The following is a 72,089-nucleotide window of genomic DNA, read 5'->3' as shown; positions in this document are numbered from 1 at the left end:
TTGGCTCAGAGGTTAGCACTGCTGCCTCACAGCGTCAGGGACCCAGGTTCAATCCCAGTGTTCAGTGACTGTCTAAATAGAATTTGGACATACTCCCCATGTCTGCATGGGTTTCGTCTGGGTGCTCCGGTTCCTCCCACAGTCCAAAGATGTGCAGGTTAGGTGGATTGGCCATGGTAATTTGCCCATAATGTCCAGGGATATTCAGGTTATGTGGATTGACCATTGGGAGATACAGGGATATGGTAGGGGTGGCTGGATCTGGGAGGGATGCTCTTTGGAGGGTCAATGTAAATTTGATAGATGGAATGGCCATTGTGGGGATTCTATGAATTGGTTCAAGAGTCAATTCACCTTCACTCCAGCGAGGTGCAATGATATTGGGAAGAATGAGGACTGGAGGGCAAGTGAAGAATTGATTGAGCAAGACAAGATTGGCCCACACACATCGAAAACTCCATAACAGGGTCTGACTTCAGTGCATCAAAAGGGACCATCACTTTCTCAGAGACAACTCAGGATGGGCAATAAATGCTGACCCAGCAAGCTAAAACAATGTTTCATCAATGAATAAAACAAAATTGCTTTGTAGGTCCAAACTGAGACAGGGAACCCAAAAAGACACACACAGCTCAGTGTGATAACAGGCTATTTGGTTTAACCTGCCAGTGTCATTATGCTACACAAACTGACTCCCAACTTCCTTCATTAATGTTTCTTTCTAACCTTTCCCACCCCACACATCTAAATACTCAGCTTTCTTAGGAGCACCACCACAAATCTCCACATTCTCTCCAGTCTCTTAGAATTGCTGTTTTTGACCAGCACGTACCAAATGGGCCAAAGGGCTTTTCCCTGTGCTGTAGACCTCTACAGCTCAATGACTCTTCATCAAGACGCTCCTCCTGAACTCTGTATTAAAGTCATCAGTTGAAAGGCCCCTATCTCTCTATTAAATCCATTTTGAATTTAATATCAAGTCACCTCATTGCCCAATGAAAGAAAAAGATTTGCATGCTTTTAAGTGGCCTTTCAGTTCTATGATCGTCTCTAAAAATCTCTCCTTGCACTGCATCCTCCTTTCTGCTTAGAGTGCAGGACTGTGCTTGTGATCCCAGCGGTCTCGTTCTCAGTATGTTTGGAAGGCCTGACTGAAACAGGAGGATACCCCGCTGATCTCGACACCTCAGGAACATTTAGATCCACGTTTTTGAACCGCCAAGAAAAAATTGAAATCATCTCAAATTAGCTAAAACCTTCAGTTTCCTCCATCCCTGTCTGGAACAGTTATCACTATCACTCCTGCTTTGGGCAGTAATATCTTGATATGATCCAACAATGTCCAAATTGTATCATTAATGTCTTATTATAGAGTCATAGGGCTGTACAGCATGGAAACAGACCCCTATTCATCAGACTGTCACCTGCCCTGCTCAAATTCTATCTTCTTAAAGCATCCATAAATCACAATTGATTAGCAATGAAAAGTAACAAGAATTTGTACAAGAGGAACTGGGGCCGCACTAAATCATCTTGCAGAAACCGTTTTGTCGTACTTTCATTTTAACCCACAAATGCTGGGCGTTGAGAAATGAGCGCTTGTGTTCAAAATGAAAAGTGAAGACTTGCAAACAGCAATAAGTTGGGAGGTTGAAATGGAAGAATGTGTTATTGGGAGAAAGTAAGAGAGTGACACTCAGGGAATTGCTTATCTGGAGAGCCGCTGCAGGCATGATGGACTGAGTGGTCACCTTTGGGCTGCCATATTTCTGTGATTCTGTGAAATATCAAATGCATTGAAAATGGTAGATTGTTGATCTTCCGGACTTTTAAGCTGGCTGGCCCAGACAGATAACTTCGGGACATTTTAAAAGAATTTAAGGTAAGGACTTTAGGCAACAGTAGAACATTGAACATAGAATATAAAACAGTACAGCACAATACAGGCCCTTCGGCCCATGATGTTGTGCTGAACTGTTACCCTAATCCTAAAGTCTATCTAACCTCCACCCCTACATTATACTATCATCCATATGCCTATCCAATAGCTGCTTAAATGCCCCTAATGAGGCCAACTCCACTACCCTCTCCGGCAATGCATTCCATGCCCTGATCACTCTCGGAGTAAAGAACCTACCTCTGACGTCTCCCCTATATCTACCTCCACTCACTTTAAAACTATGTCTCCTCGCAAAAGCCTCCTCCACCCTAGGAAAAAGTCCCTGGCTGTCTACTCTACCTATACCTCTGATCATTTTGTACACCTCTATCAAGTCACCACTCATCCTTCATTCTAAAGAGAAAAGCCCTAGCTCTCTCAACCTTTCCTCGTAAGACATTCCCTCCATTCAGGGCAACATCCTGATAAATCTCCTCTGCACCTTTTCCACACTTCCACATCTTTCTTTGAATGAAAAGTAAGGGAACAAGAAGCAGAATAATCAGCGGGCCACTATAAGACACGAAGCAGAGTGTGAGAATAAAGGAGAGTTATTCAGTGGTGCAGCTTGGGAAACAATATCCCACAGGGATCAAAGCTGAGTCCACTGCAACCCACCGCTTACATTAATGCCATGGAATCGAAACAGAATTCCCACATTTACTGGAATTAAATGGAGGGTTGGGGGAGGAAAGTTAGCCCATAGGGAGACTGTGTGAAATTACAAAATGAACAGATTAGCAGCTACAATCTGAATTAGACAAATGGGTTTCACCATCGAAAGATGTGAAGTATTGATTTCAGCTGCTGAAACACATCAATGTGTTTGGCAGTGGTGCCAATAGGTGGCACAGTGGCTCAGTGGTTAGCACTGCAGTCTCACAGTACCAGGGACCTGGTTTCGATTCCACCCTCGGGTGACTGTCTGTGTGGAGTTTGCACGTTCTCCCTGTGTCTGCGTGGGTTTCCTCCGGGTGCTCCGGTTTCCTCCCACAGTCCAAAGCTGTGCATGTTAGGTGGATTAGACATGCTAAATTGCCTGTAGTGTCTAGGGATGTGATGGCTAGATGGCTCCGCCATGGGAAAGGCAGGGATAAGGTTGCGGGTGGATGCTCTTTGTAGGGGTTGATGTGGATTCAGTGGGCTGAATGGCCTGCCCCCACACTGTAGGGATTCTATGATTCATGCCTGCAGTGCTCTGATAAAGAATTTGTGGGTCACTTTTATGTTTGAAGGCTCTCTCTTTTCAATTAAATTATACAGAAAAAAAATTGATTCATGACCAACAAAGCCTCAAAGGTTAAAATCTTTGGTTAGTGCTTTTGGGCCATCCTACTTCAGTTGGGCTAAAGAATGGATCACAGATGCCTGTAAACCCAGTAGGAACCAATTAGCACATAATAAATCAGCAATTCATTGGTTGCAAGCTCAGAAAATGTTGACTGCAGCTCTCTGTTTGGTCAGTCAGGTCCCCTGGATTAGATGTGTCAATCAAAGACCCTCAAAGAGCAAAAGTGACCCTCACTCTGGATGTCACAGACCCATCTGACATCACTTTTAAAAAAACATAAAGAACTGCAGATGCTGTAAATCAGGGACAAAAACAGAAGTTACTGGAAAAGCTCAGCTGGTCTGGCAGCATCTGTGAAGGCATAAAACAGAGTTAACGTTTCGGGTCGGGTGGCCCTTCCTCAGAAGTGATCAGATGTCACTTGCTATTCAATCAAATGGCCACATGGAATATCAGCAGTTGATCCAATTTTGGGTCAATTTTTCCTCAAATTCCATAATCTGTATGATGTCCAGATAGTCGAGGGTGATAGGCTCTCTGTCGGTTAGTTTGATTTAAAGCAATGTTACATTATTATTTCAGTGATTTTTGCTGTAAATAAAATCTAACAATAATGCTTCAGGCCTAGACCTTTCTTCAGAATTTTTTTTTTCTGAAGAAGGGTCTCGACCCGAAACGTCAGCTTTCCTGATCCTCTGATGCTGCTTGGCCTGCTGTGTTCATCCAGTTTCACACCGTGTTGTCTCAGACTCTCCAGCAGTTCTTACTATCTCTCTAACAGAGGTGTATTGCATTTCTATGACGGAGTGTGTGTTTTCACATTGATTGTGTGGACCTCTTAATCAACCAGAACATTTGGTAACCCATACACACCTGGTCACATAGGTGCTGGTTAATACAAGCTTTATTGCATTAGGAATTATAGAATTAGATTATGAAAGATTACAAACCTAAATAACAAATAATTTAACAGGCACATCTATGGAAGAAGAAAAGTTGGAGTGGAATTGGGCTATTTAATGTCACAGAAGTTTATAATTATCAAGTCACCATACTCTTACTGGGCCATGAGGCCTCCCTCTCATTACAGAGACAACTGATAGTCATTTAACATGAGGGTCACCACGCCTCAGGTAAGGGGAAAATGTTGACAAGGAGAATCTTCCCTGGTAACCACAGCTGGTGTGAGAAGCCAAACCTATACTGTCAGCATCATATTGCTTTGCAAGCAAGTGAGCCAGCCAATTGAGCTAAATCGCCCACCTTCGACAAAGGAACCCCACCAACTTTGGAGTTTCGTGGGAGGATTCTAAATAAATGGAATAGCATATGATAGTTTTGGGAACATGATGGCCTCAAGGCATAATAACAACTATTAATCTAGGGACTCACATAATGTTTCAAGAAACACAGGTTGAAATCTCATCGTTCAATTTAAAAGAAATAAAAAGCTGGAGTTTAAAGTGTAGTGGTTGCCATAAAACTGTAGTCAATTATCAGGAACTACTCATCTGGTCCCTTTAGGGCAGGGAAGCTCCTGTCCTCACCTGGTCTGGTCTACATGTGACTCCAGACCCTCAGTGACAGGGTTGCCCCTTAACTAGGCTGGGTTGGACCTAGCTGGTAATACCCACAACCCGTCAACAAATTTTAAAAAGGTGACAACCTGCACCAACCCCAGCGCCCATTTGTGATGGGGTTGAGAATTCCAATTGCGATTTGGAGGGATGATTGAAAGTTCCTGCTGGGGATGGCATTTGGGATCCAAATCTTTGGGCCAGGGCAACTGAAAATGCAGCCACCAATAGTGAAAAGTTTAAAATGGGAGATGTGGTCAAGTCTGGAACCGGAGGAGCAAAGATATGTCAGAGGATCGCAAGTTATACAGGACACTGGCAAGGCCATTTTTGGAGTTCTGCGTAGAGTTCTGCTTACCAGCATGTCGCTGAGACCGAAGAGTTTGATATACAAGGATAGGCTGGAACTTTTTTCACTGGAGCACAGGAGGCTGAGGGGGTGACTTTATAGAAGTTTATAAAATAATGAGGGATACAGCTAAAATAAATAACAAAGGTCTTTTCCCTAGGGTGGGGGGATTCAGAACTTGAGGGAACAGGTTGAAGGTGAGAGGGGAAAGATTTAAAAGGGATCTGAGGGGCAACTTTTCCACACAGAGGGTGGTTCGGATGTGGAATGAGCGGCCAGCGGAAGCTATAGGTTCAGGTAGAAATACAACATTTAAAAAACATTTGGACAGGCACATGAAGAGAAAAGGTTTAGGGGCAAGTGGGACTAGTTTAGTTTGGATAACCTAGGCGGTATGGGCTAGTTGGGCCGAAGGGTCTGTTTCCATGCTGTATGATTCTATGACACTATGACTTGAGGAGATTAGAGTTGATAGATTAAACCATTCAATAAGTTGGCAGACAGAGGTTAATCTGTGAAGTATGGAGATTACATTGGGTTTAAAAATATAACTGTGGAAGTATTAACACCTAAATGCTCACACAACATGTCTTTGTTCATTTTATTTTTGAAGGTCCACTTAAAATAATGTTATTTCATACCATGCCAACATTGTGTAACAGTCAAACACAGAGATTGTTCCTGTAAGTAAATGACCATCCTTTATAAGGAGGAACATGACATTTTGACAAGGCAGATGTTTTAGGAATATTAATGAGTATTTTCTGGATTATTTAGTGAGATAACAGAGGAATTCACGTGGTCCAAAATGATGAATTGGCTCCTGTGAGTCTTTACCTCACAGTAAAGTTATGAGAAAGCCTGTAATAAATCAGTAACAGATATCCTGTGTATTTGCATCTGTAGTGATTGTAACAAGGTCAGCCAAGTGGACCTCATAGAATATGAGTCCCCTGATAGGAATTGTTACTCTGTTCTCATGAGGGAGCTCTGGTTGACAGGTAAGAACAGAAATGTCAGAGGTTCTGTTCACTGCATCTCCATCAGGTTCCTCACAATTCTACAGATGCACCATCAAAAGTATACCGTCCAGGTGCATAACGGCCTGGTACAGAAACCGCTCTGCCCAGGACCGTAAGAAACTACAGAAGGGGGTGTGCACAGCCGAGACCATCACAGAACCCAACCTTCCACCCACGGACTCTATTTACACGGCTCGCTGATGTGGAAAGGCGGCCAACATTATCAAAGACCCATCACACCCCGGTAATGACCTCCTACAGCCTCTTCCATCGGGCAGCAGGTACAGGAGCCTGAGCACATGCACCAGCAGGTTCAGGATAAGCTTATTTCCAGTCAATACCAGACTGTTGAGTAGACTGTCGCCTCAAATAAAGTAACTTGCTGTACAATTTGGGCAAAGATATTTCTCATAAATTGAGCTTTTCTCATCTCTCAGAATGACCAGAAGTGAAGCTATAGCCTCCAAATAAATGTTCCCCTCCTAGTCCCCATTGTACCTGTCAGTCTCTGCAAGTGTCTCATCAAATTGTTCATTAAGAACTCGATAGACTCCATTTAATACTGTACCTTTATGTCTACCCTGGAAACACCTTTCATGGACAGCATAGAAAATAGGACCAGGAGTTGGCCATTCAGCCCTTCGAGTTATTGAGGACCGTAAGACATTTGCCCTGTAGTGACAGCTGACTGCTCCAATGTGTCACCCACAAGGTCTATTCTGCCCCGCTGATGGCATCGCATTCTGGGCATAGGGATATTAACACCCACGGTACACCTCTCACCCACCGAGATTGCTCACTGGCCCAGTGAGAGAGGGAGGCTTGGGAGGAGGTGGTGGGGTGTGTGGGGGTGTTGGCGGGAGACAGAGGCTAAGACTGAGCGTTACGGCTAGGTCTCCCAAGGGTGTCAGCAGAGTCGATCTGCTCCCTTCGTGATCCTCACCAATCCCTGTGCTGCCCAGGGGAAGGGGCACTTAGTGAAGCTGGGAGGCATTGTCCTCAGGTCGGGATGGGATGGGCGGTCGAAGGGGGTGCAGGGTGGTAGCTGCTCTGTGCCTGGATCCAGTGGTTGGGGGAGTGATGGCAGGTAGCAGGTAGTAGAGCAAATAGACATTCACCAAAGCTGTCTGAGGAAGAAGGTGATGAGACTCATCACATATATATTTCCCAGCATCTCAAAGTGGGTAGTACAGTAGCTCAGTGGTTAGCACTGCTTCCTCATGTCACCAGGGACCCGGGTTCAATTCTAGACCCAGCCTCACCCTCAGGTGACTGTCTGTGAGGAGTTTGCATGTTGTCCCCGTATCTCTGTGGGTTTCCTCCAGATGCTCCAGCTTCCTCCCACAGTCCAAAGATGGGCAGGCTAGGGTGGATTGGCCAGGCTAAATCACCAGTGTGCAGGCTAGGTGGGCGAGCTATGGGAAATTCAGACATGGAGTTTGACCTGGGTGGGATGCTCTTCATTGAGGTGGTGTGGACTTGATGGGCTGAATGGCCTGCTTCTATGTTGTAAGGATATTATGATTAAAGGGCCTTAGTGAACCGGACAGGCTTTTTATAGAGATAACAAGGTATAGAGCTGGATGAACACAGCAGGCCAAGCAGCATCACAGGAGCAGGAAAGCTGATGGTTTGGGCCTAGACCCTTCTTCAGAAAACGTCAGCTTTCCTGCTCCTCTGATGCTGCTTGGCCTGCTGTGTTCATCCAGCTCTGCGCTTTGTTATCTCAGATTCTCCAGCGTCTGCAGTTCCTTCTATCTCTGAAACAAAGGTTTTTTATAGGTTAGGTTTAATTCTCACCGTCACTGAGACCAGTTTACCAGCTGCCATCAGAGCATCAGAATTTAGGCCATTCAACCCTTCGATCCTGCTCCACCATTCAATAGGATCGTGGGTGATCCATTCCACCTGTCTGCCTTCCTGTCCTTCCCTTAATTCCCTGACTGATCAAGTATCTCTCTCTCTCTCTCTTAAATATACATAAGGACTGTGTCCCTACAGTTTTCTGTGGCTATGAGTTCCAGAGACTCACCATTGTCTGACAGAAGAAACTTCTCCTCATCTCAGTCTGAAATTGGTGCCTCTTTATTCTGAGACTGTGCCGTCTGGTCCTAGCCTCTCCCATGAGGGGGGCACCCTCTCAGCATCTACCCTGTCAAACCCCGTAAAAATCCTATAAGTCTCAATGAGATCACCTCTCATTCTTGTCAACTCCAGAGAGTTACAGCTCAGCCTGTTTAGCCTTTGTTCACACAACAATCCCTCCATGCTAGGGAGCATTCTAGTGAACCTTCTCCAATCTGCCTCTAAAGAAATGATATTTTTCCTTAAATGAGGGGACTAAAACTGCTCACAGTACTCTAAGTGAGGTCTCACCAGCACTTTATACGGTAGCAATAATCCTTAGACCCCAAACTGTTTGAAATAAGGGGCCACATTCCATTTGCCTTCCTGGCTACCTGCATGTTAGCTTTCTGTGCTTCATGTACAGGGCTCCACCACTCCCCCATCCATCCCACCACACCAAGTCCCTTTGTTCAGCAGCTTTCTGCAGTTTTTCTCCATTTAAATAATACACTGCTCTATTGTTCTCCCTTCCAAAATGAACAACTTTGCATTTTTTCACTCTCTACTCCATGTGCCAACATTTTGCCTATATGCTTCCTATCGATATCTCTCTGTAAACTGTATCCCTCTCACAATTTGCTTTTACATCTACTTTTGTATCATCTGCAAATTTGGCTACTGTACATTCACTTCCTTCTGCCAAGACAGTAATATATATTACATTACATTATATATATTATGCTGGTGGAACTCCATTAGTGACAGGACACCAAACTGGGGGAGAAAGCCCTTCACCCTACTCGCTGTTTCCTGCCCCTCAGCCACTTCTCTGTCTGAGCCTGTATACCACCTGGGCTCTTATCTCATGACAATGTTTTGTGAGTTACCTTGTCAAACACCTTTCGGAAGTCCAAATGCAGCACATCTACTAGTTCTCCTATATCCACTCTGGCTCAGACTTCATTGAAAAATGCTAATAAATTAGTCAGACATGATTTCCCTTTCATGGAGCCATGCTGAGCATTATTTGTTTAAATTATGATTTTCCAAACATTTAGTTAATACTTCCTTAATAACTGATTCTGATAATTTACAACAAGAGACGTTAAGCTAATCAAACTAGAGCTTCCTCTGCTGTTTCTCGTAAACATCTCCCCAGATTTATTTTCTGAGGATTTCTGTTCACTCGGGCCTTTGTCTTCCTGGATGGAGATTGAGCCCATGTGCCCACAGCACCAGTCTGAGCTTCTTTGTGCTAATTCAGGAATTTGAGCATTGCTGGCCAGTGCAGTGTTTATTACCCATCCCTAATTGCCCAGAGCGCAGTAATGAGTCAATGAAACAGTCTGGAGTCACGTGGAGGCCAGACCAGGTAGGGACAGCAGTTTCCTTCCCTGAAGAACATGAGCAAATCAGATGGGTTTTCCCGGCAATCGACAATGGATTCATGATCATCACTAGGTCAGCTTTTAATTCCAGGTTTTTATTGAATTCACATTTTAACCATCTGTACGGCAGGATTGGAACCCATATGCCCGGAATATTGATCTAGGTTTGCCAGCCCGTGATACCAGCATCATTTCAATATCGTCCCCTAAAAGCTTACTGCGAAAGCTTGGCAAGTTGTCGAATGTAACAAAGAGGCTGAGAGACGGCTGTTGTTTGTGAAACGAGGGGCAGAATGGTATAAATAGCAGTTTTTAGGGTGATGGCATCTCACCATCCACCTGCTGTCTGATATTTACATGAATAATCGTGTGCATTTTGAAATAATCTCAAGTTCTCAGCAAGAGTTTACCTACTATCACAAAGATCTGTTTGTCGCCTTTTCCCATCAGTACACTTTTTACATTCCAGCCGTTTTCTCTCCTCATCTGAAGATCTTGACATCTCAGCTCAGTCGGAATCCATGTGGGTGTTTGCCTCTGCTATATTTGGCACAAGTGTTTGTAATCCCTGACAATGAGTGCTGTCAAATTATTCAATCAGGGAATCTATTATTTGATTTTCCTTTCGCCTGTGCACTTGGGCTGCCGGAGAGTTAACACCAAATAAGTAAAATCCCTGACAGATCCTTCCCTTCCTTGACATGAAGGCCAATTATAGGCAGAGGATAGAAAGCTCACCTCTCGCTGACAAACAGATGTGAGCTCTTTCTCCCCCATCTGGACCTACCGTTTACAGGATCAGCATTAATGAGTCATCAAGAGATCAACTTTTTTTTGTTTTAATCAGTGCTCTGTTTCATTGTTGTTATGGAAACACCTGAGGTCTATATTCACTAGAGTTTAGAAGAGTGAGAGGGGCATCTGAATGAAGCGTATACAACTCTAATAGGGCTGCACTGATTGAATGAAGAGATGATACTTCCTCTGTTTGGGGAGCCTAGAACCAGTCTCAGGAGATGGCGTAACCATTTAAGGCTGACAGGAGGAAACATTCCTTCACTCAGAGGGAAGTGAACGTGTGGAATTCTCTATCACAGGAGTCTGGGGAGGACGAGTCATTGAATATACTCAAAAAAGAGAGTTATTATTTTTCAATTTTAAAAGCATCAAGTGCTGTACAAATAAAGCCTTGAGTTTGATGATCAGCCATGATCATATTGAATGATAGAGCGGGCTCAAAGGGCCGAATGGCCTACTCCTGTTAGCGAGTTTTGAGAAGACTTGTAGCTCAGGTTGAGGTTCTGGATGTGAGTTTGCTCGCTGAGCTGGAAGGTTCGTTTTCAGACGTTTCGTCACCATTCTAGGCAACATCATCAGTGAGCCTCCAGTGAAGTGCTGGTGTTATGTCCTGCTTTCTATTTATCTGTTTATGGTTCCTTGGGTTGGTGATGTCATTTCCTGCGTTGGTGAAATGACCAACAACAAGCAAAATGAAAGTCATCTACAAAATACCTTGCAAGAACTGTGACAAACACTACATTGGACAAACAGGCAGAAAGCTAGCCACCAGGATACATGAACATCAACTAGCCACAAAACGACATGACCCACTATCACTCGTATCCTTACATACAGATGAGGAAGGACACCACTTTGATTGGGACAACACATCCATCCTAGGACAAGTCAAACAGAGACACGCACGAGAATTTCTAGAAGCATGGCATTCCAACCGGAACTCCATCAACAAACACATTGATTTGGAGCCAATCTACCATCCTCTGAGAAGAAGAACAGGAAATGACATCACCAATGCAGGAAATGACATCACCAACCCAAGGAAACCTAAACAGATAAATAGAAAGCGGGACATAACACCAGCACTTCACTGGAGGCTCACTGATGATGTTACCTAGAATGGTGACGAAACGTCTGAAAACAAACCTTCTAGCTCAGTGAGCAAGCTCACATCCAGGCCTACTCCTGTTTCTATTTTCTACATTAGGTTGTTCTCAGCTGACACAGTTCAGTCACCCTTTGTCAGAACATGGGACTCAAAACATTAGAGATAGTAGGAACTGCAGATGCTGGAGAATCTGAGATAACAAGATGTAGAGCTGGATGGACACAGCAGGTCAAGCAGCATCAGAGGAGCAGGAAGGCTGGCGTTTCTGGCCTAGACCGTTCTTCAGATCCTTCTTCACTCAAAACATTAGCACTGTTTTTTTCTCTCCACAGATTCTGCCAAACCTGCTGAGTTTCTCCATCCCTTGAGATTGTCAGCATCCACAGAACTCTATTTTACTTTGCTATTTCAAATTTAATTCTGACCAAGTTTTTCGCTATCTGATCCAATACTGCCTTATCAGTCTCAGTGCCATATACTTTTCTTTACGATTCATTCACAGGATGTGGCCATCAATGGTAGTTATTGCCCCAGAGGGCTATTAAGAGTTAGCCACATTGCTGTGTGGCTGGAGTCACATGTAGGCCAGACCAGGTAAGGATGGCAGATTTCCCCTCCCTAAAGGACATTAGTGAACCAAATGGAATTGACAGAATGACCATTCAGTGAGCTTTTTTTATTTCAGATGTTATTGAATTTAAATTTCACCATTGGTTATGACAGGATTCTAACCCTTGTCACTGGAACATGAACTTGATGTTCTTGAAGACTAGACTAATGACATTATCATGACCACCCATCTGATTGATGTAATGCATCCTGTACATGCTTTATTGAGAAACTAGGTAGGGTGCAACAATGAAACCCCAGTAAGAGAAGGATGTTCCTGATGGTGGAGGACAGCCCAGGAGTCATATCTTAAAGATAAAAGATAAACCTTTTAGGGAGATGAGATGGAATGATTTCACACAGAGAGGGGTGAGCCTATGGAATTCACTACCACAGAAAGAGGTTGAGATCAAGAAGGAGGTAGATATAGCTCTTGTGGCTAAAGGGATCAAGGAAATCATTGAATTGAATCTCTACAATATGGAAGCAGGCCATTTGGCCCATCAAGTCCACACTGGTCATCCAAAGAGTATCCTACCCGGACCCATACCTATAACCCTGTATTTTCCACAGCCAACCCACCTAGCCTGCACAACGCAATTTAGCCTGGCCAATCCACCCTGACCTCAACATCTTTGGACCATGGGAGGTAACCAGAGCACCCAGGGGAAACCCACACAGATGCGGGGAGAACGTCCAAACTCCCCACAGACAGTTGCCCAAGGGTGGAATTTAACCCGGGTGCCTGACGCTGCGAGGCAGCAGAGTTAGCCACTGAGCCGCCATGCTGCCCTTAGGCAGGGAGGGTGGGATTATGGTATGGAGGCTGATGATCAGCCACCATCATACTGAACCGTGGCACAGGCCAGTGTCAAAGGGCTGAAGGGCCTACTCCAGCTCCTCTTTTTCATGTTTCCATGATTGTGGTTTCTAAGTTCAATTTGTAACATTCCCATGCCCTTACCCCTTTTGGAACACATCAACACATTAAAGGCGCTGTATAAATATATGTTTTTACTTCAGGCAAAATAATTTTCAATCCATTGCTAAAGATCACTGGAACACATTTCATTCTTATCTTCAGAGAAAGTAAGAACTATTCTTATCTTCTTTTGCTTGTGAGCTTGAGTGCCTGTAGCACTGCTTCTGTCCAGTTCTGCCACTTTAAGGTACAAAGGTGAACTTTGGTCTATTATAGGGTTATGAGTGTGAAGCAGAGATTAGCACCAGGTAATAATGCTCATTTGAAGGGCTGCTAGTGCAGGCACGATGGGCTGAATGGCCTCCATTGGCACTGAGAATTCTGCGAGTTGGTAATACTCTACGACAATGGCATGTTAAGGCTATAAAGGTGCCAGTGAATTGGAGGCATGTTTCATTTTTGTCTAATTAAGACTCTATAACTTGTGTCAAGAAATGTTTCCAAGGATCAGTGAGCCTACCCTTCTGTTGCTCTCAGCTAAAAAAATTAACAGCATCTTTGAACAAAAAAATCTGCTCCCTCATTAACTAGGAATCATATTCATGTAAGCACCTTTTGTATGGCCTCAGGACATGGCAACCAATTTGTGCACAGCAAGATCCTGCAATTACTCATCACCACTGGATAACTTTTTTGTAACATTGCTCGAAGGATGTAGATTGGCTGTGCAAGCTCTGTCATGGAATTCTTGGAGTTCATTTCTTTAATCCTTAATGGAATGTAAGCATCACTAGGCCAGGGCATTTGTTGCCCATCCCTAATTGCCCCTTGAACTGATTGTCATGCCAGGCCGATTTTAGAGTGGAGTGAAGAGTCAACCACATTGCTGAGGGTCTGCAGTAACATGTAGGCCAGACCAGGTAAGGACAGCAGTTTTCCTTCCCTGAAGGGCACTGGTGAACCGGATAGGTTTTTAACAACAACAAGAAGAAAACATGGGGAACATCACTGAAGTGATAATGGGAACTGCAGATGCTGTAGAATCCAAGATAACAAAGTGTGGAGCTGGATGAACACAGCAGGCCAAGCAGCATCTCAGGAGCACAAAAGCTGACGTTTCGGGCGAGATCTCTGATGAAGGGTCTAGGCCCGAAACGCCAGCTTTTGTGCTCCTGAGATGCTGCTTGGCCTGCTGTGTTCATCCAGCTCCACACTTTGTTATCTTGGAACATCACTGAAGCTTTGTTAAACAAATCGAGACACCGCCAAATGCCATCATGGGGACTGGAACCAATAATCCGAATGTATCAACTGAGCTCGCAGGCAATGGCACTTCCTCATGAGAAGGGCAGGCCCTTGGTTTAACATTAAACGGGAAAAGTGAAGCAGCGAGTACAAAAGTGAAAAGATAAAGTTGCCGTAATTCTAGCAGACTGTAGGGCTGCTCGCTCATTACAAAGAGACATCTGATGGTGGTTTCACATGAGAGTCGCCATACCTCAGGCAATGGGAGAGACTGTTAAAGACAGTCCTTTATGGTAAACGCAGGAACTGAACACATACAGTTGGCATGGCTATGCATCACAAAGCAACCTCCCACAGATGTGAAGACATCTTGTTGAAGTCATATAGAACCTTGGCGAGGCCACTCCTGGAGGGCCGTGTACACTTTTCATCTCCTTTGCTGAAGAAGGATAGCCTTGTCAATTATTGAGTGGATTCAAGACAGAAATTGAGGGGTTTCTGGAGACAAATGGAAATTAAAGAATATTGAGATAGTGTGAGAAAGAGGCACTGAGTTAGAAGATTAACCATGATCGAGATAGCTAGTGCAATCTCGATGGGCTGAATGACCTTCTTCACTGTGCCTGTGCTCCCCAGCATAGCATTCTCTCCATCTTGTCACTATCATTGGAAACCTGGGCCCCTTTAAAATGCTGCTTGGCCTGCTGTGTTCATCCAGCCTCACATTTTATTATCTTGGAATCTCCAGCATCTGCAGTTCCCATTATCTCTCTCCCCTTTAAAATGGAATGTTTCCATTATTTCTGGTGTAGCACGAGGTCTTGTAGAGCGTTGTTCTTGCAGTTCCTTGCTCCAACCAAACAGAACCAAACCTCAATAAATAAGCCAAACGGAAGGGGTCAGTTAAGAGCACTGAGGGCGTATATCCCACACACTAACATTAAAGAACAAGGTGACATCATGTGTGTCTTTGTATCGATGTGGGATACCCCTGCCCCAAAGCTTTGGTTCCATTCCTCTGCTTTACTAAACCCAAGCACTGGCCTGCAGCAGTTGAGGCAACCTTGTTGAATATTTTTAAGTCAAAGGTCAATAAATCTTTGAACAGTAAAGGAATGAAGGGTTATGGTGAGTGGGTGGGTAAATGGAGCTGAGCCCACAAAAAGATCAGCCATGATCATGTTGACTGGAAGAGCAGGCTCGATGGGCCAGATGGCCTACTCCTGCTCCTGATTCTTATGTCCTTTCTTCTGATCGGCCCAAGAATGGAATGGGATTGAGGGTGACGGAGGATTGTACTGGGGGCTGCTGCAAGACCAAGTGGATCTACCTCCTCATTAGGCCGGCACGGTGGCTCAATGTTTAGCACTGCTGCCTCACAGCGCCAGGGACCAATTAAAGGCCAACTGAGTGCCTGAAAGGGTGGGTGGGGGTAGGCAAGCATCTGACGGCGGTGGGGCAGGAGCGCAGGGGATTTCTCATCGATCCTCCAACACGATGTACAAGTAAGTGAGGAGGGGAGTTGTCCTTTCTCCTGAACTGAGCGTCAATAGCCCGTGTCAGCCAGGGATCCCAAAATGTGCCAGCTTTTCCTTTCACCCGAACAGGGACACACTGTCCCTGGATGCTTGATATCACACTTTTAAAAGACTCCCATTTGTCCATCGTTCCTTTTCCTTGAAACAGACTCACCCAATCGACCTCTGCTAGATCCTGCCTAATGGCCCCAAAATTGGCCCAGCTCCAGTTTAGCACCTTAACCTGTGGACCTGTCCTCTGTTTTTCCATCAGTATGTTAAAGCTAAGAGAGTTATGGTCACTGGGCCCAAAGTGCTCTCTGACTGACACTTAGCCACGTGCCTGGCCTTGTTTCCCAAGACAAGGTCCAGTGTTGCACCCTCCTGAGTAGGGCTGTCCACACAGTGATTTAGGAAATTTTCTTAGACACAGTTGACCAAATTCCATCCCGTCTGGGCCTTTTATACCCTGGATGGCCCAGTGAATACAGGGGAAATTAAACTCTCCAGCCAATACCACTCTGTTATTCCTACAGGCATCTGCAATCTATCTACACATCTGCCCCTCTAGTACCCATTGGCTGTTGGGGGTCTATAATACAGTCCCAACAGAGGGACCATTCCCTTCTTGTTTCTAAGTTCTAACCATATAGCCTCATTTAATGACCCCTTAAGAATAACCTCTCTCAGCACTGTTGTTATGTGCTCCCTTATCAAGAGAGCAACTCCCCCTCCTCACTTACTTATATATCGTGTTGGAGGATCGGCGAGGAATCCCCATTAGTTACTTGCCCAACCCCACCTCACCGTCCCTTTCCAATACTTAATTGGCCAGCTTCAAAGCCTCACCCACTGTGATTTCCCCTCCACATAAGTGATTTGGAGAAAAACATGGCTGGCCTAATTAGCAAGTTTGAGGAGGATACAAAGATTGGTGGAGTTGCTGACAGTAGGGAGCATTGTCAGAGGATACAGCAGGATATAGATCAGTTGGAGGCCTGGGCAGAAAAATGGCAGATGGAGTTTCATCAGGACAAATGTGAGGTGATGGATTTTGGAAAGTCAAGTCCAGGTGGAAATTATACATGGCAGAACATTTAGGAGTATTAATACGCAGAGGGATCTGGGTGTGCATGTCCACAGACCAATGAAGGTGGCAGAGCAGGCAGATAAGGTAGTAAAAAAAGCCTATGGCATGTTTGCCTTCATTGGAAGGGGCATTAAGTGTAAGGATAGACAAGTTTTGCTGCAGCTTTACAGGACTTTAGTTGGGCCACACTTGGAATATTATGTACAGTTCTGGCCACCACATTACCAGAAGGATGTGGATGTTTTGGAGAGGGTACAGAAAAGGTTTACCAGGATGTTGCCTGGTATGGGAGCTTTTCTTTATGAAGAAAGGTTGGATAGACTGGGTTTGTTTTCACTGGAACGCAGGAGGTTGAGGAGCAACATGATAGAAGTTTATAAGATTGTGAATGGCATGGATAGAGTGGAAAGTGTGAGGCTTTATCCCAGGGTAGAGGGGCCAATTACTAAGGGACACTGGTTCAAGGTGGGGAGGGATGTTTAAAAGAGATGTGCGAGGCATGTTTTTCACACAAAGGGTGATGAGTGCCTGGAACACGCTGCCAGAGGGGATGGTGGACGCAGACACAATAGCAGCGTTCGAGAAGCACCTGGATAAATACATGAATAGGATGGGAATAGAGGGATATAGATCCTGTAAGTGAGACAGTTTTAGCATGGAAGGGCACAATATAGGCTGTGCTGTATTGATCCTTGTTCTTTGTTCCACTCCCTAAAAATGATTGGCTGGCATTCACCATGGTAACATTGCCCCCTGCCTGTTAGCCAAGGTTTTGTGGGACCTCAGGCCCCAGATCAGTGAGGGCAGGATGGTGGAAATAGGAGAGGGGTAAGAGGCACGAATAACAGTCTGACTATCAACAACCACACCTCTATCACCTTCACCCTTGATCTTTGGTCCTCCAATTGAACACAGACTCTCTGCTCAATGTTGCCTTTATCTTTTAGACATTAACAGACCAATCTCACACACACGAGGTCCGGTTAAACAATGCCACACACTCTTTATTTTAGATAAAGTTGTCATAGTTTCAGCGGGCTGCTCTTTTGTCAGAGAGAAAGAGGACTGATGATGGCTTAACCAGAGGGTCACCTCAGGTGAGGGTCACGGTTAACAAAGAGGGGATCTCAGATGGTGCAGGTATTGAACCCAGGCTGTTAATGTTGCAAATCAGTCATTCAGCCAAATGAGCGAACTGACCACTTTCATTGGCCTGGGCCTACACACACACAGATAATGCTCACTGGCAGATAAGCAGCATCTACCTAATCACTTCCCAATAGATGGTGGAACATTTTTCAATTCATTCATGGCCAAGGCAGAATTTATTTCCTATCCCTAATTGCTCAGAGGGTAGTTAAGAATCAATCCCATTGCAGTGGGCCTCGTATCACTTGTCAGACAGACTGGGTAAGGATGGCAGAGTTCCTTCTCTAAAGGAAATTAGTGACCCAGGAGGATTTTTAAACAACAATCAACATGATTGGTCAGGCAGGCTCAAAGGGTCAAATGGCCTTCTCCTGCTCCTATCTTCTGTGTTTGAATAACTGAGAGCAAGGGCATTTTAAGACTAGATCTTACATCATAGATGAACTGGGCAGTGGGACCGGGTCTGCTGTGGGCAACCTACAATTTGCAGCTTGAAGCACTGGGAAAGTAGCCCCTGAGGCCCCTTTTGTAAGATCTTCCTAGCCTGAGGGGTGCCAAGCCAAAATGCCCCAGCATTGAGGTACCAATCTCTCAGAACCGAACCCCCAGGTGGGGCAAGTCACTCGTGTGCCTGGCTCGGAATTCCTGGAACAACTGCTTGACACCAATCCCAACTGGAGCAGGCAACCAGAGGACAGCAGGAAGGCTGTGGAGATGGAGTTGGGGGCGGAGAGGAGATTCACCCGGATGCTGCCTGGGGCAGAGCATGCCAATGTTGAAGAGAGGTTGGATAAGCTCGGGCTGTTTTCCTTTGAGCAGGAAGGGTTGAGGGGAGACCCATAGAGGGGTGCAACATTTTAAGGGACACGGCTGGGGGTGATAGCAAACAACTGTTCCCTATTGTTAAAGGGTCAATAATATGGGACATTATTATAGCATGAAAAACAAGAGGTTTACATGGATTTGAGGGGAAAAAAGTTCAGGCAGAAGGTGGTGGGTGTTTGGAATGTGCTGCCTGGGCAGGTAGTTTGGTGGCATGTGGCTCAGTGGTTAGCACTGTAGCCTCACAGTGCCAGGGACCTGGGTTCAATTCCAGCCTCGGGCGACTGTCTGTGTGGAGTTTGCACGTCCTCCCCATGTCTGCGTGGGTTTCCTCCCACAGTCCAAAGATGTGCAGGCTAGGTGGATTGGCCGTGCTAAATTGTCGATAGTGTTCAGGGGTGTGTGGGTTATAGGGGGGTGGGTCTGGGTGGGATGCTTCAAGGGGCATTGTGGACTTGTTGGGCCGTAGGGCCTGTTTCCACACTGTAGGGAATCTAGCTGAAGTAGGAAACATCACACACTTTTAAAAAAAATGCACTTGGATGAGCACTTAGTGTTATAACACTCAAGGCTGTGCACCCAGTGCAGGATAGTAGGACTGGCGTAGATTTTTGGATCTTTGGCAGTACAGGCTCAATGGGCCAAAAAGCCTCTTCTTTACCATTTACTATGTCCTTGAAACATTTCTCCAGAGGTCAAACTGCACCAGTGACTCATGGGAGTTCCCGGCCTTGCAGCTGAGCATCTAAGAAGGCATCAAAGACATGGGGAATGTGCCAAGGTGAAGCTGGGGTAATGGAGGGAGCTCGCTAGCTTGCCAGACCATCTGGCTCCTGGATCACTTGTCCTACATGCCTGGTGATCTGCTGATCATGGCTTGGATTCATCAGAACCCATCGAACAGTGGGAATGTGGGAGGGAATCATCCTCGATCCTGAGGGATCATCTTCAAAGAAGGAGTTTTCTGTGGGAGCTGACAATGCCTTTCTGCTTTTCCTACAGTATACAAGTGACTGCACTTCAATAGGAACTAGCTGATTATTTAAAACCTGAGGCTGTGCAAGGCGTTATCGAAATGCAGATCTTTTGACTTGCAGCACTGGGTATATCGGTAATGCATATTGCAAACTGATCCTCTACAGTCTTCAATTTGTATTCACCTCAGACTCGCTGCTTTTAGTGATCTGTATATGTTTGTTTGCAGTGTGATATATCTAAATAAGACAACCCCCTATATTCCTGCCAAAACAACTGAGAATGATGAATGGCATTTTAGAAATTACTGACTGGCTATGTTTTCACACCATTCCCTTTTTGCTGGCAATTGATATTGATTACTGTTTTATATGAAAGAGATTTTCAATCCAAGAATAAACGTTCACTCGCCCCACTCTAGGGCAGACTACAACCCTGCTATCATGCTTTCTTCACCAGAACACATGCAACTTTACCTTATTCTTCCATGTATGTTGAAAGTCAGCAATGAAGCCAACATTTGTTACCCATCCCTAAATGCCCCTGTAATAATTAATTCGCTGCACCGTTTCGGAGGCGGTTAAGAGTCAACCACATTAGCTGTGGGTCTAGAGTCACATGTAGGCCAGACTTGATAATGACAGCAGATTTCCCTCCCTAAAGGACATTGGTTAGCCACATGCGTTCTCACAACAATTAACAGCGGTAAAAATCTTGTAATTCGAGATTTGTTGATAAGTTGAATTCAAAGTCCACTAACATCCATGGTCAGCTTTGAACCCATGTCCCCAGAGGAATAGTCTGGGCCACTGGCGTTACTATTCTAGTTACAGGGAATGTGGGCATCGCTGGCTGAGTTAGCATTTATTGCTCATCTCTACTTGCCCCTGAAGAATCATTTAACCCCAACAGTGCAGAAACAGGCCATTCGGCCCATCAAGAACACCCTGACCCTCTGAAGAGCATCCCATCCAGATCCAGCTCTCTACCCCTGTAACCCTGCATTTTCCAAGGCCAATCGAGCTAGCCTGCACATCTTTGTGTTGTTTGAGAGGAAACCAGAACCCACAGAAGAGACGCATGCAAACACAGGGAGAATATGCAAATTCCACACAGTCACCCAAGGGTGGACACAAACTTGGGTCCCAGAGCTACTGTGCTGCCCCATTTTTTAAAATGTTTTACTTTATTCAATGCTGAAGAATAACACATTCTTCAAGTAAAATGATCTGATCCTGACAGAATCATATTCCGGAATAACATTACCCAACAGGAAATTGCAGCAATATTCAGAGATGGAGATCTGCCTTCTTGAACTGGTGTTTTCTTTGTAGAGTGTGTGCACTCACAATGTGATTAGAGATAAAAGTTCCAGGATTTTGATCCATCAATACCAGGTCAGGATAGCAATGGTGTTCCCATGTATCTGCTGCTCTTGTCCTTCTGGATGGAGGTGGTCGTGGGTTTGGAAGGTGCTGTCTGAGGATCTTTGGTGAGTTTCTGCAGTGCATCTTGTAGATAGTACACACTGCTGCGACTGAGCGTCAGTGGTGGAGGGAGTGGATGCTTGTGGATGTGGTGTCAATCAAGCGGCTGCTTTGTCCTGGATGGTGTTGAGCTTCTTGAGTGTTGTTGGGGCTGCACCCATCCAGGCAAGTGGGGAGTATTCCATCACACTCCTGACTTGTGCCTTGTAGATGGTGGGACAGGGTTTGGGGAGTCGGGAGGTGAGTTACCCGCTGTAGGATTCATAGCCTCTGACCAGCTGTTGCAGCCGTTGTGTTTATGTAGCGATGTGTTTATAATGGTCTGGTCAATGATAATCCTCAAGATGTTGATAGTTGGGGATTCAGTGGTGGTCTTGCTGTTGAATGTTACGTGTGATAAGTCCATTCTCTCTTGGTGTAGATGGTCACTACCTGGCACTTTGTGTCAGCCCAAGCCCAGATACTGGAACCTGGGAGGCACAACTGAGAAATTTGCCGACAACACAAAAGGTGGCCACATAGTGGAGAGTGTAGAGGTTAGCTGTAAGCCCCAGAATGATCCCGATGGGCCGGTAGATGGGCAGAAACATGGCAAATAGAGTTCAACTCTGACAAGTGTGAGGTAAAACAGGAAAAAGGAATACTCAGTAAGCAGGAATGTACTGAGCGGGGCAGGCAGAGTGAAAGATTTTAGCCTGAAAGTGCACTGGTACACAAGGTAGCCAAGATTATAAAAAACAGGCATATGAAATGTTCTCCTTGATTGGCAGAGATATAGAATACAAAAGTAGGGATATAATAATGAAACTGTATAAGGTACTAGTAAGGCTGCAACTGGAATATTGAGTGTGGTTCTAGTACCACATTGCAGGAAGGAATGCAATTCCTACAGAGACAGTGCAGAGAGGATTTACTAGAATGTTGCCCGAGCTGGAGAATTGAAGCTACATGGAGAGATTGGAGAGGTCGGGGTTGTTTTTGTTAGAACAGAGAAGGCTGAGGGGTGACATTGAGAGGGCTAGAGATAGAGTAGGCTAGAGGAACCTGTTTCCTTTGTCAGAGAGTTCAAAAGCCAGGGTTCATAGATTCAAGCTAAGTGGCAGCAGGATTAGAGGAGGCATGAGGAAAAATGCTATTATGCAGAGGGTGGTCGGTGTCTGAAATTTGCTGCCTGAGTTGGTGATGGAGGGTGAGCTCCTAAACTCTCTCCGAAAGTACCTGCATCTGCACCTTAAATGACGGAAGCTTCAAGGTTATGGGCCGAAGGAAGGTGGGATTAGCATCTGCCTGTCTATCGGATTTAGGGATCTGACTGTCTATGGGTTGGAATGTACAGGAACGGCCAAATGGCCCCATTCTGTGTTATATCATTGCTATGGTTCTGTGTTTCTACTCCCATCTCTGAACTTAGGACACAAGGAAGCTCAGAGGAACAGAGGGATCCCTGAAGGTGGCAGGTCAGGTTAATCCGAAGGCATACAGGATGCTTGCCTTCATCAGTCATGATACAGATTATAAGAGCAGGGGGGACATGATGGAGCTATATGGGACTTTGGTTGGACTACAGCTGGAGCACTGTGTGTAGCTCTGGTCACCCCACTGCAGGAAGGATGTGATCGCACTGGGATGGAGGGGTGCAGAGGAAATTCACCAGGATGTTGCCTGGGACGGAGCATTCCAGCAATAAAGAGAGGCCTGATAAGCTCGGGTTGTTTTCTTTGAGGCAGAAAGTGTTGAGGGGGACCTGACAGAGATGTTTAAGGTTATGAAGGGCATAGACAGGTGGTATAGAAAGCAGCTGCTCCACTTTGTTAACGGGTCAAGAACAAGGGGAATAATTTTAAGGAGGAAGTCAAGAGGTTTACAGGGATTTTGAGAAAATTACTTTTGACCTAGAGGGTGGTGGGTGTCTGGAATGCACTTCCTGGGAGGGGAGCTGAGGCAGGAAATTTCACACCCTTTAAAAAACACTTGGGTGATCACTTGAAGTGTCTGAACATTCAAGTAACAGGCCTAGTGCTACAAAATGGGACTCTTGTAGATTTAGCTCTATTTTGCTGGTGCAGACTCAGTGGGCTGAAAAATGCAAAATCCTGGTTCAACCCCACTTGGAGTACTGTGAGTACTTTAGGAAAGACACATTGATCTTGTAGGGAGAACACTGTACGTTTACATGAATGATACCTGGACTTTGGGAGTTCATTTAAAAGGTGAGATTTCTCAAACTAAGCCCATTTTCTCTAGAATTTAGAAGGCCCAGGGGTGATTGGACAGAAGTCTTCAACATATGACCAGGAAAAGACAAGGTAACTAGAAATATAAACTATTTCTGCTGCTTGGAGATTCTTGAACTAGTCTGAGAATTAGCGTCAGACTGTTCCGCGGGTATGTTAGGAAACAATTCCACACACAAAAGAGTGGTAGAGGTTCGGAACTCCCTTCCACAAATGGCAGGTAAGCCTGGATCAGTTGTTAGTTTCAAATCTAAGGTAGATAGATTTTGTTAAGCGAAAGTGTTAAAGGAAATGAGCGAAAGGCAGACACATGAGGTTAGGGCATAGATCAGCCATAATCTTATTAAATGGCAGAACAGGTTTGAGGGGCTGAATGGCCTTCTCTTTTACCTAATGTCCCTAATTACCTTCCCTCCATCGTGGGGATTCTGGCTGATGATGGCACAAGATTCAGCCCTATTTGTGACTCCTCAGATCCTGAAGCTGCCCATTCCCAAATGCAGCAAGGCCTGGAGACTATCCAGGAGCAAAAACAAAGTCGCTGGAAAAGCTCAGCAGGTCTGGCAGCATCTGTGGAGGAGAAAACAGAGTTAACATTTCAGGTCCGGTGACCCTTCCTCAGAACTGGAGACTATCCAGGCTCGAGCTGACATGTGGCAAGCGACGTTTGCACCACACAAGTGCTAGGCTACAACCAAGAGACACTCTAACAACGTAAAGCCTTTTGAAAACAGTGAACAACAGAATCATCAAGGCATGTATCGTTCTGCACAGCCAATCAATCTCACTTCAGTGAACAGTTCTGATGAGAGGTCTGCTAAGGTAAACATTGCTTTTCAGAACTATCAATCATTCCCCAAACAAATTCATCCCTTTCCGAAAATCAAAACATGATGTAAACCACTCTTAGTTCTGACCCACACCTAAAGTTCTGCCCTGAACTCAAGTACTTGCAAAGAATGTTTTCAAATTTGTTTCAGGATATGGGTACTTATTGGCGATTTCAAGTTCCCTTTAGAGTGCAGTGAGAATTGTTTCACAATTGTATGTCCTGCTCAACCACTTTGCAGCATATAAACAAAATATCCATGCTGTCGCACAGTTTCTCTCATCCCCCAAGGGCAATATGCACCACTCAGGTCCCTTTTTCCCTTCACTCATGAGATGTGGTGTCGATGGCTTTATTGGCCCGTCCCTAGTTGCCCCTTGAGCAGGTGGCGGTGAGCTGCCTTCTTGAGCCACTGCTGTCCATGTTGCAGTGATTTCCAGCTTTCATACAAGGTACGGCATTTACTGACCAGTCTCGGACACCTTTCAGCTTCAGACCCGAGCACGTGAGCAGAAACAGAAGTTGCTGGAAAAGCTCAGCAGGTCTGGCAGCATCTGTGAAGAAAAGACCAGAGTTAACGCTTCGGGTCCTGTGACCCTTCCTCGGAACAAAAGGCCTAGTGAGGGGGTCATAAAATATCCCAGCACACTATTTGCTCAAAGGCAGTAGATGTTCTCGGTGGTTTGTTGGCTTACACTCTATGTCTCAACCAGCGATCACAGAATTGTTACACCACAGAAGGTGGCCATTTGGTCCATCGACTTGGCTCTCTGAATGAAAAGTGCCACAACCTGTTTCAGTCACTCATGGTGTGTGGCATCACAGGCTGGGTCTGTTTTTTATTGCCCATCTTGGGTTGCCCCTTGAGAAGGTGGTGGTGAGCTCCCTTCTTAAACCTTTGCAATCCATGTGCCCATGGTTGACTCATAATGCCCTAAGGGAGGGAATTCCAGGACTTTGACCAAGTGACACAAAAGGAACAGCAGTGATGTATTACCGAGTCAGGATGGCAAGTGGCTTGGGTGGGTGGGGGGGATCTTGCAGGGGGTGGTTCCTGTGTTTCTGCTGCCCTTATCCTTCTGGATGGAAGTGGTCGTGGGTTTAGAAGGTGCTGCCTGAAGATCTTTGGTGAATCTTTCAGTGCATCTAATGTACATATTGCATTCTATTGAGCATTGGTGATGGAGGAAGTGGATGTTTGTGGATGTGGTGCCAATCAAGTGGCTGCTTTGTCCTGGATGGTGTCAGCCTTCTTGAGTGTTATTGGGGCTGCAGTCACAAAGTACCATCTTCCCACTTTTTCTCTGTAACTTTGAACATTCTTGCTTTTCAAATAAAATTCTTGAAAGTCCCAATTGAGCCTGCCTCCACCACACTCTCAGGCAGTGTGTTGATAATCTAAACTACATGCTGCATTATCAGAGACAACATGATGTGGAGCTGGAGGAACGCAGCAGGCCAGGCAGCATCAGAGGAGCAGGAAAGTTGATGTTTCGGGACTGGACTGTTCTTCAGAAATGGAGCTTGCTCGGAAGAGGCTTTGCAGTGGGGTTATAACTCAGAGGTAGCAAGAACTGCAGACGCTGGAGTCAGAGATAACACAGCGTTGATCTGGAGGAACACAGCAGGCCAGGTGGCATCAGAGAGATGTCAACCTTCCCGCTCCTCCGATGCAGTAGTGGGCCTGCTGTGTTCTTCCAGCTCCACACTCTGTTCCAACATCTGCAGTTCTTGCTGTCGCTTGCTGCATGATCATGTTGTTCTTTGCATTACCAATGCTTCCTTTGTCAATTACCATGAAACCAATTACCTGCTCACTGCCTCGCTGGAGTTTCCCACAAACAAGTCAGATGGCACGTTTCTTACAAGACTCACTTCAAAAATATTTAATTAGCTGGAAGGTACTTCAGAGTGCTCTGAGGATGTGAAGGATTCCAGAGAAATATTTCACAATGGAAGGTCCTTTCCTCCAAATGGTTTGGTTTCTATGTAACATTCCACATGGTTAACCCTCTCAGAAACTAATGGTATTAATGACAAACCGAACGAACTGCGGGTGCTGGAAATCAGAAATTTCTAGAAAGCCTCAGGCCCACTCTGTGGAAAGAAGTCAGAGTTAGTGACCCTTCTTCAGAACTGATTGTAGCTAGGAAAAGTTTGGGATATTCCATGCTGTGAACGGGGTAAGGGGAGGGGGAAAGTGCAACAATGGAGTGGAGATGGAGCCCAGAGAGACAGAGAAAAACAGACAAGCAGACAAAAGAATGGATAAAAGATCAACCTGGAAGTATCAGTAGATGCTGCTGGGGACCATTATTGGCTAACAATGGCTTGTTTGTTGGAGCACACCATGTCTGTGACACAAAGCCTGGTCTCTGGGGCTAGGCTAAAGAGATGGGAGAAGGTTTTCAAGCCCTAAAACTAGTGAACTTGACATTGAGTGCAAAAGGCAGGAGGGACCCCAAGCAGAAAATGAGGTGTTATTCTTCCAGCCTATGCTGAGCTTCGCAGGGACACCGCAGCAAGCCTGAGATAGACACATTGGCCAGGGGAACAGGGTGGTGTGTTGAACTGGCAGGCAACTGGAAGCTCTGGTTCTTTTTTATGGAGAGAATGTAGGTGCTTTCCGAAGCGCTCACCCAGTCTATGCTTCGTTTCGCCAGTGTAGAGGAGACCACATTGTGAGCAGCGAATGCAGTAGGGAATTCTGGGAAGTGCAGGTAAGGCATGCTTCACCTGGAAGGCGTATCTGAGGCCTATGGATGTTGAGGAGGGAGGAGACAAATGGACAGGCTCCACACCTTCTGGAGTTGCACGGGAAGGTGCTGTGGGGCTGTGGCAAAGTTGGTGCGAGCGAAGGAAGAGAGGACCAGGGTGTCCAAGAAGGAATGGTCCCTGCAGAAGAATGACACAGGAGGGGAGGGGAATATGTATCTGGCGGTGGCATCCAGCATAATGGTATTAATACTCAAGACAAAATCAGGTGAGGACTGAGATTGGAAAGATTCACCCAATACGCAAAAGTTGGTTAACAAAATCAGAAATTTCACTAGGGTCGGGAAGCATCAGTGGCAATAGAGACAAAGTTAATGTTTCGGATACATTTTGACCCTTCATCAAAACTGACAGCAACTTGGTAAGGGAGGCTTACTTATGCCAATGACAGGGGAGGTTAGGAATGTAAAGGAGTGAACAGATTAATGGAGACAAACCCAGGGAGAGAGAGAAAAAAACAGGCAAAGGGATTGTTAATGGTGAGCTAGAGAGGAAGAGAAACTTAGAGAGGTGATAATGGGGGCTGGGGAGGGGGTGAAAGTGGGGTGGTTGTACTGGAAGCAAACCAGGTGATTGTGGAGGTGGGTCATAGACACGGAAGGAGATGTTCATGCTCTGAAATTGTTCAACTCAATGTAGATTCCTGAAGGGTGTGAGGTCCCCAAGCAGAAACTGAGGTGTCATTCATCTAGCTTGTGCTGATCCTGACTGGAGCCTGCAGCAGACTGGAGGCACTTCAGCCCATGTTCCATGTGGAGTGAGTTGAAAAGAAGGAAGAGAATTTAAAATTTGAGACATTGTCTCAAGGCCAGAGAGTGGGGAGGTCGAGTCCTCAATCTGAAGAGGGTGCGCAAGGCGAGACATTTGTGATTGAACGACTAACTGGTTACAACATGGTAAATGGTTGGGAACTGGGTATGCATCCTGAGAGTATGGTGAAACCAAATTCAATTGTGACTTTACAAAGGGAATAAGATCATCATCGAAGGAGAAATCAAAATTGTGGCACCGTGGATGAAATAACTCCCCAGGGGCTGGTATTTCTCACCAAGTCACCCTTTATTAACACATTTAGTTCTGAGGAAGAGTCACTCCACCTGAAACGTTAACTCTGATTTCTCTCCACAGGTGCTGCCAGACCTGCTGAGCTTTTCTAGCAATTTATGTTTATGAACAGTCCTTGACTCGTTCAGAGTCAGCTCTCAGAGTGATCAGAACCTCGGACACTCCTGTTTATATCCGTCAGCCAGGGCTCCCTGATTGGACCCGATTAACCGCCACAATCAGGGAACTCCTATTCTATGAGGACCATCTGGCTGGCCCCATTACAATCACTACAACGGTGAGCAGGAGAGAGGGACCAGGGCAGTTCCTCTTGCAGAGGGCTACACAGCACAAAGGGCTGAGTGGCTTCTTGCAGTGCCCTAATGTTTCTGTGCATATCAGTGAGGAGCCTGTCAGCTGGAAACAGGGCGGGCGAACAGCGACACGTGAGCTACAGCTGCAAAGATTCGGACGAACGCAAGTTTCTGGAGTGTGGAAAGCGTGAGATTAGACTGAGAGAGCTTTGGGTAGGCTGCACCCAGAGCACTGAGGCTTTCAGCATGGCAAGAGTAACTGAACGGAGATAGCAAGGTGTGGAGCTAGATGAACACAGCAGGCCAAGCGGCATCTCAGGAGCAGGAAAGCTGACGTTTCGGGCCTAGACCCTTCATCAGAGAGGGGGATGGGGAGGGGTTTCTGAAATAAATAGGGAGAGAGGGGGAGGCAGAGCGAAGATGGATAGAGGAGAAGACAGGTGGAGAGGGGACAGACAAGAGAAAGGGGTGGGGATGGGACAGACAAAGTAAAGGGGCGATGATGGTGACGCTGGAACCCATCAGCTACTGACTGGAAGCTGAGAGCAGTGGGCATAAGAGGCTTTTCTTAGTTTAGGAGCGAAGAAGGGTTACCTTTGCTGTGTTTCATTTCTGAGAGTTTGGTGATTGAGCATGACTTTGGGAATTTTGAATCCTGATAAGTTTTTATTTTCAATCAGGGTTGTTATTCATGTCTGTTCAGGAGAAGGAGGAAGAGTTGAATGAGTCAAGAAAGGCCTCAGTGTTGCCTTGCAACGAAAATTAATGGTGTGGGTGTTGTGTGAATGTATAAATATCAAACACTGTCAATGAGTCGTTTGAAGAGATGCAGAATCAGGCTTGTTACCACATTACAGCACTATCTTAGCTACAAATATACTGAAGTACAGGACCTTAGGTATAAATCTGAAAAACAAAGAAACAAGGTCGAAAAGTTAAATGTTACAGTCCTTCTTAACAAATGTAGAAAAACAAAGAACATAGTTTAAAGTTGAACACCACACTCCTCGCTATGCTGGGCTCACACTCCTCACCAGGGCTTGAACTGCCCTGCTCCTTGCTCACATTTGCAACCCCTCCACACACGCGCTGATTCCCCCCCCCCCACCCCCCCACCAGGGGCTGCCTGCTCTTTCCACCTTGCAGCCTGTTCCTGCCAGCAGCGACCACCCCAGGCTGCCCATTCTCACTCTCGCCAGGGTCTTCCTCGGGCTGCCTGCTGCTCGGGAGTAGTTCGCTGCTCTGGCCAACAGTCAGCTCGGGCAGCGTGCTCCTGCTCTTGCTGCCGTGAGGGATTGGGGACCTCTCTCGCTGCCATGCGGAGCTCGCCTTCCCCTCGCTGCTTTGATCTCCTCCCTGGCAATCTCTTCAGCGATGGACAAACTCGCACCTCACATTAGCTAAGTAGATTAAACTAAGAGAAACATAAAATAGTGAAAGAAAAAGAAAGTTAAGGAAAAGTTACTGAGAGGCATACAAGTTAGGTACAGGGCTTTAGGATACAGCATCCATCCCAATGCTTTAATTGAACAGATTTTGTACTCAATGGTCATAGGATGAGGAGGGTGAGTAAAGGTTACATGCAATTAATCAGTGAATGATTCTATCTCTCAGAGTTAATGGGGTTCCTTCACGTTTAATCTGCTTTGTAAAATTACTCAGAATATTTTTCACACATGAAAGCAAATGGATCGAGTTGTATCAGTCATAACTCAGCTGGCAACGACCCCATCCCTCAACCGGAAGGCTATGGGTTTGAGTGCAGAAGCCTACCCCTGCCACTCCAAAGCGGTACTGAGGGACAAGTTGAACTGTTGGAGGTTCCATGTTTCAGATGCCACACTCAGACCGGGTCCCAACCGTCCCACCAGTTGGCATCAAAAGATCCCAGGGCACTGCTGTGGAGAGCCAGGGCACCTGTAACACTTGGCATTTTGACCAACATTTGAAGTAGTGTTAATGTCACTGGGTGGGCAAGGGCCAGTCTATCTCTCTGTGGACACAGGTTCAAATCCCACCATAGGAACCAGGTAGAATTTAAAGCCAATTAATGCAAGTAAAATTTATAACCAGTCTCACTCATAGCGACTATAACAATGATCATTGATTATTGTTCAATAAACAATTTGGTTCAATAATATCATTTAGGGAAGGAAGTCCACCTGGTCTGGCCTACGTGTGACTCCAATCTTTTAAACAAAATGTTTAAACAGAAAAAACGACCTCCTCAACACCGACCTGTCACTGGCCCAGGACAGGGACAGCATAGGGTGAAACACAGAGCTAGGCCCACTCTGCTCTTTCAGATAGAAAATAAAGCTGCCCGAACAAAAATAAAGACTATTACTCTGGGCGGGGGGGTGGGGGGGGGTGTGGGGAATAAAAATCAAAACCAAATAAGCAAATAAAAAATATGGATCTCCCTTGACTTCATCCCCTCTAACCTCTTTCAGGCAGTGGCTATAGGGGGCCAAAGTTAAAATAAATTCAAACAAAATCAAAGAAAACAACTAAACAAACAGATAAATAAACAACTAAATAAATAAATCCCCTGCACTCCGTCCCCATCAAACACTCCTGGGACAGGGATAACAATGGGTTAAAATCCTGAGGAAGGCCTCCTGCCCATTTCAACTAAAGATAAAATTCCCCTTTTAACGATTCCCCCACCAAGCACATCTGGAACTGGGGCAGTTTGGGCTAAAATAAAAGCCCCTTTGGCCCCTTGAAAGGGGTCTAAAGTCGGTACAATGGGAAAATAGAACAGCCCTTTTCCCAGGGCACCAAACTGAAAACAAACACAGCCTCAAAAGGCGAAACGGCTGCACTTAGCTTCAGACACACTGCGGTGAGGCTGACTGCTCCAGCAAGCCAAGCAGTCTGAGGACATTAAGGGATGAGCAATAAATGCTAACCTTGCTAATGACAGAAACGTGGCATGGTGGTATTTTCAATAAGTAACCTCTGTGAACTTCACTAAAACCGTTGATTTATCATTATCAGTTGGTGCTTTGGGAGTTTGCTGTGCACAACTTTGCTCCTGCTTTTCCTACTTCGTGATTTTCTTTTAAAAATACTTTGTTCGGCTCATGGTGCCATCCGATGTTCTGAAGTGAGAAAGGCACCGTAACAAAGGCAAGTCTGTTTCCATTCTTACTCTTCTACTCTCTTCACCACCCAGTTCGTGCATCTGACTTTGGTGCAGCAGGAGGAGATGTTTGGTGAGTAACTGCTCAGCTATTTAGATGGCCAGCCCAGTGATGATACAGCAGGTCAGCTCGGCCGAGCGGGATGTGGAAAGTCAGAGGTGCACCAGCCGTCTGAGACATAAACCTCTACAGGAGCTACACGTGTTTGAGCTGTGGGGGTGCAGAACTCCCACAGCGGCTGGAGTCACTCCTGTGGATCCATGAGGCAGAGAACTGTCCAGCTGGTTTGCTGAAGGATCTTAGCGGTGTGCTGGCAGAAGTGGAATGGGTGACTTCCAGGCAGTTCAAGGGACTAAGGCAGAGAGTGTAGGGACTGCCCCCACCCAGACAATTTCCCTCGCAAATCACTTTGGGCACTTAACAGGGCGAATGATGCCTCGGAGCGTTGCAATCAGACCCAATTCAGTCACACCATGGGCAGTTCAGAAATAGGAGAGTGGGGTAGGAAGATTGCAAGGGAAGTGCTGATGGGCAATCCATTAGTTAAGGAAACTGGCCGTCATTTCTGTGGCTGTATATATAACTCAAGATAACAAAGTGTGAAGCTGGATGAACACAGCAGGCCAAGCAGAATCTCAGGAGCACAAAAGCTGACATTTCGGGCCTACATCCGAAGCGTCTAGGCCCGAAACGTCAGCTTTTGTGCTCCTGAGATGCTGCTTGGCCTGCTGTGTTCATCCAGCTTCACACTTTGTTAACCAGGTGTATTCCAACAGGTTTATTTAAAATCACAAGTTTTCAGAGCCCTTTCATTAGTTGAAGTGATTTCACCAAACGAAGGAGCAATGGTCCAAAAGCTTGTGATTTCAAATAAACCAGTCAGGCTATAACCTGGTGCCATGTGATTTCTGACGTTGTCCAGCCAAGTCCCAACACCAGCACCTCCACATCGCAGTACAAGATGAACACTTTGCATCTTAGCAGGACCCCAGGACTAACATCCTCACAGGGAAATTTGTCATTGCTGTTGGAGAAGGTTTAAACCTGACTGGTAGGGGATTGGGAATCTCAGAGGGGAGTCGGATTCTAGGGAAGCAAAACTAGTAAAAGGGAGTAGAGTAATAAACAAAAATTGAAAGATAGATGAGGCTTGGCAAGTACCAAATACAATCACAACAAAGAACACTATGAATAAGAGGCACTTTAGCTCATTTGCAAATAGGCTAATGATCTGTACGCACCAGTTGAGGTTATCAAATATGACCTAACATGAAAGCAGGATGACCAAGATTGGGAAATGAATATTCAAGAATATTCCACATTGAGGAGAGATTAATGAAAAGGCGAGTGTGTGACCTCTCTCCTAATAGGGAATGATATCAGTACTTCAGGAAATGGCGGGGGGGGTCTTTGATTGAAGGATCCAGAAGTTTGGATGGAGATAAGCAAGAGGCTGCAAAATTTGTTGGGATAGTTTATAGAACTCCAAATGGTAACACTAATGTTAGACACTTGGTAAGTCTGAAAATTAGAGAAGCTTATAATGTGGGTAATAGTAGGTAGGTAAAGTCATCTTGGACAGAAAGGACAATAGAGCTGCTATTCAACTCCCCCCCTCCCATTCTTTAGATGACATGTCCATCATGGGCCTCCTGCAGTGCCACAATGATGCCACCCGAAGGTTGCAGGAACAGCAACTCATATTCCGCTTGGGAACCCTGCAGTCCAATGGTATCAATGTGGACTTCACCAGCTTCAAAATCTCCCCTTCCCTCACTGCATCCCAAAACCAGCCCAGTTCGTTCCCCTCCTCCCACTGCATCCCAAAACCAGCCCAGCTCATCCCCTGCCCCCACTGCATCGCAAAACTAGCCCAGCCTGTCTCTGCTTCCCTAACCTGTTCTTCCTCTCACCCATCCCTTCCTCCCACCCCAAGCCGCACCTCCATTTCCTACCTACCACCTCATCCCGCCTCCTTGACCTGTCCGTCTTCCCTGGACTGACCTATCCCCTCCCTACCACCCCACCTATACTCTCCTCTCCACCTATCTTCTTTTCTCTCCATCTTCGGTCCGCCTCCCCCTCTCTCCCGATTTATTCCAGTTCCCTCTCCCCATCCCCCTCTCTGATGAAGGGTCTAGGCCCGAAACGTCAGCTTTTGTGCTCCTGAGATGCTGCTTGGCCTGCTGTGTTCATCCAGCTCCACACTTTGTTTTCTTACAATAGAGCTGCTCTCTTGTTAGGGAGAGACAACAAGTGGTGGCTTAGCCTAATAGTTACCATGGCTCAGGTGAGGCCGAGAGGTTGTAACATTCGTGGTAACCTTAACCAATGTAGGAATTGAACTCATGCTGTTAGTGTCACTGTGCATTACTAAACAGCCATCCAGTTGGCTGAAAGTCAGCTGGAGCTGTCAATCATTTAGGGGCTCAGTAGTTTCAACAGACTAATGGATGGTCTCAGCTTAGAAATCATAATGAGAATGTCAGCGCTGCTGTTAAGGCATTACTTATTGTCCATCCTAAATGCCTTGAACTGAATGGTTTGTTAGGCATTTCAAGGGGCACCTAAGAGTCAGCTACTTTGCTGTGGGTCTGGAGTCATGAGTGGGCCAGGCTAGGTAAGGATAGCAGACTTCTTCCCCTAAAGGACATGAGTAAGCCATTAGGCTTGTTCTGAGAATTGTTGATAGTTCCGTGGTCACCATTATTAAGGCTAGTATTTTTGCTTAAATTTTCATTCTACAGGTAGTTCATGGGAGTTGGCACATTTTCTGGATTGACATGTTCATCTTGGGAGAAAGCTCTCACCAGAACAGAATTTTGGTCTTTGTGGGTGAGTTCATGCTGGAGTTAGGCTTACCGATCTAGGACCACAGTTCAGAGGGAACTACAGTGGCTGTTGTGTGCCAAAATAAACAGTTTGAAAGATTTAGCCTCTGTGTTCTGCAAACTGGCACTGAACCAGTTGTTTTAATTAATAATAACCCTCAACACATCTCATCTTCCAACAACCTTCATGACCCTACATGACAATTCATGGATCTTTACCCATCCTCCATGTTCCCTCATATTTTTTCATCTCAAATTAAGCCCTTCCACACCATGCCCAAGGGATTGGGTTAACAGACTGAGGAATAGCAGATTAAGTTAAATTTGGATAAATGTGAAGTGTTGCATTTTGGGAGAACAACTAAGATCAGGATTGATACAAATAAGATTAGGGCCTTGGGTAGTGTTATAGAACAGAAATACGTAGGGATTCTTTGAAGTTTGAGTCACGTGTAACCTTCATTGCTCAGACCTTTGAGTCTAGGAGTTGGGACATCATGTTGAGGTTGTATAGGATGTTGGTGAGGCCTCTTCTGGAATATTATATTGAGTTCTGGTCACCCTGTTATAGAAAGGGCATTATTAAGTTGCAGAGTGTTCAAAAAAGATTTACCATGACGTTTGAACAACAAAGGATGAGAGGTGACTTGATAGAGGTATACAAAATGATCAGAATTATTGATAGAGTAGACAGCCAGAGAATTTTTCCTAGGGTGGAGGTAGCTATTACGAAGGGGCATAGTTTTATAGTGAGTGGAGGCAGATACAGGGGAGATGTCAGAGGTAGATTCTTTACTCAGAGAGTGGCCCGGGGCATGGAATGCATTGCCGGAGAGAGTAGTGGGGTCGGCCTCAATAGGGGCATTTAAGCAGCTATTAGATAGGCATATGGGTGATAGTATAAGGTAGGGGTGGAGGTTAGAAAGACCTAAGGATTGGGTTAAAGTTTGGCCAACATTGTGGGCCGATGCGCCTGTATTGTGTTGTACTGTTTTATGTTCTATGTTGCCACCACTGGAAGGTTTGAGTTATGGAAAGAGGGTAGATGGGCTGGGTTGTCCTTCGCTGGATCATAGGAGGTTGATGGTTGAGCTAATAGAGGATTTTAAAATCAACAGCTGTATAGGTAAGGTGAATGGCAGGTGTTTTTCCCTAGGGTGGGGATTTCAAAATTAGGGGGCATATTTTTAAAGTGAGGGGAGAAAGTTGTAAAAAGAGGTAACTGTTTCACACACAGACAGCGGTTTGTGTGTGAAATGAACTTCCAAAGGAAGCAGTGGATCTGGGAACAGTTACAATGTTTAAAATGCACTTTGATAAATACATGAATAAGAAATGTTTGGGGTATATGGGCCAAGTACTGGCAGGTGGGACAAGTTTTGGATGGGATTATGGTGGATATGGATTGGTTGGACCGAAGGGTCTGTTACATGCTGTATGATTGTATGACTGTTGTACTGTTGTAGCCTTTATACACCTGCCTATCACCCATCCACACCCTCACACCCTCATTAAGGCAGTGGGGCTTACTGGAGAAACCAGACTGTTAAATGCTCTGCTGTGCTGAACGGAAATATTGCTCCATCAACAGTATTTCACTTAGATCAATTCTTCAATTTGTCAAAGGTAAGAAAGTGGCAACTGTTTGTACTTTCTGTTATTGCCTCTTCAAAAGTTTGGTTTGTTAAGCTCTTCACAGGGCTAGAATGCAAACAGCTGTTAAAACAAGTTGTGAATGAGTGATTTTTTTAAAGCTTTTACATGCATAGCCATTGTTACTGGAAGTGGATGAACATGGAGCTGTAGGGAGAGGTTGAATAGACTGGGGATATTTTCCCTGGAACGCTGGAGGCTGAGGGGGCATTCTAGAGGTTCATAAAATCATGAGGGGCATGGATAGGGTGAATAGCCAAAGCCTTTTCCCCAGAGTACAGGAGTCCAAATCTAGAGGGCATGGGTTTAAGGTGAGAGGGGAAAAGATTTAAAAGGGACCTGAGGGGTAACACTTTCACACAGGCGATGGTGCCTGTATGGAATGAGCTGCCAGAGGAAATGGTGGAGACTGGTACAATTTAAAAGGCATCTGAATGGGGACATGAATAGGAAGGGTTTAGAGGCATATAGGCCAAATACTGGCAAATATGAGCAGATGAATTTAGGATACCTGGTCAACATGGACAAGTTGGGCTGAAGGGCCTGTACATCTTGATGATTGTATGACTGTATGTGGGTGCCATATGTTTACATGGACGGTATGAGGAGCCACTGGGCATGGGTGGAGGGTTGTAGGTTGGCGTGGGAGAGCCATGAAGCTATCTTACACAAGGTTTCCTTATCTCTGTTTAATAATACCCCTGAGTGACTGCGAAGCAAAGCCAGGGTGAAGGGGACACCTATCCACATAGGAGAGCCAGCATGGCTTTAATCTATTGGCCACTTTCTCTAACGCTGGTGAAAGTTAAGGGCCTTAGACCATCCATTAGGCCCTGTCCACCCTTTTGAGAAAGCCCACAAAATCTCTGAATACCACAACAACCTTGTGTTGTATCCTGAGTGAATCATTGAATGTAGCGGCATGGTGTCCTCAGGAGCCCACTGTATTAAGCGACCGTCTGGATCACCAGCCCATTGTCACTACATCACCGTCTCTTGAGTGGCCAGTTGTTAAAGGGCTGAGTTAATAAAGGGGCAGGAAATAGATTGTGGGCTTCTGATACCCGAGGAGATAGGTCAGTAATGGCAGTGCTCCTGAGAAGACTGTGAAGGAAATGTTAGTTAGAGTGTGCACATTCCATGTGAAAGAAGGTAGAGAAATTATAAAGAAAGGTCACTGTGAGAGTTGTGAATGGAAGATCCCTTGTTTCAAACCTATGCCCCCTTGTTCGAGACCACTCAACACTAACACAAATGGAAACTTTCAGCATTTAGCCTGTCAAAGCCACTCAAACCTTCAATAAGATTGCTTATCTCATCTTCTCAACTCCAATGAGTATGGGCTCAACAAGTCCAAGTTTTCCTTATTAGACTGTATCCTAAGAATCAACCTAGCGTACCTTCATAGGATTGTTGCCAGTACAGTTATATTTTCTTTTTAAACAAGGAGACCAAAACTGTGCACTTTACTCCAGGAGCAGCTCACTAAGACCTTTTATAACTACATTGTGTCCACAGGACATCAAGCCCATACATTTTAATGCTAACTGCATGACAAAGTGCTTACCATCATGTCAGAAGAAGCAAATCTTTGACTGAGGATGAGGGCATAATACAAAATGGGTGGAATTTAATAAATGTAAATTTATGTAGAATTACATTGAGAAAGAGGTTTTCGGAACATAGGGCCACATCAATGTGATATCCCTGATGCAATTCCGCTCACCAGGACTCTATTTCACTCCCTTCACCATCATCTTCATTCCTTTGTTTCTCAAGTATTTATCCATCTTCCCCCGAAATGTATCAATACTGTGCATCACAAGCACATCCTGTGGTAGCAAGTCCCACTGTTTCACAGGTCTCAGGACAAACCTGTTTCTTCGGAATTCCCAATCAGATTTATTAGTGACTATCTTTGACCAAAAGCACCCTTATGTTTGTCATGATGCAAATGCCAAGTAATCTTCTTCCTCCTCCAAGTTAAAGAGATATGGTAGATGTTGGTGTGTTCGCCAAGCTGGGGTTGCTTAACAGCAGACGGTTTGTCCCCTTACTAGGTGACATCCCCAGCTCTGTGGAGCCTCCTGTGAAGCGCTGTTGCCTTGTGCAGGCTCAAAATAATATAGTCTGGTTTATGCTGCTTCTGGTGGGCGCCGGTTCTGGCCGTGCATTGAAATGGTCGGCATATCGGGTCTAATTCATTGTGTTTGTTGATGGAATCTGAGGAAGAATGCCAAGCCTCCAAGAATTCCCTGGCTGTCCTCTGTTTGGCTTGTCCAATGATAGAAGTGTTCGCCCAGTTGAAAGTGTGGTTTTTCTTGTCTGTGTGTTTTGAAACAAAGGACATCTGGTCGTGTTGTTTAGTGGCCAACTCAGCAAACATACCAACATCTACAACCAGCACCCGAGTGACAAATCTTCACTCAAACCCTGAAGAGGTATTCTCTGCAGTAACCCCTTAGCATGAGAATGGCACTTACAGAAAGAATTTTGCATGTGGAGACATAGTTAGTCAGCAGCTACTAAACAATTCTGAAAACTTGAAGAACCCTACAGTGTGGAAGCAAGCTAGTTGGCCCATCCAGCTGCCGAAGAGCAGCCCATCCAGACCCACCCCTCTATCCTATTCCTGTAAACCTGCATTTAGCGCGGCCAATGCACCTAGCCTACACATCTTTGGATTGTGGGAGGAAACCAGAGTACCTGGAGGAAACCCACGCTGACACGGGGAGAATGTGCAAACGCCACACAGACAGTTACACGAGACTGGAATCGAACCCAGGTCCCTGGGGATGTGAGGCAACAGTGCTAACCACTGAGCCACCGTGCCATCCTGTGGGAAGTGCCACTGGAAGCATTAACGCTGTTTCTCTCTCCACAGATGCTGCCCGGGCTGCTGAGTTTCTCCAGCAATTTCTGTTTTAGTTGCTGAGTTCCAGCATCCGTGGTTCATTGGTTTTTGCTTCGATCAGAGGCCTCTGGATATTCAGGCCTCTCCTGCTTTTACAGCCTGCCATGGGCAGGCCTGAAGTATTTACAGATTGAGAAGCAGCCAATTTGGCTACATTGTGTCACACTTTCCATGGCCATTAATTCCCAAGTTGGAAGTTAAACCTAATGGAGGTGGGGTCACTCAAATTGGCACAATATTTTCCTAAATGAATCTGTTTAATGAGCATCATTCCAAACTTGGAAACTGAATGTATACTTTGGAAAGGTTTGCAGAGCTATGGGGAGATCAAGAAAGGAAGTCAGACTCACTGAATAGGTCTTTCAGAGGGCTAGAATACGTACAATGGGCTGAGTGATCTTCTTCTGCATTCTCCAATTCAATGGTTCCTTGGCTGAAATTTTGGTGTTGGTGAAAGGGGCCCTGGCAACTGATTGGAGGGCAGATGAGGGCCCTACATTGTTTCTTGGGCACATTTCTGGGCTGGGCTGACTGCCCTATCAAATTAAGACCCCACCCACCAGGAGACCATAAATCTCACATTCCAATTCCATTATCCCATCAGGAGTAATGGCTGCCGGTCATTCAATGTGGCTTCATTGCCTGATCCCCAGAAACAGACAGAGAAGTGGAACAAGTTTGGGATTTTTGGAGTGTTAAATCCTTTGTCATAAGGACACCTAGGTCATTTTTCCAAGGGAAAAGAAACATAATAAGAATGAAGAAAATGAAAATAAAGTTTTAGCCTTAACTAGAGCATTATGTCTAATTCTGGGCATTGAACTTTAGGTCAGTTATGAAGGCTTTAATCGGGATGCACGAGAATGACTCCGACAAAGAAGAACTTCAGGCATGTGAACAGATTGAAGAGGTGGGTGCTATTTATTTCAAAGAAGACAAGGCTGAGAGAAAATCTGAGATAATCAGCCATGAAGGGACCAGACAGAGAAAATAAATGAGGACCGGCCCCATTAGCAGGAGAACTGAGAAGCAAAGAGATGCAGGATTTAAGGTCAAATGGCAAAACCAGGGAATACAGCTTAAAGGAGCAAATGGTTAGGATCTGGAATGCATTGTGTGAGATTGACAAGGAGGCTTCGAAAGGAGAATCGAGAATGCTCTCGATAAGGCTATTTTGAAGAGTTATGGGGAAGAAGCAAGGAAGTGGGGCAAACCAAATAATTCCTATAAAAAGCGAGCAACGCATGGCAGTATGAGTTTGCCTCTAACTTTATGAGCTACGATTCCAGTTGGTCCTGGATGACTGGATGGCTGACACATATTTTGGTGTTCTCTTGGAGCATGTTGGTTGAGCGCACAGCCCTAGAACTCTCAGCTATTACCTTAAACGTTCAGTACTTGCTTTTGGATCTCCCTTGTATTTGTTGGCACTCTCTCCGTTGGTATTTCACACAAAGCTAAATGTAATCACCTGGACCATATAATAATGAGAACCTGCAAACAGGGGATACTGTAGAGTTGTCCATCTTAAGTGACTGTGAAAGGTTGATCCATACTTTCCTCCTGTTAATTGCTTTCTAGTCATTTTACCTCCATGAAACGTCTGCTTCTCTGTGATAGCAAGCTGCATGCTGAGCTCTAACAATGAGTAATCATCTATTACTACATAGCAGATACCATTTCCAATGAAGTAATGAAATCCTAAGAGACCATTTCTGTGTGTTGAAAATGAAATCCCATGTCACTGGGATAGCATTGAGGAAATGACACTGGAAGGCTGATTGCAATACATTACCTTAATTTGCGAGGAACCAGCTATAAGGTTCTGGTTCATTGATTCAGCAAATGCTGGCAAAAGATGAGATTTGTGATGGTGTTTTGTGAATGTATACCTGCAGGGGAATTGCTTTGTACCTGCCCAGCGAAGTGTCATTTAAGACCCATCAGAAAGAGGAAGCTTTGATTGCAGCTGGTTACATGATATATCCTCAAAAACCAATCCTCCCCTGGAATATAGTGTAAATGAGACAAGTATATCATCATCTGAAAGGAAAGGCTGTACTGTCATCTATAAATATGGAGCTGGAAAAGCACAGCAGGACAAACAAAGGGTTGCGAACTGAAATGCTGACTGACCTGCTGTGCCTTTCCAGCTCCACATTTTTTGACTCTGGTGTCCGTCTTACTCTGCTGGCCTTACTGTCTCTAAGTCAAAGAGCATACTGGTGATCCAACGTTGTTTTTAGCCTGTTGAGCCATTGAGCTGTGTGTTCATGGTCTCACTTAAAATGTAAGAGCCCAAAATCCAGGCAGATGCCCTTGTTGTAGCACTGAGGAAGTACTGTACTGCACAGTACTTTGAATGAGTCAGTGAGGCTAGAGGGGCTGAATGGCCTACTCCAGCTCCTAGTTCTTATGTTCTTATGAGCTGTTGGAAGACTGCGTAACTCTGCATTTGAATATGACCATGAATACAATATTCAAACAATGCTGGGATTTCACTTCATAACTGATCCCCCAGCTGTTTTATTAAACCATGCGATCAATATGGTAACTAATCTGGGTGTTGTTGTGGAGATTTGTTTAAATGAATGGTACAACAACAGATTAATTTCAGTCAACGCTTTCACCATTACTTTGAGAAATAAATGAATCATGTCACAGACACATTCAAAATAGAGACCAAGCACTCATTCATCAGTGTTTAATTGAATACCATCACCCAGTGATCAATGGGAAATACATTTTGGAAATGGGTAATCTCCAGTTACAGTCTGCAACAAAGCCTATCTTTGGAAATTTAACAGTGAGAAAAATAAACAAAACCAGTCATTTCAATTCTCTTGGAAAATAAAAGAAATAAATTGTAATTCAGCATTGTGGAGATTAGCGAAGCAAACAAAACAAGGGAACAACTTCATAAATATGCAGTGAAACTTACTGTTAACCTGTGAGCGTTTGAGCAGAATGATGTTACTTTCTCAGCTAATTTACAGCAATTATACCAATTCCGTATTACTGTCACACCATGATAATGAGAGGAATCAGATTGTATCCTCCAGCTCAGCTCAGGGGCACCTTGTGACCCGAATGATGGAAATGATCTGCCATAATAATCCCGCCCAGGCAATTTCACATGAGAAATGAGCGGCAAGATTTAAGACTGAGGCGATGCAGTTTAAACAATATTTGATTACAGATACACTGTCTGAATAAGTGCAGCCCACACATAGACTGTTACCCTTCATACAACAGTGGGTATTTTGGATCAGTTTTAGATAAAAGTGGAATAAGACACTAAAAGACCAGAGGAAACAGGCATAAGCCATTCGGCCCCTTGAGCATGCTCTGTCATTCAATAGGATCATGGTTGATTCAACATTCCTCACATCCATTTGCCTGCCCTTTCCCCATAATCCTTGATTACTTGATTGAACAATAATGTCTCTGTCTCAGCCTTAAATATACACAAAGACTCTGCCCCCACAGCTGTCTCTGGAAAGGAGTTCTAAAGCCTCACAACCCTCTGAGAGAAGAAATTCCTCCTCATCTCAGTCTTGCGTTGATATCCCATATAGAGAAGGATGCGATGCTCACAAAACAGAAGTTAGAAGAAAGACAGACTTCTTTTTATTCATTGTATAAGCGTGTCAGAGGCTAAGCCGGTGTTTATTGTCCATCCCTAATTCCCTAATTGCACAGGGGACTGTCAAGAGTCAAGCACATTGTAGTGGGTCTAAAGTCACTTGCCAGCCAACTGTATTCCCTGAAGGAAATTAATGAACCAGAGGTGTTTTTCCTGACAATGGAATTATGTTCATCATTTAGATTCTTAATTCCAGATGTTTATTGAATTCAAATTTCACCATTTGCCAAACCAGGGTTTGCACCTGGGTCTCCGGAACACTACGTAGGTCTCTAGCTGAATAGCCCAACAATATTTCCACTAGGCCATTATCTCCTCAATATACTACAGTTATATTGAATATCCATCAACATCAGGCCATCTAAACATGCATTAGGCACATTGGAAATAGAAAACTGTGTAGGCTATTCAGGTCCTCAAACCAACTTTGCCTTACAACACCATAAGCACAATATAACAATTCTAATGGTCAAAGTCAGCTCACCACCAACTTCTTTAAGGCAATTAGGGCTGGTCAATAAATGTTGGCCTAGTTCTTATTTCATGTACAAAAGCTCTGATGAAGGTTGGCCGTTTCTGTCATATCAGAAATACGGTTCCCCATATGTGCACAGCAACTCCAATAAACATTTATGAAACAATGGCTCAATCAGGCACATTAATTGTTGGTTCAAGACAAGAAACACAGTGGAAGAACCCCCTTCCCCTCATTCAGACAGTTAGTTGTTACATTTTTTTTAAAGAATTGTTCAAGGGATGTGGGCGTTGTTGGATAGCATTTATTGCCCATCCCTCATTGCCCAGAGGGCAGTTCAGAGTCAACCACATTGCTGTGGGTCTGGAGTCACATTTGGCCAGACCAGGTAAGGATGGAAGATTTCCTTCTCCTAGGGGCATTAGTGAATCAGGTGGTTTTTTATGAAAATCGATAATGGTTACACAGTCACCATTAGGTGAATTTTCTATTTCAGATTTATACTGAATTCAAGTTGAACAACACTTCGAGGAAGAACTGAGGATGGCAAGGGCACAAAACGTACTCTGGGTGGGGGATTTCAATATCCACCACGCAGAGCGGCTCGGCAGCAGTAGTACTGATCACCAGTCAGACCCTATGGGGCATAGCTGCTAGACTGGGTGTCTGGCAGTGGTGAGGGAACCAACAAGAGGGTAAAATACACTTAACCTCATCCTAACCAAACTGATGGCTCCAGATGCATCAGCCCATGACAGTATCGGTAAGAGTGACCACTGCATAGGCCTTGTAGAGACAAAGCCCCACCTTCACATTGAGAACAACCTCCATCGTGTTGTGTGGCACTATCACCGTGCTCAATGGGACAGACTTCACACAGATATAGCAATTCAAGACTGGGCATCCATGAGGTGCTGAGGGCCATCAACAGCAGCAGAATTGTACTCCAGCACCACAATCTATAACCTCACGGCCCGGCATATCCCCCACTCAACTATTACCATCAAGCCAGGGGGTCAACCCTGTTTCAAAGGAGAGTGCAGGAGGGCATGCCAGGAGCAGCACCAGGCATACCTGAAGATGAGGTATTAACCTGTTGAAGCCACCAAACAGGATTACTTACACACCAAAGAGCGAACACAGCAAGTGATAGACAGAGCCAAGCGATCCCACATCCAACAGATCACCACATTACCAGAAGGATGTGGATGTTTTGGAGAGGGTACAGAAAAGGTTTACCAGGATGTTGCCTGGTATGGGGGCTTTTCTTTGTGAAGAAAGGTTGGATAGACTGGGTTTGTTTTCACTGGAACGCAGGAGGTTGAGGAGCGACCTGGTAGAAGTTTATAATATTGTGAATAGCATGGATAGAGTGGAAAGTGTGAGGCTTTTTCCCAAGACGGAGGGGTCAATTACTAACGGACACTGGTTCAAGGCGGGGAGGGATGTTTAAAAGAGATGTGAGAGGCATGTTTTTCACACAAAGGGTGATGAGTGCCTGGAACACGCTGCCAGAGGGGATGGTGGACGCAGACACAATAGCAGCGTTCGAGAAGCACCTGGATAAATACATGAATAGAAAGGGAATAGAAGGACATGGATTCTGCAAATGAAGACAGTTTTAGCATGGAAGGGCAAAATGTGCCAGCATAGGCTTGGAGGGCCGAAGGGCCTGTTCCTGTGCCATATTGTTTTTTGTTCTCTACCTGAAGATGAGGTGTCTGCTCTGTGAAACCACCAAACAGGATTACTTGCACGCCAAGCAGCAAAAGTAGCAAGTGATAGACAGAGCTAAGTGATCCCACAACCAACGGGTCAGATCTAAGCTCTGCAGTCCTGCCACATGCCGTGGAGAATGGTGGTGGACAATTAAACAACTGACTGGAGGAGGAGGCTCCACAGATATCCCCATCCTCAATGATGGAAGAGCCCAGCACATCAGTACAAATGATAAGGCTGAAGCATTCACAGCAATCTTCAGCCAGAAGTGCCGAGTCGATGATCCATCTCGGCCTCCTCCAGTGGTCCCCAGCATCACAGATACCAGTCTCCAGCCAATTCGATTCACTCCATTTGATATCAAGAAACGGTTGGAGACACTGGATACTGCGAAGGCTATGGGCCCTGACAACATTCCAGCAATAGTACTAAAGACTTGTGCTCCAGAACCTGCCGCTCCCCTGGACAAGCTGTTCCAGTACAGTTACAACACTGATATCTACCCGACTATGTGGAAAATTGCCCAGGTATATCCCGTACACAAAAAGCAGGACCAATCCAACCCGGCCCATTACCGCCCCATCAGTCTCCTCTCAATCATCAGGAAAGTGATGGAAGGTGTCAGTGACAGCACTGTCAAACAGCACCTGCTCAGCAATAACCTGCTCAGTGACGCCCAGTTTGGGTTCTGCCAGGGCCACTCAGCTCCTGAACTCATTACAGCCTTGGTTCATACATGGACAAAAGAGCTGAATTCCAAAGCCTAGAGGAGATAATTACTAACAAATCTGATAGAACAACGTCCCAGAGAGTCGAGTCTGACCTTAAAACCAGCCACTGCACAGCCTGAGTAGTCTAATAGTATTGCCAGACATTTCTATTCACCTTACCATAGTGACTTATAGAAGAATGCATCACAGCATTAACTATTGTAAAGCCTGTAATGTGAACAAAGACGGTTTGTTTGAGTGACAACCATGCTCTGAATATCAGCCTTAAGGTGGAGTGAATGAAGTATATTCGATGATGTTCGTTACTTGTGGCTAGCTGCTATAGACTGAATCGGCTGAATGTCATCCTACAGGCATACATTTTCCATGGTTTCTATCCTAAAAGAATAATTGTTACAAAGATAATATTGACGCAAGTGTACAAGAAGAGATTGGTATTTTCAGCCCAAAGTTGGTGGTGCTGAGCTGGGCAATTATGATAACTCCCCAGAGGCCTATAACCCATCACCAAGTCCCCCTTTATTCACATGTGCACAGTACATGGGCTCTGACCAACCAGCTCAGAGCCAGTCTCTGGAGTGAGGAGAATCCCTGAGGCTCCTGTTTATCTCTGTCAGCCAAGGCTCCCTGACTGGACCAGGTCAACAGCCCCAGTCAGAGATCTCATACTCAATAAGGTCCATCTGACCTATGACGTTCCAATCACTAAAGTAATTTCCCAGCTTCACTATAGGTGACCCAGTTTTCATTCCTGGGACATGTGCTAAGGATGCAGTAAGATCCTTTGCCTTTAGTGACAGTATTCAGTCACACTCCTGACTTGTAACTTATAGGTGGTGGGCAGGCTTTGGGGAGATGGGAGGTGAGTTACCTAGTCTAGTCTTTGACCTGCTCTTGTAGCCTTTGTAGTTATGTGGCTAGTCCAGTTCAGCTTGTGGTCACTTCTAACCATAGGGTGTTAATAGTGGTGGTTTTAGTGATGGTAATGACATTGATTCTCAAGCAATAATGGTAGATTCTCTCTTGCTGGAGATGGTCTTTGCTGGCATTTGTGTGGCATGAATGTTAATTGCTACTTGTCAGCCTAAGCCTGGATATTAACAAGATCCTGCTGCATCTGCACACAAACTCCTTTGGTATCTGAGCATATGGCAAATAAATATTCATAATATCCAACTCAGTTTTGTCTGTTATGAGGGATAATACAAACTATGGCACATCAGGTAAAACATCTAGTCAGAGGCAAAATCATATCAAACACAAATTTCTAAGCACGTAGAAATGTTATTTAATATGCTTGATAATATCTCTGCAGTCACAAAATATCTGAATTATCAGCCCAACTCCAGATTCAAACAACTCCTGTCGTTTCCATTTTTCTTTGTTCTGAAAGAACACCCAGACTTAACCAATCAATGAGCATGGACTAATTACCAGCCTGACATAACTGAATGCAGAACAACTGAACAATGGAACAGAACACCGAGATGTGCCAGTTGTGTTAGATGGCTGATAATTTTGTTGTGTTGTAAAGAGAGTAATGAAAACTGAAGACTTGCAATAACATTTGATAACCTTCAGGTGGAAGGAAGCATGCTCTATGACCGATATAATTACACGCATCTTCCTAACTGTTATTCACATCACTTGCTCCCATGGTCGTAACTTTCCACAGCAGAGAGGCATTTGCAGGGATAAGTGTTCAGGTTGATCCAAAGGGTCCAATTCAGGCTCTGAGAAATGTTTGTAAGCAGGCAGAGCATCCCTTGGAGAGCTATGTAGAACCACCCTGTCGTGCAGGAACTGCCCTGTCTCTGACAAAATCGAGGCATGTTTGTTTGTGCTGTTCTATCGATTGTTTCACACAACAGTTACCTCAACAGACACGGTGGACACGGAAATTCAGCTGGCTATCTCCGCAAGGTGCCAGATTACAGTTTTCAGCCACTGAGACTGCAAAAACACTGGAATCGATAAACTGACAACAGCCTTACACTGTAGCTACAAAATGACGATTCAAGTCAGCAGCTGTCTTTATTTTTCATTGAAACATATAAGACCCTGAGGGGTCATGACAAGATAAATATGGAGAGGGTGTTTCCTGCAATGGGGAAATCTTGAACTGTGGTTCACCGATGGCCCACTAGAGCACCAGCACATCTCTGCATGTGTCCCTCAGGGTGGTGTTCCAGGCCGAACCATCTTCAAAGGCCATCTTTGTGCCCTAGACCCAACCAGTCTTCAATGACCTTCCCTCCATCTTAAGGTCAGAAGTGAGGATGTTCGCCGATGTTTGCACAATGTTCAGCACCATTCGCGACCCCGCAGATACTGAAGCAGTCCGTGTTCACATGCAACAAGATCTGGACAATGTCCAGGCTTGGGCTGACAAGTAGCAAGTAACTTTCAACAACACAAGTGACGAGCTGCAACCACCTCCGTCAAGAGAGAATCCGATCACTACCCCTTGACAGTCAATGGTGTTACCATCACCAAATTCCTCCCCCCCCCCACCATCAATATCCTGGAGATTACCACTGTCTAAGAATACTGCAGGGGTCAATGGCATAATGTCACTGTACCAGAGATCCAGGGGGAGTTTAATGTTCTGGAGACACAGGAGCAAATCTTACCACAGCAGCTGGAGGATTTATCATTCCATGAATATATCTGGGGTATAAAACCAGTCTCAGCGATGGTGAACGTGGTTGGTATCATTGATTGTTGTAAAAACCCAACTGGTTTGTCATTGTTCTTCTGGGAGTCGGGGGGAGGTCTGCTCCCTTACCCAGTCTTGTCTACTCATTGCTCTTTACCAAGCCACTCTGTTCAAAGGCAATTGAAGACAGGCACCAAATACTGGCCATGCCATTGCCAGAAATCGCACGGAAGAGAGTAGAGCGTTTAAGATATAGAATACCAGGCCTGAGAATGTGGTGGAAGAACAGTCAACCAGGACTTTCAAGAAGGATTTGGATGATAACCTGAAAAGGGGAAAACGTGCGGGATTATGGAAAGAAGATGAGGGAGTGGGATGAAGTAAATTTTGGAAAGGTACTGCAAGCTCAATCTTTGAAGGAACACCCCACTGTGCTCTAAACATTGTAAAATTTACAACAATTTCCATGGCTTATGTTATCCATCCACATTACAATTCCAAGCATTTAGAAATCCACTGAAAGTGGACCGTACCTGAGATGTGAGATCACTCTTTTGATTTGGGCAGCTTCAGAGGGAACTGTCAGGCGTGATCTTTTCATTAAAACGGAACAGAATACATGTGAAAATCAGCAGTCTTGTCCTTTAAAAGTGATGCATCTATCGGTTCAATTTTAGTGACTTTTGCAATGTTTAACACACTATTTAAACGAGCATTTGTGCAATCGAGTTTCAGCTTATAGCTAATCAATGAAAGAATTGATCTCCTTTAGTCAGTGCGGCAAATTTTCCTAACACCGAAACAGGTTTACAGCTTTGGTTCTGGGGGCAACTCTCATGGTACTGGGCGCAAATGACAGAATGGTTAAAAACAGAAGCCCATGAGATCCAGGGAGATGGAGCAAGCTGGATCATCGGCAGGAGACAGAAGATAATCTTTCGTGCGCGCCTTTACTACTTGCTGGCTGCTTCCATTGGGGTTATGCAGGGTTCAGTACTACACTACTACATCTCCTGATTTTTACAGCGTTTCACAGCAAAATCAGTTGGTCAGAAATGTGAGCATCTGTGTAGTTTGTAGACAACACAAAAATGAGCCACTTGGTTTTTGTTAAGGGATGTGGGCCAATGGCAGGTGTACGGAATTAAGTTACAATCAACCATGGTTTCCTGGAATGGCAGAACAGGCTTATGAGGTTGAATGCCATATTCCTGTCTCTATGTTCCTGTGATAGTTTCAAATAAAACAAAAGTGTATTAAGTTAAAAAAAATTGAAGGTAAAATAATATAACAAAATCACCTATTTCAAAATGCCATTTTTTTTTCAGCTTGCAGTAGAAGTATAATCCCATCAATCCCAAATATTCCTTTATAAATTGAAAAGAGGGAGAAAAGCAGCTTTGATGCAGTACACTAACCCCTAACTCACACCAGAGACCCTGAAACATACAATCCCCACACAGTGTAGTAGCAGGCCATTCAGCCCACGCTGACCCTCCAAAGGACATTCCAGCCAGACCCAACACCCAACCCTATCCTTGGAACAGTCTGTTTCCTATCCGCTAATGCTATTCCCGGACACTTTCCCGTGATCCAAACGCCTTGCCTACTCATCTCTGGACTGTGGGAGGGCACTGGAGCAAACCCACACAGACATGGGAAGAATGCAGACTCCACACAGGCAATCAACTGAGGGTGGAATCAAACCCGGGTCTGTGGCACCGTGAGGAGGCAGCGCTAACCGCTGAGCCACCGCAATTTCAAACCATTCGGGAATTTAAATTCTATGTGAGAACAGCAGATCATTTCTTTCTAGACACATCGTATGCCTGATCTTAAATCTTAAGGGGAGACAATGGCCTAGTAGTAATCTCACTGGTCTGTTCATCCAGAGACCAAGATAACGTTCTGGGCTTGATTCCCGCCACAGCTGATGGTGGAATTTGAATTCAATAAATATCTGTAATTAAGGATCTAACAATGACCGTGACACCATTGCCGATTGGCAGAAAAAAGCCCATTGGTTCACTGAGAGATAGTAGGAACTGCCAATGCTGGAGTCTGAGATAACAGGGTGTAGAGTCATTTCTGAAGAAGGACCGAAATGGCGGCTTTCCTGCTCCTCTGATGCTGCTTGGCCTGCTGTGTTCATCCAGCTCCACACCTTGGTTCAGTAATATCCTTTAGGGAAGGAAACTGCCATCCTTACCTGGTCTGGCTTACATGTGACTCCAGACCCACAGCAATGTGGTTGGCTCTGAACTGCCCTCTGGGCAATTAGGGATGGGCAATAAATGCCGCCTAAAAGCGACATCCCATCGTGTGAATGAATAAAGAAAATGTAATCAGCTTTATGTAATCTGATGAGCTCGGTGAGCAGGGGGTGCACTGTTAGCTCAGTTGGCTGGATAGCTGGTTTGAAATGCAGAGTGATACATTGCTTCAATTCCTACACCAACTGAAGAGGAGTCTGCTTCTCAACCTTTCCCCTCATCCAAGGCATGGTGACCCTCAGGTTAAACCACCTCCAGTCAGCTCTCTCTGTTCCTGTAGCAGCCCTATGGTCTGGTAAGACTATGGTGCTTTTGCCTTTTGTTTAATCTCTTCAGGGCTTTATCATAACAGTGAGCTATGAAGAGAGACTTAGAAAAGGAAATGAAGATAAAATAGACAGGCCATGGTTGTTCTCTTTAGAGCAGGTAAATCTGAGTGGGGAACTGATTGAGGTGTACGAAGTTGTGGGGGAAATAGACAGGGTAAATAGGGAGAAACCTCTTCGGTTAGTAATCAAGAGGCACAGGTTTTATGTGAGAAGCAGAAAGTTTAGAGGGGACTTGAGGACCAGGTTTTTCAGCCAGGGTTTCTGGAACCTACGGTAGAGGCAGGAACTGTTTAAGAAACATTTAGGTGGTGAGTGCCTGGAAGGTGCTTCCAGAAGGGGTGGTGGAAGCAGGCAGAATAACTGCATTCAAGAAACACCAAGGCAAACAAACGAATAGGAAGGGAATAGAAGGACCTTATAAGTAAAGACAGTTTTAGTATGGAAGCATGGGCTTGCAGACCAGAATGGCCTGTTCTTGTGTTGTATTGTTCTTTATTATTTGTCTTTTATCCCAGAAATAGCTGTAAATCAGCAAACAGGAGACAGGGATGAATGGAGGGTTTGGGGTATAAGGAGAGGCCAGATAGGCTGGGGCCTTTTTTCACTGGAGCATAGGAGGTGGAAGTGTGGCCTTACAGAGGTTTATAAAGCCATGAGGGGCATAGATAAGGTGAGTGGCAGCTGTCTTTTCCCTAGGGTGGGGGATTTCATGACTGGAGGGGGGCATAATTTTAAGGTTAGAGGAGAAAGATTTAATAAGAAAGGCGCGAGGGGGCAATTTTTTTTCACAGGCCGTCGTCTGTGTGTGGAATAAACTTCCTGAGGAAGTCATGGATGTGGGTACAGCTGCAAAGTTTAAAACACATCTAGATAAGTACATGAATAAGAAATGTTTGGATGGATATGGGCCAAGCACAGGCAGGTGGGACTAGTTTAGTTTGGGATAATGGTCAACATGGACTGGTTGGACCAAAGGGTCTGTTTCCATGCAATGTGACTCTATAGCTCTATAACTCTTGAAATGCCATAGCATACAAGGATAAAATTCAAGTGCTTGATGAACAAAACTGGTATGATGAGCCAAAGAGCCTTTTTAGCTGTAAAAACTGTGATTCTCTGACTTCTGGTCTACAATTACCACTAACCCCTCAGCTAATTTATCCTAATTTACTGCATATTGTAAACAGAAATTACTGGAGAAACCCAGATCTCCAGCATCTGCAGTCCTTTGCATTTATTTACTATCTATCTTCCCCATCTCTGGAGAAGCCAAGATGCTCCAATAACTTCACAGGACTGCTCCAATCTAAGTAAATCTGAAACCAAAAGACCCCTCACTCTCTCAGCTCTGGGTGCTCCCCTTAAGCTTATAAAAACTACATTCCAGAAGGCTCTAACAAATCTTGAGGCCCATTATCTACCTCACTCGGTAGCAAAACAATCTAAAATGAACACAAAAAAATCCATTGGTGGTGCGCAAAAACTCACTTTTTCTAAGGCCAGGACTCAAAAACTGGTGTAAAAGAAATCACCATGGCTACAGCAATACGTGTAAGTTAATTATTAACTTCGGACATATTGAAAACCCACTAGCAACTGACTCAAAAACCAGAAACGCAGACTTACAATAAATTATATTACATAGAACGAGTAATCTACATCATAACATCATTATGTCATCATTCCCTTGCCGTGGAAAATTGGTACATATTCACATTTGTTACCACATTGACTTTGCAATTATCCACATAATCATTGTCACTTCTCTGGCTTTGGTGCCATGACAGTTGATGATTTCAGCAATTGTTGTCTGGTTCAATAAAGCCACTATCCATCATGATCTTGATCTCCGTTAATGTAGCTAACAATCCCTGAAGAATGGTGGTTTATAGGTAAGGCATCCTCCCTATTAACATCATGTATAGCCAAAGCCATTTTTCCTGACCTATTCACCAAAAACCACTTATGAGTCTATAATCGCTATTGTATGTCACTTCAATTTTTTTTCTGAGAGACAGCAGAAAATACAACCAAAATTTTCAAATGTTGCCCCCTTGCCCAATCTAATTCCTGGATATTTAATTTGGACTCATCCTCAAATCAATCTGATATTTTTATTTCACTCCCTATGTCTATCACACCTGTAAGTATATTTCTGTTCCAACTATCCTCCCTGCCTTGGATTGTTTTAATGTGACACACTAGCTGGCTTTTTCTCTCTCTCCTGCCTGGAATATTCAGCGTATAATTCACAGAATTGAGTTTCTTTTAAATTTTATACAATCCACCGAACCTTTGCACTCAATGGCCAGCGTCAGGTAATGCTAACACATTGCCTGGAGCAAAAATGTTCTCAACTTCCACTTCTCTGTGTGATCTATTTTTCATTGTTGAGGGCTCGACAAAGCCTTCTTTTCCAACTCATACAATTTGGTGAATTCCCTATTCAGATGGTCAGAAGTCACACAATACCAGGTTATAGTCCAAGATAATAAAATGTGAGGCTGGATGAACACAGCAGGCCAAGCAGCATCTCAGGAGCACAAAAGCTGACGTTTCGGGCCTAGACCCTTCATCAGAGAGGGGGATGGGGAGAGGGAACTGGAATAAATAGGGAGAGAGGGGGAGGCGGACCAAAGATGGAGAGTAAAGAAGATAGTTGGAGAGAGTATAGGTGGGGAGGTAGGGAGGGGATAGGTCAGTCCAGGGAAGACGGACAGGTCAAGGAGGTGGGATGAGGTTAGTAGGTAGCTGGGGGTGCGGCTTGGGGTGGGAGGAAGGGATGGGTGAGAGGAAGAACCGGTTAGGGAGGCAGAGACAGGTTGGACTGGTTTTGGGATGCAGTGGGTGGGGATGAAGAGCTGGGCTGGTTGTGTAATTGACACAACCAGCCCAGCTCTTCCCCCCCACCCACTGCATCCCAAAACCAGTCCAACCTGTCTCTGCCTCCCTAACCGGTTCTTCCTCTCACCCATCCCTTCCTCCCACCCCAAGCCGCACCCCCAGCTACCTACTAACCTCATCCCACCTCCTTGACCTGTCCGTCTTCCCTGGACTGACCTATCCCCTCCCTACCTCCCCACCTACACTCTCTCCACCTATCTTCTTTACTCTCCATCTTTGGTCCGCCTCCCCCTCTCTCCCTATTTATTCCAGTTCCCTCTCCCCATCCCCCTCTCTGATGAAGGGTCTAGACCCGAAACGTCAGCTTTTGTGCTCCTGAGATGCGGCTTGGCCTGCTGTGTTCATCCAGCCTCACATTTTATTATCTTGGAATTCTCCAGCATCTGCAGTTCCCATTATCTCTGATACCAGGTTATAGTCCAACCGGTTTATATGAAAACACGAGCCTTTGGAGCCTCAGTCCTTCTGCAGGTGTTAGTCAGAGAGGCAGTATCAGATACAGGATTTATCAGTAAAAGATCGAAGGGTTGCACAACTGATGAGGATGTACTAAACAAACCTAAGATGCTGTTAAATCTTTAATCAGTTAGAAAGTTTTAATTGATTAATATGCATATGTAAATCCCTGAATTCCTTTCAAGTCACTGACCTGAGAGAACTGAAGGTTTTATCAGTGTAAAGAAGAAGTGACATTTTATGTCAGACACTGCATGTTAGGTTTAAGGGCTTGTTTAGAATCTGTTTCTGTTTTGGTTTGGAGTCAGACTGACCTTATTTCTAAAGTAGGCATTTATAAAACACCACATTGACTGACTAGATATAAATTGTGCGCTTCTTGAACAAAATAGGAAAGATGAAACTTGAAAGGGTTCAGAAAAGACTTACAAGGATTTTGCCAGGGTCAGACGGTTTGAGCTGTAGGGAGAGGCTGTACAGGCTGGGATTATCTTCCCTGGAGTGTCAGAGGCTGAGGGCTGACCTTGTAGAGGTTTATAAATCAGGAGGGACATGGATAGGGCAAATAGACAGGTCTTTTCCCCAGGGTAGGGGAGGCCTAAGCTAGGGGGCAGAGGGGGAAAAGTGAGAGGGGAAAGATTTAAAAGGGACCTAAGGGGCAACTTTTTCACACAGAGGGTGGTGCGTGTATGGAATGAGCTGTCAGAGGAAGTGGTGGAGGCTGGCACAATTGCACCATTTAAAATGTATCCGGGTGGGTAAATGAATAGGAAGGGTTTGGAGGGATATGAGCCAAATGCTGGAAAATGGGGCTGGATTAAATTAGGATATCTGGTCGGTATGGACAAGTTGGACCAAAGGGTCTATTTCTGTGTCGTACATCCCTATGACTCTAAGTGTGTGCATTCAGAAGTTGGATGTTCAGAAATCGCACACTCCCTGTACAGATTGGAAATGTAGCCTCTGAGCTTCCGTTTAGAAAGGCTTCAGATAATTTAAGGGATCCCCAAACAACATACCGATGTATCAGTTCAAAAGGACTGAATCCTATAGACACATTAGACACAACCCTCATAGCAAACAGGATTGAGAGAATTGCTTTCTCCCGATCATTAGGACATGTCTGATAATAAGCTCAAATAATGGTCTTTAAAGTTTGATTCCATTGTTCCGCTATTCCTTCAGATTGTTGACAATAAGCTGAAGATACTGTTTTATTCTCAAACTATTCACTATGTCTTTGAATATTTGTGACATAAAATATGAATCTTGATCTGATTGTATTTCCCTGGGTAACCCATAATATGCAAAAAATGAGCTAACTTCTGTGCGAAGATTGTTACTGGAATTTTCTCCAAAGACACAGCTTCTAATAATGTTGTCAAAATTCTAAACAGATACTGATCCACACTCCTGCTTTTGGGTCGGAGTCATAGATAATATTTTAAAACCTAGTTAAAATGCCCTTTAAACCTGGGATAGGAATTATTAGGCAGGTTTAATTGATGGCTGGGTTTAATCTCACTGGCTGTGGCATTTCTGTCAAAATAATAACCACATCTTTTTGTAATCCTGACTGATAAAAACATTCTGAGGAAGGGTCACTCGAACCAAAACATTAACTCTGACTTCAGCCAATAGACGCTGCCAGACCTGCTGAGCTTTCCCGGCAACTTCTGTTTTTCTTTCTGATTTACAGCATCTGCAGCTCTTTCGGTTTTTATTTAATAAGAAGGTTTTCTTATTTCAGTCTGTGTTTTCCTATCGCCAAAGAGAAAGGCAATTGGAATTTCGTATGTTCGTAAAATTTCATGACGATACTCAGAAACCTCACAGGACCTGATAGAATATTGCCCTCCCATTGTTTGAGGTGGTCTCCATTTCCTCCTTAATATTCTGTCTTTCAAATAGTAACACACAGGTATTCTTTTAGATTTGAGTCTCATGCATGGTTTCTCCACAACTTCAATTATTTCAGTATTCTCATAAGATTGTTATTAGCAACACAACAGGAATATGGTCAGTCGCTTGAGCCTAGTAGGTGTTAAAGAGTTCAGAGATAGTAAGAACTGCAGAGTCTGGAGTCAGAGATAACGCAGTGTGGAGCTGGAGGAGCACAGCAGGCCAGGCAGCATCAGAGGAGCAGGAAAGCTGACGTTTCGGGTTGAGACCCTTCTTCAGAAATCCCGACCCGAAACGTCAACTTTCCTGCTCCTCTGATGCTGCTCGGCCTGTTGTGCTCCTTCGGCTCCACACTGCATTACCAGTGTTAAAGAATTGACATTTTCTCTGAAAGCGTTCACGTAATTAAGGGCACTTTTTTTGGTGATTGGCAAGATATGGGATTGAAGTTTACCCAAATAACAAAAAACAGAGTGCTGGAGAAACTCAACAGGCCTGAAAGTATATGTAGAGAGAAAAATCAAGTTAATGTTTAGAGCCCAGTGAACCTACGACAGAACTGAATCCAACCAGGGAAATGTGGCGTTTATGCTGTTGGCAGGATTGGGAATGAATAGAGTCCATGGACGTGATAAGGTGAGAGAGATAGATATTGACGAGAATCTTTCAGGGGTTAATTTATGAGGAGTGATTACACAAATTAGGCCCGTTTCTCTCGAATTTAGAAGTTTGAGGCATGATCTGATTGAAGTCTTCAAGACATTAACAGGAAAAGACACAGGAGATAAAGAGAAGCTTTTGCCACTGGTTGGGGATTCTAGGACAAGGAGAATAGACTAAGGATTAGGGACAGATCATTCAGGAAAGATATTAGAAACATTTCTAAACAAACGGATGGTAGAGTTTAGAACTCTCTTCCACAAAAGCCAGTGAATGTTCGATCATTGTCAACTTTAAATCTGAGGTAGATGCATTTTTGTTAAGTGAAGGTATTCAGGGGTTTCAGTCAAAGGCACAGATATGGAATTAGATCACAGATCAGCCATAATCTCACTGAATTGTAGAACAGGCTGGAGGGGCTGAATGGCCTACTCCTCTTCTTATGCTCTTATGTCTCTACATATTAACATAGTTGAATGGCCTAGATACCCAACAGCTTTCAGCATCCAACATTGAGGTTAACAATTTCAGAACATAATCACTCTCCTCCATGTTCTCTTCTGACGCCGACACCCCTAGGTCATGTTCTGTGCAAGTTGTTCCCAGCATAGCCAACCTAGTTTCAACTCAAGGTAACAAAGTGTGGAGCTGGATGAACACAGCGGACCATGCAGCATCTTAGGAGCATGAAAGCTGACGTTTTGAGCCTAGACCCTTCATCAGAAAAATTTTCTCATTTTCACCTATTCCCAATATTCTCTCTCCTATCTCTCTGTCTCTCTTTCGCTCCCTCAGCTTATCATCAGCTATTCCTTTATTTGCCTGTTCCTCTTCTCTGTCTTGCTCCCCCTCTCTCTGTGTCTCTGGGCACTGTCTGTATGTACTCTATCTGTTCCCCAACGACCCGTCCTCCTATAAGATACAGCAGAAAGCAGGAACAGGTTACTGAGTTGGATCAGTCACCAAATTTGGGGTTTGCAAAGGAGAAGCAAACCTCAATCCTCACTTTACCCCCCTCCCATAACCCCTCCTTTAATCCCATTGATTCTATGAACATGATGGTTAATAGAGACATTGAGATGTATTGCACAGAAACAGGCCCCACTTGACCATGCTGACCCGTAATCTAGTCCCATTTGCCAGTATTTGGCCCATATCGCTCTAAGCCCTTCCTATTCATGTCCCCATCCAGATGCCTCTTAAATGTTGTATTTGTACCAGCCTCCATCACCTCCTCTGGCAGCTCATTCCATACACACACCACCCTCTGCATTAGAAAGTTACCCCTTAGGTCCCTTTTAAATCTTTTCTCTCTCCTATACCCTCTACTTTTGGACTCCCCTGCCCTGGGGAAAAGGTCTTGGTTATTCATCCTATCCATGCCCCTCATGATTGTATAAAACTCTATAAGATCAGTCCACAGCCTCCAACATTCCAGGGAAAATAGCCCTGACCTATTCACCCTCTCCCTGTAGCTCAGACCCTCCAAGCCCAGCAACATTCTTGTAAATCTTCTCTGAACCCTTTCAAGTTTAAGAACATCCTTCCTCTAGCAGGGAGACCAGAATTGCACACAGTATTCCAACAGTGGCCTAACCAATGTCCTGTACAGCTGCAACATGACCCTCCCAACTCCTATACTCGATGCACTGGCCAATAGAGGCAAGCGTACTAATCGCCTTCTTCACTACCCTGTCTACCTCTGGCTCTACTTTCAGGGAACTGTGAACCTGCGCTCTAAAGTTCTTTTTGTTCAGCAACAATCTTCAGGACCTTACCCACTAAGTGTATAAGTCCTGCCCTGATTTGCCTTTCCAAAATGCAGCACCTCACAATGGCCTAAATTAATCTCCATCTGCCACTCCTTGGCCCATCTGATAAAGGTCCTGTTGTTCCCTGAGATAAATTTCTTCACCGTCCACTACAACACCAATGTTGATGTTATCTGCAAACTTACTAACCATCCCTGCTATATTCACATGCAAATCATTTCTATAAATGGTGAAAAGCAGGGGACCCAGCACTGAACCTCGTGGATCACCAGTGGTCACAGGCCTCCAGTCTGAACAACAATCCACTTTCACCACAATTTTTTTTTGCTGCTGAGTAAAGCAAAAGGACTGATTAGGCACATACACTGAAATAGATGCCATTTATAAGCAAAAACTTTGAGTGCTTAAAGAATGAATTTGCCAGAAACTAGTCTTCATAGCCCTGCTGTTATTTATTAATGGAATACAATGGATTTTTGAAAAGAAAGGTAGGACGGAAAACTACTGCAGTTGAATTATTGATGTAAATGATACACGGACAGACCAGCTGTTTTTGCAAATAATGGTGGTGCATTGTTCAACGGCTCTGTCAATTAATTTGTGCTGCAGGAGATTGTTAACCTCACAGTTAATTATAACCTTCTTCAGAGTTGTGCATGCTTTTGAATTTAAATCTTAAATATTGATCGAGATTCCATTTACTTAAATGATAGGTGTCACCATGGTTGAGTGGGGAACTAGCCCTGGTCTGGGTCAGGAAGTTGTGAGGTTGACAAACGCTCCAGGCCCTCAGACACAAAGTCAACAGAATCGTACAACAGTTGTGGTGCGGGGGTGGGGGGCATTCAGCCCATCATGCCTGTGCTAGCTCTTCAAACAGGCCACACTCCCTCGTAACTAAAACAGAAGTTGCTGGAAAATCTCAGCAGACCTGGTCGCATCTGTGAAGAAAATATCAGAGTTCATGTTTTGGGTCTGGTGACATATTCCCTCGTGCCAATCTGCTGCCTTTTCCCCGTATACTCGCCCACCATTTCTATCCAAATAACCATCCCAAGCCCCTCTTGAATGCCTGAATGGAACCTGCCCCCACCACATTTCTCAGGCAGTGCATTCCACACCCTGGCTATGCGCTTGGTGAGAAAGCTTTTTCTCATATTACCCTTCCTTCATTTGCACATCACTCTGATTTCTTGTTCTTCTTTAAACAAGCAAGAACAGTGTCTCCCTATCGACTCTGTCCAGCCCACTCATGCTTTTTAAAACCTCTATCCAACCCCTCTCTACCTTCTTCACTTTGGGGAGAATAGTCTCAACTTCTTCCATCTATCCTCATCACTGAAGTTTCCCATCTCTGAAACTAGTCTTCTAAATTACTTCTGGACTCTCTACAATGCATTCAGATCTTTCCTATAATTTGGACCCCACTTACAGTACACAGTCCTCCAGCTGAGGTCTAACAAGCGTCTTGCACAAGTTCAACATTGCCTCCTTAACTGCTTTCTCTGGCTATTCGGGTACATTTACAGATCTGTGCACATATACACCCAGCTCCTTCTGCAGCTGCACCCCCTTCAGAATTGTACCTGTTATTTTATCTTGTGTTCAATGCTGTCCTGACCAAAATGCATCCCCTCTTAGGTCTCTCTGCACTGAGCCCCGTCTGTCAACCCTTCCCACTCCACCAATTTGTCAATATCCTTTATGAGTCCCACACTGTGCAGTTTACTACTCTTCCAAATTTTGTGCCATTTGCTAAATTTAAAAGCGTCCCCTTCATTTCAAGAATCCAGCTCCTTAATGTATATCAGATACATAGACATGTTTATAGTGACATTCTGATACTGCACTGTTGAGGCACTCTGTCTTCTGATAAGATGTGGGGCCGATTGGCTTGTTCCAATTCCTATATCTTATGGCCTCGTGTTGAGCTGTAGTCCTGTCAGGCTCCTCTGATGGACATAAAACATCGTACAGCCTCATCTCAAAGGAGGTTTTGTTGAATGACCTGTTTCTCCACGATCACAATTCTATCTGTGCAAGATTACTGGGTGCTGACTCATTGCTCTGTCTCTCTCATTTCACTTGTCAGCGATTCCATTGGCTGTAATATTCTTTGGGGAGTAGATGACGAAAGGCACCAGGTGGCGGGAAATGTCAATCATTTGCTGGCAAACCTGGCTGTCCACCTAGGAGGTCCCATGATGCTGCTCATGGGATCTGTTGGTTCTTGTGTGGCCGATGAGCCTGATCCTGAGAAATTCCAACATTTGGCCGGTGTTTCCAGGAGGTGGAGTTAGTTCTTGACCCTGAGATGACAAAATCCACCGCCTACGTGCCGGGGACTCCCAGATGTCACAATCCTGTCCCCATCTCACCGATCGCCACAGGGTTCGTATCGAGCGTGTGGGCAGGGGATTTGTATTTTCCTAGGTAAACGCCTTGTTTTAGACATGTTTTAATGTGAGACTGCCTTTGTACATCAGCAGATACGGGGTCCCTGACAGAAGAGAGATCTAGTTCCAGTGACAAGGCAACATCAACGACTGGGGATCTCCCAATGTTGCAGCTTTCCTCCACTGAGACATCAGCTGATATCACACTAGTACCTTCTGCCCGACACAGGCATGTCTAGGATTGTGCTCTGTCTGGTTCCTCCCCTCTGCCCATACCAGGAGTTGAGAATTCCTGACAGACTCATTGAAGCCTCTCCACTGTAGCAAGGTGGCATTCCACGGAAAATTGTACTGTATCTGATACATTAAGGAGCTGGATTCTTGAAATGAAGAGGATGATTTCAAATTTAGCAAATGGCACAAAATTTGGAAGAGTAGTAAACTGCACAGTGTGGGACTCAAAAAGGATATTGACACAAATTGGTGGAGTGGGAAGCTCGTTGACAGATGGGGTTCAGTGCAAAGGGATCTACGAGGGGATGCGCTTTGGTCAGCACAGCATTGAACACAAGACAAAATAACAGGTAGAATGTACTAATTATTTTATCTATCCAGCAAGTATTTGCTGCTTCCCTTGTAATTCATAGAATCTTCACAGTGTGGAAAGAGGCTGTCAAGTCCACACAGTCCCTGTGAAGAACATCACTTCCAGACTCAGCACCCCCACAATATCCCTGTAACCTCATATTTCCCATGTCTAACTCATCTAAACCCACACTTCCCTGAACACTACGGGCAAGTTAGCAGGGCCAATCCACCCTAACCTGTGCATCTTTGGACTGCGGGAGGAAACCCTCACAGACACAGGGAGAATGCGCAAACTCCACACAGAGAGTGGCCCGAGGGTGGAATTGAACCTGGGACCCTGGCGCCGTGAGGCATTCGTAACCAGTCAGCCACCATGCTGCCCCATTATTGGAAATTGGAAACTATTTGTGTGAACCCAGGGGCTCTGCTATCTGCTATCTCAGCTATTGACCTGTGGGAGGAAACCCACACAGAACCCAGGGGCTCCACTATCATTTAAGCTAAGGGGATGTTCACAAATGTCTGAATCCTCACAACAGAAAGGTGAGGAATTTCCTTGGATCTGCTGTCACTGTGTACACTGTGGGAAGACAGGAAATGGGCTGATAATCCCACAGAATGAACTCCCAGGATACCTCTAAACAGTGACATTTGGGAAACAGGCGATGTGTAATTAGAAGCATCAGCTGGTCTTGATTGGGAAGAAGCTCCATTATTTTTTCATTTGTCTTAGTTTCCTTTCTTGCTTTTTCTTGGGCTTTTCCTTCATACTGTCTTCAATCCATGGAATGAGTCACCTTCACCTAGCGAGTATGAATTCTGTTCCACGGAAAATGGTTGAGGCCAACACATTGAATATTTTCGAGAAGGAATGTGATACAGTTTGAAAAAACAATGAAAGAACTGCAGATGTTGGAAATCTGAAAACATCCCACCAGCGTCCAGATCCAGAGGATCAATACTCAACATTTCTGCCGCCTCCAGCAGGATGCCACCACCAGATACATATTCCTCACCTCTAACAGCCTTCTACAAGGACAGCTCCCTCTGGGACACCCTCTGGTCCGCTCCTCCTTCACCCCAAACACACCTCTCCACAGATCCATGGCACCTTTCCCTGCAATTGCAGAAGGTGTAAGACCTGCCTGTTTACCTCCTCCCTCCCCAGTATCCATTGTCCCAAACATACCTTCCAGGTGAAGCAGTGCCTTATCTGCACTTCCCAGAATTCCCTACTGCATTCGCTGCTCACAATGTGCTACATTGGGGAAATGCAGCGTAGACTGGGTGACTGCTTCACAGAACATCTATGTTTACACTGAACTGCCTGTTGCCTGCCACTTTAACACACCATCCTGTTCCCTGGCCAACATCTCTGTCCCTGGCTTGTTGCAGCGTTCCAGTGAAGTTCAGTGCAGTCTGGAAGAACAGCATCCCATTTTCCGCTTTGAAACTCTACAGCATTCTGGACTCAATATCAGGGTCTTGAGGCACCTTCTCCCAAGTCCTTACCCCAGCACCCACACGCCAGGCCTTGTTGTCACATGGTGTGCTATTACACACAACCCAGCGTTAGCCAGCGACAGTCCCCATTAACAGCTATTCACCATCCCAGCCAGATCGCTAACCACTCCTGCCACATCCACTATTGCCAGATATCAGTTACTCCTTATCCCCTCCCCTCCACCCTACCTTCTGCAAAAAAACCAACTTTTCCTACCTACCATTAGTTTTGAAGAAGGGTCACTGACCCGAAACGTTAACTCTGATTTCTCTGCAAAGATGCTGCCAAACCTGCAGAGTTTTTCTTTCAGCAATTTCAGTTTTTTTATTAAATATAGTTCTGAGGGCTACAGGGATCAAAGGGCATGAGAGAAAAGCAGAAACAGTGTATTGAGCGCAATGATCGGCCATGGTCAAATCAAATGGCAGAGCAGGCGCATAGGGCTGAATGGCCTCCTCCTGCATCTATTTTCTATACTTTTATTTCACACCCACAATGGGACCTCTGGAGATTTAACATAAATGAATAAGAAGCCTTGAAGCCTCGAAAGATGGATTTTTCGACAGTTGACAATGACTAATGGCCATCGTTGAGCGTTAAATTTTATAGGATTCGAAGCTCCCGTTTTCCAGAGTAGAATGTGAACCTGGGTACCAAGACCACTAATCTGCATTTCCTGAATTATTCAGCTAGAAACAATACCACCATCTTCACATGTGTGTAAATGAGTCTTGGTCTCATTGGCAGAATGGAGAGTATTTATTTCCCCTGGAGCATAGGAGGTTGCGGGGTGACCTTATGAAGTTTATAAAGTAGTGAGGGGCATTGATAAGGTGAATAGCGAAGATCTCTTCCCTAGGGTCATGGAGCTTAAAACTAGAGGGCATGGGTTTAAGGTGAGAGGGATCTGAGGGGAAAGTTTTTCACACGGAGGGTGGTGCATATGTGTGTGCGATGAACTGCCAGAGGAAGTGGTAGAGACACAGTTACAATACTTAGAAGACTTTTGGACACATGAATAAGAAAGGTTGAGAAGGATATGGGTCAAACACAGGCAAATGGGACTAGTTTGGTTTGAGAAACATGTCCAGTATGGGCAAGTTAGACAACGGATCTGTTTCCACCCCTGTAACTCTATGGTGCTGTATGTAACAATGATCTGGATTAGGGCACAAAGGCTTAGTAGGTAAATTCACATCTGACACTAAGATTGGTTGGAAATTTTAATGTCAAGCAGACAGAAGGGTTCTGTGTGTCGTTGGGTGATCTACCCCTTTAAGGGAGCTGGTCAGGTGACCTAGGGGGGTGGATTTTGGGTCCAGATGAGAACCAGCTATGGAGATGTGAGCATCATCAGTAAAGTGCTCCTGGTCACAGTTAACCATTGTCTACCTGGTACATACTTCCTGATTCCAAAGGAAGCACTTACATTACACGAAGGAGACGGCAGATGGGGAGAGATGGACTAAATGAGCAAAAATCTGGCAGAGGGTGTATAATGTGAAAAAAAATGTGAAATGGTTCACTTTTGCAGGAAGATTTAAAAGGCACAGCGTCAGTAAATGGGAGAATGACAACAGATTTCTGAGGTGCAGAGGGGCTGGGGACCATTGGTGCACAAATTACAAAAGGTTAGTACACAGCTGCAACAAGTAATCAAAACAAGGATAACAACATTCCGACCTTTATTGCAAGAAGAAATGAACCATAAATGTAAGGAGATAATGGGAACTGCAGATGCTGGAGAATCCAAGATAACAAAGTGTGGAGCTGGATGAACACAGCAGGCCAAGCAGCATCTTAGGAGCACAAAAGCTGACGTTTCAGGTCTAGACCCTTCATCAGAGAGGGTCTCTGATGAAGAGTCCAGGCCCGAAACGTCAGCTTTTGTGCTCCTGAGATGCTGTTTGGCCTGCTGTGTTCATCCAGCCTCACACTTTGTTACCATAAAAGTAAGGATATTATCTATCATTCATACAGGACACTTGTGAGAGCACATCTCAAATCCTATGTGTAGTTTTGGTCTACTTATTTAAGGAGGATATAAATACATGGGAATACACTGTTTCTGCTTTCATCTCATACCCTTTGATCACTGTAGCCCTAAGAAATATATTTAATAAAAAACTGAACTTGCTGAAAAAAACCTCTGCAGCTCTGGCAGCATCTTTGCAGAGAAATCAGAGTTAACGTTTCAGGTCAGTGACTCTTCTTCATTTGTGGTTCTATCTTCACAAATGGGGGCGCAGGCAACACTCCAGAAACATTAGGTGTCTAGAAGAAGGGTGGAATTGAATGAAACTGGTGTCAGTACGAAAATGGCGCTGGGGAAATTATCAGGGTTAAAAGCTAACAGATCACAAGGGTCTGTTCAGAAGAGGTTTACTAGATTGATACCGCAAATGAGGATGTTTTTATTCCTTCAGAAGTTATGAGTAATTCGGGCTGGGCTAGCATTTGTTGCACATCCTTAGTTTCCCTTGAGAAGGTAGCTGTCTTGGACTGTAGCAGTCCATGCGCTGTAGGTGCATACAAAACTCTGTAAGACAGGAATATCGACATTTCTGACCCAAAGACTTTGCAACTTCCTCTGACCTGCTCCCGTAGCCACATTATTTATTTGGCTGGTCCAGTTCCCGTCAATGGTAGCTCTGAGTATATGGATAGTGAGGCTATAAGTATATGGATAGACAAGGTTTAGAGCTAGATGAACACAGCAAGCCAAGCAGCATCAGAGGAGCAGGAAGGCTGATGTTTCAAGCCCAGACCCTTTTTCAGGAAAGGTATTCAGTGATCATAATGCTGTGGAATATTAATGCAAAAGGTTTGCAGCAATCTTCACATCGAGGTGCCAAGTAGATGATCCAGCTCAGCCCCCTCTGAGAAATCCTTAGCATCAGGGATAGATGATGGATAGATGATGGTTTGTACTTAAAGTATGTACATGTGAATTATAACAATTATTCATTCTTGTCTCATGCAAAAAACAAAAAAAAAAATAGGTGGCACAGTCATGGCTTACAAAATGAATTACAGATAGTGCTAGATCCAAAGTGAGGACATGTGACAGCCCCCAACAAAGCAGCAAGCCTGAGGATCGGGAATGTTAGAATTCAGCAAGAGAGGAAACTTTTAAAGAAGAGAGAGGGAAATGGATTGAGATTAAAATTGCAGGAAACATAGAAACTGACTGTAAAAGCTTCTTGTAAAGGTATGAAGAGAAAAAGATGAGGAGCAACAAATGTAGGTCCCTGCCATTCAGGAGCCAGGGAAATTATAATGGGGATGGAAGAAATGGCAGAAGAATTGAACACATATTTTGGTTCTATCTTCATAAATGGGGGCACAGATAACGTCCCAGAAACATTAGGAGTCTAGCAGAAGGGTGGAATTGAATGAAACTGGTGTTAGTAAGAAAACGGCCCTGGGGAAATTATCGGGGTTAAAAGCTAACAGATCACAAAGGCCTGCTAATCTATATGTCAGTGCATTAAAGAAAATGGCTTTGGAAATATCGGATGCATTGATGGTCAATTTTCAAAATTCTACAGATTCTAGAGCAATTCCTACAGATTGAAGTGCGGCAACTGTAGCCTCACTGTTTAAAAAAGGAGAAAAACAACTGAAAATTACAGACCAGTTAGCCTAACATCAGTAGCAAGAAAAGTGTTGAAGTCTATTATAAAAGAAGAGATAATAGAACATTTGGAAAGGAAGGATACACTGAGCTCAGAGGGAGAGTAATGGAGGTTCACTAATCTGGTACTAGGGATTATAAGACTGTCCTTTAAGGAGAGATTGTTTCCACTGAGGGGGGTCTGAGTGAAACATATAAAATTCTAACAGGGCTAGACAGACTAGATACAGTGAGGATGCTTCCCCTGGGTGGGGGCGTCTTGACCCAGGGACATAGCCTCAGTTTACAGGATAGGCCATTTTGCACTGAGAGGAGGAAACATTTCTTCAGTCAGAGGAGAGTGAACCGATGGATTTGTCCAGCACAGGAGGCTGGGGAGCCAAGGTCACTGAGTATGTTCAAGAAATATCTAGATAAATTTCTAGATTTTAAAGGCAAGAAGGAGTATGGGGAGGAAATCGGAATATGATAGTGAGATAGAAGATCTACAAATGATGGTAGAACGGGTTTAAAGGACCGAATGGCCTACTCCTGTTTCGGCTTTCTACGTTTCTTTTCACCAAAACGGTCTTCGTTCAATTTGATTCACTCCACGTGATATCAAGAAATGGTTGGAGACATTGGATTCTGCAAAGGCTATGGGCCCTGAAAACATTCTGGCAATAGTACCGCAGACTTATACTCCAGAACATGCCACACCCCAAGCCAAGGCGCTCCAGTACAGTTCCACAAAAAGCAGGATAAATCCAACCTGGCTAATCAGTCTCCTGGCAATCATTAGTAAAGTGATGGAAGGTATCATCAATGGCGCTATCAAACAGCACCTCAGTGACGCCCAGTTTGGGTTCCACCAGGGCCACTCAGCTCCTGACCTCATTACAGCCTTGGTTCAAACATGGACAAAAGAGCTGAATTCCAGAGGTGAGGTGAGAGTGACAACCCCTGATATCAAAGCCACAAGACCCTGCCGTCTTCAGCTGCTTCATCAATGATGCACCCTCCATCATAAGGCTAGAAGTGGGGATGCTCGCTGATGATTGCACAATGTTCAGCACCATCCTCAGATACTGAAGCGGTTCATGCCCAAATGCAGAAAGACTTCACCAGGCCTGGCCTAACCACTGTCTTATTAATGAGTCTCTTATATCTCTGCCCTTTCACTTTGGGCTCCACCACAAGGTGAAGGTGACACTAACTTCTGTTTTAAGACTTTGTGATTGCAGATCCTGTGCAACAAGAACTTGTGTTGAAACAGCAACTTTAAGGAAATACAAGGCATGCCAAGGAACCCAATAAAGCACAAGACACAGAAGAACATATTAGTGATTGAAAACTTGGCTAAAGGGAGTTTTAAGTTTTAAGGAACATCTTAAAGACCAGAGAGACAGGTGATGAGGTGCCGAGGCTTGAAGAGGAAGTGTAGAGCTCGCACTCACAGTGGTTGAAATCCAATGGCTGATCAACTAAAATTCATCAAATGGCCAGAATTCAGTGTTGCTGGAACTCGCTCCCCAACGGATCAACCTGGACTGCAGCGGTTCAAGAAGGCAGCTCACCACCACCTTCTCAAAGGGGCAACTAGGGACGGGTAATAAAACCTGGGCCCAGCCAGTGATCCCCACATCGTGTGACTGAATGTTTTACTAAATAATTAAAACTAGAGTAATAACATTCAGGTATAATGGGAACGGCAGAGGCTGGAGAATCCGAGACAACAAGGTGTGGAGCTGGATGAACACAGAAGGCAAGCAGCATCCAAGGAGCAGGAAGGCTGACATTTTGGGTCGAGACTCTTCAGAAATTTTTGAATCTCTACACCTTGTTATCTCAGATTCTCCAGCATCGGCAGTTCCTGCTCTCTCCTTAAGAAGTAACAAGCCATATTTCACTCTGGGATCTGACATGTTTGATAATACTATCAGCTGGGATCACCGTTGTAATTGACCATCACTCACTACAGAGTATGATTATGCACTGTGGAAATTCCATGCCACTGCTCGTGGGAACAATGGATCCTCATGTGGTTGATGAGCCCGGTCCTAGAATCACATTTCCAACCGTGCATTTGGCAAGTGTTTCCAGGAGGTGGAACTGGCCCTTGGCCTTGAGATCACTGGTATTCCTTTCTCCTATTCCTTTTCCATTATTCCTCTTGCCAACTGGTGTTCCCAAAAACTTGTGTTCCTTCATCACAGGAGGGTCCTCCAAATCAGTTTCTTCCTGAAAGAGTGTCTCCCGTATGTTGAGATCTATGTTGCATTTCATGAAGGGGGTCTTCAGGGAGTCTCTGAAACGCTTCTTTTGCCCTCCTGTCGTCAGAGATCAACGAGCCCAAATACCCCAGAGGGTCTGTGCAGAGGGGATGGAGAGGACTGTTAGCTGAAGGAGATTACAGAAAAAGAGAGAGAGGGAGTGGATAAAGACATGAAAGGATTGGGAACTGAGGATGAGAAGTTTAACATTAAATATCTTGCTTGACTGGGAGCCAACATTGATCAGCAAAGTCTTGGCGGGGGTAATGGTGGGTCATGGGGGTGACTCACTGTGAGGTTTGGTGGTTTGAGATTAGCTGGAGGGAAAACCATTCAGGTATAGGTTGGAGTAGTCAAATCTAGCTGTAAGACAGGCTCGGGTGAAAACACATATCATTCCCAAATTCTCACTGCAGCATGAAAGCGGCTTATTCCTGGATTGCATTCGGACCATCAAACAGTAATCTTTTGCTCATTTACAAACAAAATCACCCTGTAAATCAACCCGAGCAATTCAGAAAATTTCTGAATTAAAATGTGCATGTTTCCTGCTTGCTCATCTTTGCAAAATATTCTACGACAATAAAAAGAGGGACAGTTTTTGCAAGCTTAAATAACATTGTGCACATTAGTAACAGTCCATAGGGCTTCCAAGAGATAAAACTGCTATTAAGTCCTCAATAAACAGGTTTGCAAGTGATCTGATGCATTTCTGTAGGTTCATCCGAGCAATTTCATTATTATCAGAGCCTTCAAGTGACAGCTGTCAGTTATGGTGCAGTGAGCTTATGCATATCTGAACTGCTCTCACACTTTATCATCGTTTATCCTCTGACAGAGATTCACAACAGAGAAACCCCAGAAATGAGACAACTTGCTGTCGGAGGAATTGTATGTTGCAGTGACGACTCTCGTAGTGAATAGCTCATTGAATCACACAACTGGCAGCCGTTGAACCGAAAGCATTTATAACAGGCATCAAGGATCTTAGATTACTTCACAGATTCAACAGAAGCTTACACTGCAGATACAAGGGCATGAAATAATGATTCTTTCATTAATGTTCAATGCAACTTGTCTCGCATTCAATCAATTTTATATTCACCCAGTACTGATAAATCTGAGATAGATAAATTATTGTTAAACAAAAATATGAAGGGACACAGAATTGGACCACAGAGCAGTTGTAATTTCATTGAATACCGGAACAGGCTCAAGGGGCTGAATGGCCTACTCCTGTTCCTATGGTCGTGTGTAAACTTTCCAAAACTTCAAAATAATCTTAAAAGGGCTTAAGCTTTTTTTTCATATATTCATTCACAGGATGTGGGCATCATTGGCTAGGCCAGCATTCATTGCCCAGAGGGCAGATAAGAGTCAACCACATTGCTGTGGGTCTGGAGTCACACGTAGGCCAGACCAGGTAAGGATAGCAGCTTCCTTCCCTAAAGGACATTAGTGAACCAGATGGGTTTTCCAACAATCAACTGATGATCATTATTAGACTCTTAATCCAAATTCCACCATCTGCCGTGGCAGCTTTCGAATCTGGGTCCCCAGGGCATTCTCTGGGTCTCTGGATTAACAGTCCAGTGATGTTACCACTAAGCCGTCACTCCCCAAGAGATGAGCTATGAAAAGCAATGTATACATCCACATTCATTCTTTTCATTGCTGTTTGTCTCAACACAGGGTACGCCATTCAGCCCATCAGTGCTGGCACTGTAACTGGGTACAATAGTACTAATGGCTTGGAAGACAGAAATGATGATACTGTGGCCAAATTCCTAGATGATACAAAAATGTTAGAAAGGCAGTGAGAGGTCAGTGAAAATTGTGAGAGAGATACAAACACTTTACAAAAACATTGATTGATTATGTAAGTGGCAAAACGTTGGGACATGGAGTTTAATGTGGGAAAATGTGAAGTTGTTCATTTTGGAAGGGAAAACAAAAGGACGGATTCTTATCTAAAAGGGGAGAAATTACAGACAGTTGCAACACAAGAGGATCTCGAGTTTACTTGCACAGGAGACACAGAAAACTATCACACGAGGGCTGCATGGAATCAGGAAGGCCAATGAAATGTTAACTCTTATATCAGATGGGCTGGAGTATAAGAGGAGGGAAATCTTATTGCAACTGTACAAGGTGCAGGGGAGACCACATCTGGAGTACTGTGAGCAGTTTTGGTCCCTTTGTTTAAGGAAAGATATCATTTCACTGGAGGCAGTTCAGTGAGCGTTCACAATATTGATAACAAGGTATGAACACAGCAGAACAGGCAGCATCAGAGGAACAGGAAAGCTGATGTTTCGGGTCTCGACCCTTCTTCAGAAATGAGGGAGGGGAAGGGGGCTCTGAAATAAATAGAGAGAGGGGGTGGTGATGATAGAAGGTGGATAATACAATGTATCACAGCAATGTGGTTGATTCCTATCTGCCCCCTGGCCAATTAGGGATGGGTGATAAATGCTGGACTTGCCAGACACACACGCCCTGTGAATAAATGTTAAAAAGCGTCAATGTGTTGGGTGTTACTCTGATGGTAATGATACTGTTAAGATGAGTGATAAACAAGTTGCATTTATTGTGTTGAATTAGCTTTATTGTCACGTGTACTCAAAAAAAATTAGGAAAATGAAGAAATGAAATTGAAGGAGCATCTTCAGTATATATTAAAAAGGGACCTTGGTGCTGGAGAACATAATTAGTCCCAAAACCAAATTTTAATTTAAATCTTGTTAAGTAATATGACTTTTTTACCATACCCCATTAAGGGGCAGTCCCTTTTCAATTTGGATTAATTGGATATTTAATATAGCATTAAGGGCAAACAGTTCTTCTGGTGCAGTGGTCATGAGCCTACCTCTGAACTAGGAGGCTTGGGGTCATGTCCCACCCTAGTCCAGAAGTGCATAATAACATTCCTGAATAGGTTGGTTAGAAAATATCTAAATAACAAACAAAGTGTGCATCATTTACTATTCCTTGACTTGAGGATCAATAGTCAAATTGTTTATAGTAGTTAAATAATTGAAGGGCTTGACTTTATGCAGTCCTGATTGCCTCACTATAGGAAGGATAG

Source organism: Stegostoma tigrinum, chromosome 5 (assembly GCF_030684315.1).
Source record: "Stegostoma tigrinum isolate sSteTig4 chromosome 5, sSteTig4.hap1, whole genome shotgun sequence".
Lineage (NCBI taxonomy): Eukaryota > Metazoa > Chordata > Chondrichthyes > Orectolobiformes > Stegostomatidae > Stegostoma > Stegostoma tigrinum.
This window is presented reverse-complemented; position numbering follows the sequence as displayed.